The sequence below is a fragment of the Miscanthus floridulus genome, chromosome 2 (genome assembly GCF_019320115.1).
Source record: "Miscanthus floridulus cultivar M001 chromosome 2, ASM1932011v1, whole genome shotgun sequence".
Lineage (NCBI taxonomy): Eukaryota > Viridiplantae > Streptophyta > Magnoliopsida > Poales > Poaceae > Miscanthus > Miscanthus floridulus.
In genome coordinates this window covers 5,128,734-5,198,555 of record NC_089581.1, presented here as the reverse complement: position 1 = coordinate 5,198,555, position 69,822 = coordinate 5,128,734, and the positions used below count along the sequence as shown (strand labels likewise).

At 45.7% G+C, this 69,822-nt stretch overlaps 6 protein-coding genes and 2 pseudogenes across 7 annotated transcripts; 1 reads left to right on the top strand and 7 right to left on the bottom strand.

Moving 5' to 3' along the window:
* Positions 1-10,995: 10,995 nt before the first annotated feature.
* On the bottom strand, positions 10,996-11,722 carry LOC136537733 (uncharacterized; annotated as a pseudogene).
* A 1,071-nt stretch (positions 11,723-12,793) lies between these two features.
* Positions 12,794-16,423, bottom strand: LOC136535998 (uncharacterized). Its single transcript, XM_066528433.1, has 6 exons — positions 16,391-16,423; positions 14,287-14,379; positions 14,137-14,202; positions 13,987-14,033; positions 13,197-13,883; positions 12,794-13,133 (listed from the first exon to the last, which is right to left on the bottom strand). The coding sequence occupies exons 1-6, from the start codon at positions 16,421-16,423 to the stop codon at positions 12,794-12,796; spliced, it is 1,266 nt and encodes a 421-aa protein (XP_066384530.1).
* A 4,015-nt stretch (positions 16,424-20,438) lies between these two features.
* Positions 20,439-31,552, bottom strand: LOC136515603 (LRR receptor kinase SERK2-like). 2 transcript variants are annotated; one of them, XM_066509146.1, is made up of 11 exons: positions 31,303-31,552; positions 30,081-30,213; positions 29,881-29,952; positions 29,187-29,330; positions 28,800-28,871; positions 28,636-28,701; positions 28,474-28,544; positions 28,217-28,357; positions 27,553-27,894; positions 21,238-21,638; positions 20,439-21,098 (listed from the first exon to the last, which is right to left on the bottom strand). In XM_066509146.1, exons 1-11 carry the CDS (start codon positions 31,406-31,408, stop codon positions 20,784-20,786), a joined length of 1,863 nt encoding a protein of 620 aa, XP_066365243.1. In that variant the 5' UTR covers positions 31,409-31,552; the 3' UTR covers positions 20,439-20,783. The 2 variants fall into 2 exon arrangements, with proteins under 2 accessions (XP_066365243.1, XP_066365247.1); XM_066509150.1 differs by lacking the exons at positions 28,636-28,701; positions 28,800-28,871 and having other exon boundaries at positions 20,440-21,098.
* Positions 31,553-33,306: 1,754 nt separating this feature from the next.
* Positions 33,307-39,320, top strand: LOC136515619 (U11/U12 small nuclear ribonucleoprotein 48 kDa protein-like). The gene is made up of 4 exons (XM_066509156.1): positions 33,307-34,505; positions 35,728-35,842; positions 36,516-36,623; positions 37,001-39,320. The coding sequence occupies exons 1-4, from the start codon at positions 33,454-33,456 to the stop codon at positions 37,199-37,201; spliced, it is 1,476 nt and encodes a 491-aa protein (XP_066365253.1). The 5' UTR covers positions 33,307-33,453; the 3' UTR covers positions 37,202-39,320.
* A 99-nt stretch (positions 39,321-39,419) lies between these two features.
* LOC136515627 (protein SODIUM POTASSIUM ROOT DEFECTIVE 2-like) lies at positions 39,420-41,331 on the bottom strand. Its single transcript, XM_066509161.1, has 3 exons — positions 40,828-41,331; positions 40,171-40,246; positions 39,420-40,033 (listed from the first exon to the last, which is right to left on the bottom strand). The coding sequence occupies exons 1-3, from the start codon at positions 41,233-41,235 to the stop codon at positions 39,894-39,896; spliced, it is 624 nt and encodes a 207-aa protein (XP_066365258.1). The 5' UTR covers positions 41,236-41,331; the 3' UTR covers positions 39,420-39,893.
* Positions 41,332-47,904: 6,573 nt separating this feature from the next.
* On the bottom strand, positions 47,905-49,290 carry LOC136535997 (uncharacterized mitochondrial protein AtMg00810-like). The gene is made up of 2 exons (XM_066528432.1): positions 49,159-49,290; positions 47,905-48,807 (listed from the first exon to the last, which is right to left on the bottom strand). Exons 1-2 carry the CDS (start codon positions 49,288-49,290, stop codon positions 47,905-47,907), a joined length of 1,035 nt encoding a protein of 344 aa, XP_066384529.1.
* A 1,237-nt stretch (positions 49,291-50,527) lies between these two features.
* On the bottom strand, positions 50,528-51,788 carry LOC136540925 (uncharacterized; annotated as a pseudogene).
* Positions 51,789-59,952: 8,164 nt separating this feature from the next.
* On the bottom strand, positions 59,953-61,585 carry LOC136537732 (chalcone--flavanone isomerase-like). Its single transcript, XM_066529692.1, has 4 exons — positions 61,409-61,585; positions 61,128-61,286; positions 60,498-60,721; positions 59,953-60,383 (listed from the first exon to the last, which is right to left on the bottom strand). Exons 1-4 carry the CDS (start codon positions 61,500-61,502, stop codon positions 60,219-60,221), a joined length of 642 nt encoding a protein of 213 aa, XP_066385789.1. The 5' UTR covers positions 61,503-61,585; the 3' UTR covers positions 59,953-60,218.
* Positions 61,586-69,822: the final 8,237 nt, after the last annotated feature.

Here is a 69,822-nt window from a genome sequence, read left to right as displayed (position 1 = left end):
TGAGCCACAATTCACGCACTTGCCATTGGTAGATTAGTATGGTGAGACTATTGGTTGTTTTCATTATTTCATATTTATTGTATTCATTCCATTAATTATGCTTGTCTGAGTTTATGTTTCATTGTATATTGAATTTCTATTTCATTGTCTTTTTTTGTAGGATGGCACAATTCCACCTGCTTGACTCGACGTACGAGGAGACTCACCGAGGACGTCTCATAGCGGAGGGGCAGGTAATAATCTATACGTCTTGTTCAAATTTTTGTAAGCATATAGGTGTTCATGAAGTAACGGGAGACTATGTTTTATTCCATGCAGGATCTTTCGCTCCTTCATCATAGAACCCACAATGGGTTCTTGGACATGCAGTACAACAACAAGTACACTCCTTTTCTACAAAGAGCTGGCCTAGATGTCATCTCTTTTTAGGTTCATCATGGGTTGCCCACGTTTAACTCAGCGGCCTTAACTGTGTTAATTGACAGGTATTATCTTCAACCATTGTCTCCATTCGTACACATTTGTTCATGCGCTTGACTTTCTAACATGTAATCTTGCTCTGCCTAAAATATAGGTGGCGGCTGGAGACTCACAGCTTTCACTTGCCTTTTGGACAGATGATAGTCATGCTCTAGGACTGTCAGAAGATGCTAGGTCTGAGGATTCATGGCAACACAGTGACTGGGCCATGCAGGTCAGAAGGTTGGAGAGCACAAGTAGAGGCCTTCCTTGGGTGTGAGGTTGGTGAGCAAGGGGCTCGCACTTCTGGAGTTCTAATCTCCTGGCTCTGGCAAGAGTTTGCACAGTGCCCTGAGGAGGCAGACGATGAGACAGTTGGGTACTACTGCAGGGTATGGATCCTACACCTATTTGCATGCATTCTCTTCCCCGACACAATAGGGGACACTGCATCATGGATGTGGATCCACTACCTCACTGACTAGGACCAGGCGGGTCAGTATAGCTAGGGCTCTACAGTGTTGGCTTTTCTTTACCTATAGTTTTGCGAGGCATGTCATTGGACTTCATCCTCAGCCTCACTTGGTGGATGTGTGTACCTACTCTAGTTGTGGATGTGGACTCATTTACTAGTTGGCCATCCCGAGGTTCTGTCTCATCATGACTGGTTCCTAGGTTAGCCTCTATGTCGATAGCCAACGTGGGCATACCTTTGGGACCAAGTTAGAGTTTCACACACGTGGTTACAATAGGTGTACATTGAGTTCACGAACGAGCTAGACACACTCACAGCCTCTAGTGTAAGTAAATTTCATTTCCCATATTGGTTTGAAATGGTTTAATATAGCATCTAACATCTTGTTTCGACGTGTTGCAGGTGTCGTGGGAGCCGTACGATGGAGATAGGGCACTTCCTTTTCAATTGAGCAACATGTGTGGGTGTGACTATGGCTTCTATAGGATGAGGTGCCCTCTAATCTGCTTCTATGCTATCGAGTTCCACCTGCCAGATAGAGTTGCATGCCAATTTGGAGTGAGACAGCTTTGGCCAATGGTTCTGTTCTCGACTGGCGTTGACTTACACAAGTAAGTGTTCTGCTATTTCAATTGTCCCATTATAGTCCATTTCCATTAGTTCCTATATAAGATGAAGTAATGATGACGTACGTGCACTTTTAATATGGTCACATGTATATGGATTGAGATGAATGTGCGTGTATGAAATGCATATATTCGTGTCATATTTTTGTTTGGTTTGCATCAAAAAAACAAAGGAAACTCTACCAAAATTTTCTACACAAATTTGTATTACTTCGTATAAAAACTTCACTACCGATGGCGTACGTGACGTGCAGGTTGGATCGTTAGAAGAACAGGAAGATTTTTTATTGGGAGAAGCACCACCACTACTACATTGAATAGTGGGAGCTATTGGACGCCAACATGGACGAGAACAACAAGCTACACACCAACCATGAGTACAAGCGCTACCAAGCTTGGTACCAAGGTGTGACATGTTGCAGGCTGAGGCTACAATGGACAGAAGATGACTATGCCGACATCGAGTCCTCTGACAATGAAGACACGATATATGACCAAACTACTCGTGTAGGAAGGCAGATGGAGGCAAGACCAATCTTGGACAGAGTGGTAAGTCAATTGCTTTATTTTTCTATGTTCAGTTGCATACCAATACAATCTTACTGAGAACTTTGTTGTAGGGCAACACCCTCAAATGCTCAGTTGAAGACATTCAGCACTTTCGTCCGAGAGTCAGGGACGACGGCACACGTAGCTTCCTAGATGTAAGATTCTAAAAAATCTTTCAAGTATAATATTAATACATTAAATTCTTTTAGTTAACATGATTTTGTACAACAGAGACTGTCACATCGGCTATGTTGTGCGGCTGCTCGTTGTAGTTGTAGGACAGCCACGACGCATGACATGCACGTTCCTTCCGTAGCCAGAGGAGGCTTAGGTTCATCTAGCCAAGCACCTACAGGGTCCATAGGTATTGCGTATGAGGATGAGGACAACGAGGAGGTGGACTAGAGGCATGGGGAGTTTGGGCCATCTCAGCTATAGGACGCTCCCTCAACTTAGCCTACACAGCCTCTAGGCACTAGGTGACGTCACCCACCTAACCCTTACACTCCAGGCACCGATGCTCTTGGTCACAAGGGTAAGGGTAAGACTAGGAGACATTGAGGGTTTGTAGTAGAGTTTGTGGTAGATGTTACTATGTACTATTATGGGCTTTGTGGACTTTCATTAGGAACTATTGTGGACTGTATGGACTATTATTATGGACTATGAACTACTATGGACTATAATTATGGACTGTGTGGACTATTAATATGCCCATGCATATGGTTTGAGATGAATGTGGCATATATTTGTATGTTTGAACATGTTATATTGAGGTTAAATGTTCATGTCATATTTGTGTATGGATTGCATAAAAAAGGGGAAATTATGCCAAAATTTTCTGCCTAAAGTACATTTATGCAGTACACCTATAGCATCTAGCCTTTATAGTGATTTATCATGTCACCGTCGAATAGACTTTTCAGTGTCCTTTGAAATAGTGATCGAAGTCTGAATTCAAATAGGCTTTTTAGTTATGGAATCTAGTCTCTCCAGTGTCCTTCAATGTAGGCTTTTCAGTGATTCTGAGTAGACTTTTCAGGAGCATTTACAACACAATACAACAGCTAGCAAACCTGCCTCCGCCTATATATATGCGCTATAGGATGCATTGCTAACCAAAAGCAAAACCAAACTAGTATTCAGTTTCGTTGGAGTAGGAATGTTTGGAGGGTCATCTAGAGTAAAGGGTTTCAGGAGTGGGAGAGGAAGGGGGGACGAAGGGAACTCCCATTGTGTGAGAGGGGTCTCTTAGGCCTGATTTCTTTGAGGAACCAGTGTATCAGTTCCCCTCCAAAGCAAGAGTGATTTCACTAAAGAGTGCCCTCTTAGAGGATACGATAACCAGAAGGAAGATTGGCCAAAATGCATGCATGGTGAGGACTGCATAGTGCAGATGTTCACCGAGGGGATCAACGAAGGTCGTCGCTTCTTTAAATGTCCGCAAGCATGGGTAATTGCTATTATATTTTGTTTGTTAAATATGTTTCTCGAATACCCTTACAACTCACAACATACTTATTGTAGTCTTCTGAGTTCGAAGAAAACTATGGGTTCACTAGGTGGGTCTGTAAGGAAAATGCACCCTAGGCCCATTTACTTTGTATTTTGGTGTTTGATGACCAACACAACCAAATTGGACTAATGAATTTGCAAGTAATTATTTTGTAGTTCAATAGAGTGCAAGACATGACTTGGACGAAGGTGACATGATGATCCCACGATCAACACCATAAGCAAGACCCTAGAAGCATAAGAGAAGACCCAAGATATCTAGCAAAGTCCAACCATGAAGCTGGGAACTAGGCCGGACGTAAGATCATGAAGAAACGAGCTCGGCAGAGGTGATCGGATGTGGCCCAAGGAGGACCAGATGTGTCCGATCAGTTGCTCGGCAATAGCAGGCGTCAGCAGCTATGACTGGACACTGAGTGAAGCAGTGACCGAACGCACAGATGACATTGTTCTTCGTCACGGCAATGTTTTCAGTGTGACCAGACATGATGACAGGATGACCAGACACACCAAGAAGTAGTGTCTGATCATGTCCTAAAATGTTCCAGAGCGGCGCCAATGCGATCAGACATGTCCAATTGAGTGAGACCGGACTTGGCCCAGAGTCCGATCAATACGTGTGCTCCAATGATCGACAAGACCGAACGTGTCCAATCAGGACGATAGCAGCGTCCGGTCACTAGCAGTAATGTTGGTTTTGATTCCAACGACTAGTTCTCTCATTTGGGGCTATAAATATGCCTCCAACCGGCCAAGACAAATGTGGAGAGCTAAGGAAATATACCAAGGGTGTTGATACACCATTTTAGTAATCTCCACCTGCATAGTGCTTAGTGATACATTCGGTGATTAGCGTAGGTGCTTAGTGAGGTTTGCACACCTCTTACCACTCGGTGCTTGCGTGCACCATTGTTGTACATTGGAGAGGCTTGTAGTCTTGTGAGATCACACCAACCGTATTTGTGGTATGGCCACCACCGTGTATCAAAGGGAACAAGGCCCGTGGTGGTTTGGTCGGAAGCTTGATAGACGCCGGGGAGTGGTCCGGGAGAGGCTTTCCGGAAGGCACACCGAAGACCCACTTGCGCGTGGGGAAGGCCCAGGGCTATCCATGGAGTTTCCCGATCGAGAGCTTAGCCCTTGCGAGGTATTCCTTATGAGGGGCTCCACTAAGGACTAGGGAAAGCTTACGCGCTTCTTGATACCTCGGTAAAAATACCAGAGTCATCAATGGTAGTTTGTATATCTCTACCTTACTCTTTAGCTTCCGCATTTATATTGCAATCTTGGTTTGTGCATTACTTTCCTAGTTTAGTGATAGGCTAGTTGATAGGTTTGGAACCTAGGTTGTATAACTCCTTTTTGCGGTAGAGATAGCAACACACCAGCAAAACTGTAGTTGCATATTTAGATAATTTATCTTTTGTATATGTTTTTGCTAAGGATAGAAAAAGAGGCCATAGTTTAGAGTTAGTTTTAAGTTGCCTAATTCATCTCCTCCTCTTAGGTGTCACAGTCCCTTATAAGTGGTATCAGAGCCAGGTTGGCTCAATTTGGACCTTTGGCTTCATCGCCATTGAGCCAACGCTATTTAGAGTGGTTGGGATGGATACCTCTAGGCCACCACACTTTGATGGCACTAACTTCTTCTACTATAAAGCTAGAATGGCTTGTCACCTTGAGGCGGTAGATTTGGATGTTTGGAGAGTTACTCGTGATGAGATGAAACCCATTAAGAATCTCGATAAACCCACAAAGAGTGAAGAAAAAGAAATTCATTTCAATGCTAGAGCTCAAAATTGCTTGTTTGAATCTATTAGCATGGATGCGTTTAACCAAGTGTTCACTTTAAATACGGCACATGAAATTTGGTTTAAACTCCAAGAGCTCTATGACGGCACAACTAATGTCCGCGAGCAAAAACATTGTCTAGCTAAACAAAATTATGATTCCTTTAAAATGAATGATGATGAGCTTGTTCATGATATGTATTCTCATTTGAATCTAATTATCAATGAGCACCATTCGATAGGATTAATGAAGCTAGATGATGTCTACATCATGAGGAAGATCATCTCCGTGCTACCACAAAAGAAATATGTAAGCATCATCACCATCCTTCACAACATGGAGGATTTGAGCACCATAACCCTGGCCATAGTCATTGGTAAGATAGTGGCATTTGAAATGTCATGGAAGATGGGTCAAGAAGAAGCCTCATCATTAAGCAAAGGCAAAGCTCTCGCATGTAGTGAGAAAAAGAAGATGAAGGGCAAGCAAGTTAAGAGAAGCTCAAGCTCAAGCTTCTCAAGTGAAGATGAAGAAGAAGATGAGAATGATGATGATGATGATGAAGATTCAAGTGATGATGATCAATCTTCCTCCTCCACCTCTGACCTTGATGAAGAATCAATCAAACTTATCAACAAGGTGGAGAAGATGATCCAAAGGCTCAATGTCAAGGGTGTGCCCATCCAAATTCAAGATTTTATCTTCACCAATCAAAGAAATGAGCAAAAAAAGAAAGGATGCTATGGATGCGGTGAGTTGAGGCACTTTGTGAAAGTTTGTCCAAACAAGCCCACACCCAAGACAAAAAAGAAGGCATGCAAGGACAAAGCCCTCACATCAATAAGGTCATGGGATGATTCTTCAAGTGAAGAAGAAGACCATCACAAGAGGCAAGGCCATAAGCACTCATCATCAAGCTCTTCTTGTGTGTGCCTTATGGCACGAGGTAATGAAAGCTCATCCTCTAGTGAGAGTGATAGTGATGATAAAATGTCTTCTCTTAATGAACTTGTGTAAGAAAATCTTAAATATGCTAAGGCTTGCACTAGCCAACAAAAAAAACTAAAAATGTTGCAAGAAAAGCTAGATAGTTCACAAGAAGTATATAAAACCTTGCTTGAACAATATGAGACATTTGCTACTCTCTATATTGAACTATCTACAAAAATTGAGAAACTTGAGGCTAGTGCAACAATAAATGTATGCACAATCAATGATGAGCAACTTGTAAAGAAAAATGAAAAATTAAAAGAAAAGTTAGCTAGCTCACAAGATGCTTATAAAAGTTTGTTTGCTAAAATGGAAACCATGTGCAAATATTGTGATGAACTAACTAATAAAGTTGCTAATCTTGAAGCCGTCGGTACAACCCTCACCAAGACACCTAAAAAGAAAAGTTCTATCTTTAATATGACTAAAAAGGATGCTTCTACTTCTTGCAATGATTTATGTTTAGACTCACCCTTATTCAACCAAGTTTGTGTTGAGAAAGTTGTTGTAGATACATGCACACAAGAGGTCACAATGGAGAATGACCAACTCAAGCAAGAAGTGGCTCGCCTTACCAAGGACTTGACTCAAGTAAAAGGCAAAATGGAGCAAGTCAAACATCATCAAGATAACACCGTTAAGGAAGTGAAGAAGCTTGATGAAGGACAACCCATGATTTGCTACGTGCGCCACAAGGAAGGCCACAAGTCCTATGAGTGCAAGATGAAGAATGGGGGAGGAGCTAAGAAGAAAGAGAAAAACAAAAAGGAAACAAGCAAGCTCTCCAACACCTAACCAACAAGGTGGACAGAAAGGCCTCCACAACTTATCTCTTGAAGAAGAAGAAAAATGACAACATGGTGGCCATCAAGGTGAACAAGTAAGTCAACAATGGGGTCAAATGCATTTGGGTGCTTAAGGAGATCATTTCCAACATGAAGAGCACCAAGAAGGTTTGGATCCCAAAAGGGAAGTGAGAAGTCTGATGGAGTTCGGGGAATTTGGAGACTTGGCAAAGTATGGGTGTATTTCACGGGGTGCATCATTATGGACAAGGTAATTGCCAAGTGGGTTAGTGAATACTATGGACCCAAATTCCCATTCCCATGTTATGTAACTAGATTTAATCTCTTGCAATTTCAATTAGCATCTAGTTCCTTTTCATGCCTAGGTTTGCATTTGTATGTTTAATGTTTTGTCTTGCATACACTAGGTATATCTTATGGTAGGTTTACTCGGTTTCACTCTTAACCCTTGGAGCAAACCTACATGGTTTAAATTGTTTAGGAGCATGGCAACTAGCTTATTTTATAATTGTTCATCTAATATGTGCCAAAGTCCAAATTGTAGATAATTTCTCCCGAATATCACTTTTGAAAATGATTCTCATATTCATGTGATGTCATTTTTTAAGTGGTATTTTTTATTCTAAAATCAATGTGCATGTCTCCTACAAGTATTCTATACTTGTGTGCACAAATTTAGGGAGAGGTTACTCTATAAATTGGATGCTTTGAGACTAACACCTTTTCAAGCTTATCATGTGTAGTAGTCTCATTGCAAGGAAAATGGAGTTCCCGGAGTTAAGCATCATACTTCAAATATCCACCACCTATTGCAAGTGGTATAAATCAAATTAGTTTCCACATGTGGTATTTCTAAACCGATATCATCATGTTGATTTCACTTTGGTATTTATATGCTTTCTCCATGCATTATATAGATTAAACTCCCTTGATCATTAATTTCCCAATTATGCATAAACTACATTCTCCATCATATGTATGCATATATTTAGGGGGAGCTTAGTCTATGTAATGTGAGAGTCAAATTTTGTGACCTATTCTACTCCACATACAAAGGATCACAAAGTTTGACCCTCCCTTGTGCTACTAATGTCTTCCTTTTCGGTGTTTGATTCCAAAGGGGGGAATTTATAGGACCAAAAGCAAGCCCAATCATAATAATTTACAAGTGATAATGGTCCGAGAAAGGAAGGATAGTGAATTATGGAGTTAGGGGGAGGCTTAAATCCATAATGCCACATGGGGACATTTGTAAGGGTAAGATAAGTTTTCAAAGATGTTTACATGTGGTATCTTTTAGCATCATATAACCTTGCCCTTTGCATTACATCCTAGCAAGTAAATAGTTTTAAAATTTCAAAATTTTTATTATTTGCTTGCTTTGTTCGTGTTGTCATCAATCACAAAAAAAGGGAGAGATTATAAGGAAAATAGACCATAGGCCCATTTACTTTGAATTTTGGTGTTTGATGACCAACATAATCAAATTGGACTAATGACTTTACAAGTAATTGTTTTGTAGTTCAATAGAGTACAAGACATGACTTGGACAAAGGCAACATGATGATCCCACGATCAATACCATAAGCAAGACCTTAGAAGCATAAGAGAAGACCCAAGATATCTAGCAAAATCCAAGCACGGAGATGGGAACCAGGCCAGACGCAAGATCATGAAGAAATAAGCTCGACAGAGGTGACCAGATATGGCCCTAGGAGGACCGTACGCGTCCAATCAGTTGCTCTGCAACAGCAGGCATCAGCAGTTGTGACCGGATGCTGAGCAAAGCAGTGACCGGACGCACAGATAACACTGTTCTTCATCATGGCAATGTTTTCAGTATGACCGAACGCAATAGCAGGATGACCGTACGCACCAAGAAGTAGCATCCAATCATGTCCAGAAAGGTTCCAGAGCGGCGCTAGCGTGACCGGACACGTCCAATCGAGTGAGACCGGACTCAAATTTGTAGGACCAAAAACAAGCCCAATCATAATAATTTACAAGTGGTAATGGTACGAGAAAGGAAGGATGGTGGATTATGGAGTTAGGGGGAGGATTAAATCCATAATGCCACATGGGAACATTTGCAAGGGCAAGATAAGTTTCCAAAGATATTTATATGTGGTATCTTTTAGCATCATATAACCTTGCCCTTTGCATTGCATCCTAGCAAGTAAATAATTTTAAATTCTAAAATTTTTATTATTTGCTTGCTTTGGTCATGTTGTCATCAATCACCAAAAAGGGGGAGATTGTAAGAAAAATGGACCCTAGGTCCATTTACTTTGGATTTTCGTGTTTGATGACCAACACAACCAAATTGGACTAATGAATTTGTAAGTAATTGTTTTGTAGTTCAATAGAGTGCAAGACATGACTTGAATGAAGGCGACATGATGATCCCACGATCAACACTATAAGCAACACCCTAGAAGCATAAGAGAAGACCCAAGATATCAAGCAAAGTCTAAGCACGAAGATGGGAACTAGGCTAGACGCAAGATCGTAAAGAAACGAGCTCGGCAGAGGTGACCTGATGTGGCCCTAAGAGGACCGGACGCGTCCGATTAGTTGCTTGGCAATAGCAGGTGTCAGCAGCTATGACCGAACGCTGAGCGAAGCAGTGACCGAACGCACAGATGACACTATTCTTCGTCACGGCAATGTTTTCAGCGTGACCGGACGCGACGGTAGGATGACCGGATGCACCAAGAAGTAGCGTCCGATCATGTCTAGAAAGGTTCTAGAGCGACGACAGCTCAACCAGATGCATTCGATCGAGTGAGACCAAACTTGGCCCAGAGTTCGATCAACGCGCGCACTCCAATGGTCGGCAAGACCAGACATGTCCGATTAGGACGACAGCAGTGTCTGGTCACTAGCAGAAACGTTGGTTTTGATTCCAACAGCTAGTTCTCTCATTTAGGGCTATAAACATGCCTCCAACCGGCCAAGGCAAATGTGGAGAGCTGAGAAAACATACCAAAGGTGTTGATACACCATTTTAGTAATCTCCACTTACATAGTGCTTAGTGATACATTCGGTGATTAGCATAGGTGCTTTGCGAAGTACTTAGGTTAGTTAGACCACCGCTTATGCACTTACTTTGGGTTTAGGCCTAGTGTTTAGTGAGGTTTGCACACCTCTTTATCACTCGGTGCTTGCGTGCACCATTATTATACATCGGAGGGGCTTGTAGTCTTGCGAGATCACACCAATCGCGTTTGTGGTGTGGCCGCACCTTGTACCGAAGGGAACAAGGCCCGCGACGGTTTGACCGCAAGCTTGATAGTGAAGACAGCGGAGAGCGGTCTGGGAGAAGCTTGTCGAAAGGCACACCGGAGACCCACTTGCGCGTGGGGAAGGCCCGGGGCTATCCACGGAGTTACCCGATCGGGAGCTTGGCCCTTGCGAGAGATTCCTTATGAGGGGCTCCAACGAGGACTAAGGGGAAGCTCGAAGGAACTATGTACTCTTATTTGGTACATGTTCTCACATACCATTTCGTGTGCTTGTTGTTCGCTTTAATTACCTAAGACATGTTAGGTTTACTTTAGGACCTCTGTACCCTAGTTTGGTACAGGTTCTCATATGTCATTTCATGTGTTGTGCATGTTGAATTATATAATGCCCTACTTTGTTAGGTTTTATTTGCATTACATGAGCTCATTTCACTACGTATGCCCATACTTAAAGTGTATGATATGACAACACAATGAAAAGTTCAACAGTAGACAACATTGTTCATGAATAAACCATAAAACTAGCAAGTCATGGAGACTACTGAGTGTAACGAGGCCACTTTCCCTTCCTTAGGGCATCGACATTCTCCTCTATCGTTGCTTTCGCTCGGCGTGCACACTCAAGCTTCTTCTCCCTCTCCTCCCTATACACAGCAACACGCCTCATTTCCTCCTCTTCCTTGTGCTCCTTTTCTATAGCCTTCTCTCTGTGTCTCTTCTCCATCATCTCCTTGTCCTTCGCCTCTCACCGCAACAGTTTCTGTATCCATTCCTTGTCTTCAGGCTTGATCTCAGTGTCGATCCACTGCTCAAAATCATAGAGCGGTGGAGGGGTCTGCAACAAATGCAATTGTTATAAAAAAATCATGCAAGATTTCATATGATACAAAATAATTATTACACAACATCAATTTCTCACCATCTTGTTAATGCGATGCTGACGAAGTGTAGGTTTAAACACAAAATTGGAACACATCCAATACCTCTGCCTATATGTATCCTCTTCATTGGACTTAGCTACCTTACAAGGATCGCCGTAAAAGCACATGGACACTGGAACACCACTAAGCAGAGACAATGGGTCGAAGGTATTTCCGGTCATCCAGCCATAACTATAATTTAACCAATTTTGTTCTAAGAACCGAAAGCAATTAACATTAAACCCTAAACCTAGGGTTTTCTATTTGATCCACAACAATGAACCCATAATATAACAACATGCGCTGAGTTTACCTTGGTTTGATAGCTTTTCCACGTCTTGACATCCAACGGTTGTATAATATAAATATTAAAAATTGCATGAAACCCTAAGTAACGACGATTCTTAGGTTGAAAAATCCAACTCATATATATTGAATCGATGCGAAAAAAAACTAGGAGGGGAGCGATGATATCTTGCTCTCAAAGATCTATGGATCAAATCAAAGTTTCCAAGGTCCAATATACCGATTCATGAGGTAGGGCGAAGTGGGGAGAGCAAAAACCTGAGAGGGAGAAAAAAGAAGAGGAAGAAGCCTCGGCTAGGAAGGTGGGGCGACGAGTTAAAACACCACCTCGGCGCCGGGGTCATTGGCGTCAAGCTCGGCGCCATAGATCTTGGTGTTAAGCTCGGCGCTAATGACTCCGGCGTCGAGGTGATTGCCATGTGCCCGCCACGTCTGCGTCGACGCCGACGTGGCCGAGGAAGCTCGGCACCCAAAACTATGGCACCGAGATATGTAATCTCGGTGCCAATTACTACGGCGCCGAGCTAAAGGTCTAGATTTTGAAAACATACCTCTAGGAGCATATTTATGAAAATCTTAAAAAGATGGGTCATAAAAGAAAAAAATTCAGTACGTTTGTCCGCCGACCCCCACGACGACGCCGGTAGAGTGCGATTTTTGGGCAGCTTGAACCCTGGTCTCAACTCAGTGACTCGAGATTTTTGCAGTCGTTGATCTCAACATGGTGGAGCTTGGTTTTCGCTGAAGTGCATGTCCACAACATAAATCGAATGAGAGAGTCCGCTTCGAGATAGCTGATTTCGGCCTGGTAATCAGGCACCGTAAGCGTCCAATTTCAAACCAAAAGGCCCATCAGTTTCATATTCAAAATGGCCCTAAGAGTAAAGCTACAAACACTGACCAGAAAACGGCGGCGAGCTAAGCATAGCCGAACCTATCACAAACATTTCGAGCCCCACTACGGGCACCGCACCGCCACAGTGCCACTCTGCCGGCTATACTTGGTAAGAGAAAGCAGCATCAACTAGGACAAACTTAGTAGTTGGTACTAATCTCTAATGAATTACGATATTACTACTCCTGGAGGCTGACTACTAGCATCCAAAGACTCTAAACCGGCGAGGTGGAGAGCAGGAACGCCGGCATTGACCTCTGCAGCAGGATGCCACAGAAGGGGCAGAGTGCTACGGAGGCTGCTGACAAATCGAGCGATCCTTCATCATGGATGGTGGACGCCTGCATGGTGAAGAACGACTCCGGCAACAGCTTGTCGACCGTGCCACCGCAGCACCCGCAGTGCCACACTGGTTGCACGACGGAGCACAGGATCATGGATGCCCTGCACCGCGACAGTGTGTGCCTTTCTCCACAGATGGCTACGTCAGACGACTCGAAATGGACTGGCGAAGAGCAGTAGGGGCAGCTTTCTACATCAGAGTATCCGTCGATCCTGCAGGAGGAAACAGTTAGGTTCCGTGCCCAATGTTAGTGAACTGGTATCTCTGAAATGCACCTGCTTCCTAGATCTTTGATCTTCGATCTGATAGACTGCTGCTGGCTATGCACTTTTTTGTCATTCATGGATACCCAAGAATCCATCTGGGCAACCCCGACAGGAAACCAGCAATTTTCAGTAGAGGTACCATTGAACAAACATGCTGTCCGCTTCAGGACTGAGGCAAAGGTGAAACCCACCAGCCTCTCTCGCAGTTCTGTTTCACTCCTTACCAAAAGAGCGTTCCAGAAATCAGTTGCTTCCTCATTACCATATTGAGCACCAGGACCATGCTGTGCATGATTGCTGAGCATTACTTTTCTGCAAATTATGTTCAGTAAGTATAGCTTCCGCGAGCTGACATAGGGCATCATGCCATGCATTGAACATGACAGGGCATTGATAGAAACATGCAGTGGGTCACCCGAAAATAAAGCTGAGACCCAACTATGCACTAAAGTCTCCAGAAAGGCAGGTGCAGATTTCTTCAACTCTTGCAGCACAGTTACAACATCCCATAACACAAGCCTCTTTTCAACATTTTCGTATTTCTTCAGCGACCACAAAATGTTGGATCCCCACCATGTAAGGTTACTTGACGATAAGTCTGCAGACTGTGGACTGCAAATATCAATGCTCCTGTCTAGTGGAATACCAACAAATTGGCCACTGATCCAGATGAACTCAACCACCGCCTTTTGTGTCCTGTTGTTTTGATTACCAAAATTAATTCTAAATGTTATATTAAAGCAAGGAAGATTTGTAGCACAAGAACCCAGTACTTTTCACAACGCATAAGTAAAATTACCTGACTTGATACATCTGGTTCAAAAGGTTCAGATCCAAACTGCGGACCTGAAAAAAGAGAGCCATCAATTGTAGCTTATGCATATCTCTTCACCGACAGTAACAGTTCAGTTGAACAAAAAGATGTTGGATACAAAAGCCGAAGGCATACCACAGCAATCATCTGTTCTCCAGGTGCTAGTGTAAGACCATAGCATCGATCAGAGACTTCTGATAGCTGCATGCATATTGAGAACCCAATTATATGGGAAAAAAATTGGACATCAAGGATAACAAACATTTAAGTATCTACTAGTTTTACATCTGCTGACTCCCTTAGCTCTGGAAAATTTGAATGCACAAAAATTTCTTCAAGGTGGTTTTCATGAGAGATCCAACAACGTGCAGAATTGTCCTAAAAGAAGAAAAAATGAAAAGCATCAGGTTGAAAGGTGCAACTTTCAAAATCTGAGTGATACAACTTCTAAGGAGGAAGAATATAGTGAATTGTATAGTATATTAAGTTGAGATAGTAAATTAATCAACAATCAAGAAAGATTTCAGCTTTTAAATTTATCAAAGGTTATGAAAAAAAAGAAAAAAAAATTGCCACGGAGAATACATCAAGAAACCAGGACTCGCGAGCACCTGGGTTAAAGATCACATGGGCAGCCTCTCAACTGGATGTTCTACCAACCATGCTGCACCTTGGTACTCAAGTTGTTACAGGTTATATTTATCAAAATGAAACCAGACCATCAGATAGTGCAATAGTAAAAGAGGCTCATTTTCGCAAAAAAAAGGCAAAATGCACCATCAGTCCCCGAACTTGGCTGAGGGTGCCATATAGGCCCCTAAACTTTGAAAATGCACACCAAAATTTCTAAACTTACTAAGCATGTCATGTGAGGTCCAAGTCACCATATCTTGAGTATTTAATCTGCCTACGTGACACACTGAACGATGACATGAAACGCATGTGGGCCCACATGTGAGTCACATCCCTTCCCTCCCGAAGATGCGAGCCCCACACAATGGTGATATGTCATTGTGAAATCAATGTGCTATGCATGCAGATTACTTCAAGTTATGGTGATTTGGACCTAATGTGACACTATTAGTAAGTTTAGGACCTGGATGACACCCAAACTAAGTTTGAGGACCCACGGTGCATTTTACTCTTATTAAAACAAATAAGCACGAGAAGTATTTAGCTTTTTCATAAGTGTGGGTAGGCGGTGGAGGTAATCGCGATCCTGGATGGGAGTGGGAGGAGGTTGTTCACCTCAACGCCCTATGTTGGGAAAATGGGAAGGGTAGAGGTAGAAAATGGAGATAGAAGGAAGGTTCATGTATTGCTTAACCTTACACAGGTACATCTTATAAGCATACTATATGCCAGCTCTCCTAATCTTGTGCACTCGAGACTAAGAAATATAACTTATCCAAACAAACTTCCTAAGAAACTAAAAGTCTGAAGCGAAACCTAACAACCTAATAGATATACCCAAGGCACGCTCACCGCACGTTCCTGCTGCCTCATGCTGCCATTGGCGCGTTTGCCCTCTTGGCGCACCTAGAGTACTGCTTGCCCCACATAGCATCATACCAAAATGGTACTAGTTAATTTTCAACACTACGCTTTTAATCTTCTTTACTCACACAATATACAGGGCATTGAAAGGTGTATTGGAAACAACGTTAATGTCAAGAACAATTGTCTAAAAAAGGGCTTAATACACTCATTACCCTGGTGGCCTTTGAAATTTGGAAGCACAGGAAGGAGTGTCTTTAATGGTGCAAGTCCAAGCATCACAATATTACTGCAGACAATCACAAATGAATGCATCCTATGGTGCTCTGCTGGTGCAAAAGGACTCGAGGAGCTGCTGGCTGGATCGCTTGTTGTGGGTTGATTTTTCCTAAGTTTCTGTTGGTGCTCTTTGTCGCTTAGCCTGTGACTAGTTTCTTTGGCCTTATGACTCACAATCACAGGTCATGTTAGCTATGGAAAAGGCTATTTGCTCTGGTCTAGTATTTCCCTTAGGGAGGGGGGTTCTTCTCCCTCCTTTTTACTGTTCTTCTTTTTCTCTCTTAAAGAAATGATGCGCAATTCCCTTCCGTGTTCGAGAAAAAAAATGATTGTCTAACAAGAAAAAGAGAATGGAAAGAATATGAAAGAAAAAAAAAGGTAGTGATTCGTGGTTGAGCATAGCTTTGCTAAAGCGGTCAACTCATACTTCACTCAAAGTGGTTTTCACCACACATCCCACATCTCTATTCGATGTTTTACTTAGACTCTCAAACTTTCAACAATCCAATGGCTTCAATCAACCCAATATTCGGGAACAAGTTCTCATGCTAAAACGCAATATACAATCAAGGCGCAGCAATCAAATAGGTGACATGAAAAAAAGTCAACAAACCTGACTGCAAGTGAATAAACAATAGCCATCCATAGCCTATTGTAAACCTGTCACCTATGGTAATGTTAGACATTTTTCTTTTTTCTTTTTTCTGAAGATAAAATATCCTCAACTAATGTGAAGCATGAGAGAGAGCGCGTCGGTGTCGGCGGCAAACGGGAAAAGGAAGTAGGAACGCGAGGAGGGAAACGAGGGCGGTGTACTTAGGATCGAGATGTTTTTTTTATTAAATTTGCTAGTGCAGTTTTTTTATATCTACAATATTTTTCTGGTTTGCCAGCCACTTCATCCTGATGCCCCCACAAACCCATAACCGCACCAAACAGAGATACTTGCGCCCGCGCCTCTTCCGTCACGTATGCCTACGGAAACGCCGCACATCACCGCTCCTTCCTTCTTAACCCCTTGTCACCACGCCTCCTCCCCGTGCCCGACGCCACCCCCGCGCACTCCTTCCCGTTGAACCCCCTCCTCTCTCCGCACGGACAGGACCCACGAGCCGAGATGAGAACGACGCACGCCCCCAAGTGCGTCGCGCACCTCGATCGCCGACCCCAGCTCGCTGCGCCCCATCCCCCGGCGTTCAAGCATTGCCCCATGACTCTCTACTTCTTAAATATGAAGCACTTGGATGCAACATATGTCTGAAATAGATAAAATATTTTAAACATACACTTGAAACATGTGTGTTAAACATTTGCAACATCTAAAAAACGCTTGCAACTTACAACATGAAAACACTTATTGTAATATAAATGGCTGAAACATTTTGAACATACTCTTGCGACATATATATGTTTCACATATGCAAATCGAAACGCTTGCAACATACGTCTGAAACAGATAAAACATTTCAAACAAATGCTTGTAACATGCGTTTGAACCACTCGCAACGTGCCTTTGAAACACTTGCAACTTGTAGGAGAAAGGAGCGAGCCGCACAGGCTGGGCGCGCATGACGGTAGCACCAGCACCACGACCAGCAGAGGCGGGCGCGCTGTAGAAGGTCGCGGCAGGGCGGAGGCGCAATGGAGAGTGACGAAGGTTGGCGGCCACGCTCGAGCGCAGTGGAGAGGAAGGATGGTGGCCGGTGGGGTGCGGTGGAGAAGCCGTGGTGGAGCATGCAGCGGCAATGCGGGCGTGCCCGCGATGCAGCACGCCACAACGGTGCGGTCATGGTACGAGGAGTGCTGCGGAATTGGTGCGGACGCTGCGGGAAAGCATGAGGAAAGAGAAAGTCAGAGCGGAGTATTCTATATTTTGTTTAGTAACATAATTTGAGTCTATTGGGTCGTTCGACCGGAATTGCGGCCTACTTTCGGCGACGTCCTAGGGATTTCTATCGGATCAGACGCCTTGACCTAGCATTATCGATAAAAAAATCATATGGGTTTATCTCTATCCTAAAATAGTTTGACGTTTGGATATTAGGATATAGGGAGTGAGATAAAGATAGGGAAATAAATGAATGACTATGATTAAATGAGATGTAAAGAACTGATGGCTAGATACAATATCTTTTTTTCTTATCTCAATCCCAATTCCCATCCCCACCCATCCAAACGTTTGAGAGTCCATCTATTTGCCTCTATGCGCATGCACTTTTCTGTTCCATCCCCTTCCTACGGTCGTTTGCTGCCTCGCGGTATCGAGGTTGATTTGACTTTTTACTAGCACGACTGGGCGCGCGCTGCCGCCGCGCCCGCGATGAACAGCGGTCAAAATTCGGCTGTGTGTGCCGTACAGTGAACAAAAGCATTTAACATTCAGGTAAATAGTGCTGGCACAAGAATCGAAGTATTTTAATTTAGGATGCACAATGTTTGCACATGCATGGAATATTTAAAATTTTGGATGCACAGTGAATGCTACAGTCGCAGGGCGCGACAGGCCAGGGATTTAGGGCTTGTTTGGTTTGCACCCTGGACTGATTTTGCCTGGGCAAACAGCTGCTGGATGCTGCCTGGAGTGCATTTGGATGGAGCCCTGGAAACATGTCTGGGCCAGGCGAGGCACCCTCTGCCAGGCCACCGAAAATGACCGCCTCGCAACAGCACGCTGCTGCCTGGGCTAAATCAATACGGTAATGCACTTTTTGTCTTGTTTTTTATTTGCTGTAGTCATTTAATTTTGTTTTTTTTTTGTCTCACCATCAAGATATAAAGGTGTGACCGAAACACCTTCCCATGTTTCCTTATAATATCCGTCCCTTAATTATATGTGTAAATAGTTGTCAAGTAAAATAATAAAATTATTTTTTGTTTTTATATTATTTATTTATAAAAGCAATGATTTATACTAAAAGACATAATTTATCAATATATTTCCTATTTAATCTTATTAAACGTGATTATCTAATATTAAACACGTGGCAACAATTTACTAAATTATATATTTTAGTTAATCAGATTATAAAAATACATGTTAACTATACAAAGATAAATAAAAAACACATTAATTTAAGCATATTATAAATTAAGAAAACTCACTTATCTGTTTTTATTTTATCACTGTATGTTTATTTGTGTATATTTGACGTATTATTAATTAAGAAAATAAATTAATTACCTCTCCAGCAGAGAAGAAAACACATGATCTCTACTCATTAGCTTTCTCAGGCCAGGCATCTAACCAAATGAATAACTCTCAACTTGCCTGGCCAGGCAGATTCTCTTAAAATTCCAGGCAACTCTCAGGCAACACTTTTCTCCAGGCAAGTCATCCAGGCTTCCAACCAAACATGCCCTTACTCCTGGACGAGGGTTATCTTATGACTTTGTGGGATCTCTTTCTTTCGTATTTGCAAAAGAGGCCGACAAGCGAAAGTTGCCATCGAGATTTGTGAAATACTACTTCAAGGATCAAGCGACCTGAAGAATTAAGGTATGTTCCTATGTAAGTTGCTTGCAGCATCGTACAAATGTGTTCCGGCACACAGTAGTATATTTGAGTCAAAGAGCATATGATTTTCTCATCAGGCGTTACCGCATTAGTCTATGTAAAACACCTACAACATTGATTGGTTTGTTCCTTTATCTCCTCACGTCAGGCCATGACAAAATGGATAATATTGAGCAAAGTTTAGAATGTACCGCCGCTATGATGTTAGGAGCCATGTCGGATAATTTATTCACTGAAAGAAGAAATCGCGTTATCTTTCAGCCTGTTCGGGAGGCCGTATCGTATCGTGGATTATTTACTATTGGTTGGTTTGGTGTGAGAGAAAAACACTATTTCCAGCTAAAAATTTACGATCGTTTACGAGCAAGCGAACAGGCTTTTTGTGTTTATCTATCATCTCACAAGCGACAACAACATCACTTCTTTTGTTGCATTCTCTTCCATTCATTTTGTTTGGTGTTTCTTTTAGAGAATCATCATTTGTGTCCATCGAAAAAACTTACTCTCTTAATTCCAAATTATAAGTTATTTTAACTTTTTTGGTACATCCATTTTGCTATGCATCTAGATATAATAATATGTCTAGATACATGATAAAATAGATAAATAAAAAAAGTCAAAGTAACTTATAATTTAGAACGGATGGAGTATTAAACTTTGCTTTATGACAGTTTTATCTACATTCGGCCTGTTCGCTAGTTGATTTCTGGGCTGATAAGCACGGCCAGTGCTAGTTTGTTGTGAGAGAAAAATACTATTGGTTGGCTGATAAGCCCTGACTAAAACCAACAAGCGAACAAACTGATTATTTCTCTAAAATATTCTCTCTGGCCATGGCAAAGGTGACCGTGTCAAGACAGATTATCTTCAGTGCTAAGATAACTAAAAATACATTCATATGGATACATTTATAAAAAAAAACAGTTAAAGGCCACTAATAATATGGTTTATTAGCCCCCCCCCCCCCCCCCCCCCCCCCTTTGCATTGTAAATTGGTAGGCACAATAAAAACAGTTAAAGGCCACTAATAATATTGATACATTTATTAAAAAAAGTACACAAATCCAAAAGCCGAAAACTATATGCTGACTTATTAACAGTTGACAACTAGAGATGAATGTCAATGCATGTTTATGGCGCAGAAACAACCGAACCACTGCTATATGTCCATCAAATTAAGTACAATTACCTCAATCAGCTTGCTTGCTGGTTGGTTTCTGGGTTGATAAGTCCGGCTGGTGCTGATTTGTTGTGAGAAAAAAAAATTATACCATGACTGATAAGTCCTGGCTACCAACAAGCGAACAAGCTGAATCTATGTACTGCCCTTTATCCATCTAATTCCATCCACATTCATGCATTGCTCAACAAGTTTGTTTGAATCTTATGAACATATCTATCTAATAACTACTCTACAAAGTAAATAACAGTTACATACAGCACAGCAGGCACCGCATCATTGCATTTATACACCCATCCGTTCCACTGATTGTCATCTACCTGCAGACAACTCTATCGCTTCCTGATTGTAGACGGAATCCTCTCCCCAGTCAAACCTCTGCTGCATCCGCTCATACTCCTGCCTCCTTGTCACCTCCACATGCTGCCACTCCTCCCACCTCTCCGCCAAACCCTCACCTTCCAGCATCCTAACCACTTCAGACATTGATGGCCGGTCCTCAGGTGATGGCTGCGTGCAGAGCAGTGCTATCTGTATTATCATCTCAAGATCCTCGCTGTCATAATTCTGATTAAGGTTGTTGTCCACAATGGAGTCTAGCTCCCCTTCTCTCTGTAGCTTCTTTACCTGTATTTAGTTAGAGGTACATCGTAACATACATAGGAATCAGGTTGCATTAAGGATGGAGCCAGTTTAAAAAATCCCGTAACCGAAGAGGCAGAGAGCAAACCTATCCAATATTTGGAAGTGAAAAAAAAAGACTTACATGATCAAGCAATAACACATCATCTTCATCTTCCTCTTCCAGCCGTGAGAAGTCAATAGCCCGCTGACCAGTCACAAGTTCAAGAAGCATGATCCCATAGCCAAAAACATCAGTCCTCTCGGACGACTTCCCTGTGGACAGGTACTCAGGTGCTATGTAACCCATGGTTCCACGGACTTGTGTTGTCACAGATGTCTTCTGCACATCTACGAGCTTTGCTAGGCCAAAATCACCAACAACAGGTTCGAAATCCTTGTCAAGCAATACATTTGCAGCTTTAACATCACGGTGTATGATCTTGGGGTTGCAGTGTTCATGCAAATACTCCAGTCCACGAGCTGTACCTATAGCCACCCGTTTCCTTGAAGGCCAGTCTAGGATGGGTTCTCCAGGCTTAAAATCTGGATAGCATTTAGAACACAGGACACATGATATGAGACCAGCATCAATTACGAGAAAAGAAAGACGCTAAATAAGTTAATAATTTTTTTGGCCAGTGGGAAAGCTTGTTGTATATAGATGCAACAAATCAAGCCTGTTAACAAAAGGTTGAGAAAATGTTATGTGGGAGGTCCAAGGTCTACCATATACAAATTAGCAAGGGTAAAGTTCTGTCTGTACATAAAAGGAAGGGAAATAATAGAGAAAATCCCTTTGTAGGTAGTAATAGTGGAACGTCTTAGCAAAATACATTGAGGGGTGCATTTTTTCTCTCTCAAACACACAGGAGAGCTGTATATCATTATATTCCTTATATTAAAGAAGAAAGGGTACATCCCTGGATACGCACTCACACACACTTAATTCTTTAGTAAGTATGCGTGCCTGCGACAAAGATTACAAATAACCACAATCCTGTACCTAGAGGGGTGTGTTATGACCGGTATACAGTATAAGAGGCGCAACCGGTCCAATAGTGGCTGAATAGGCCCGTTTAGTTATTGTTTACAGTGAATTAATATTTATCTATTAGCTTGAGGGTTATTTCGTAAAAGGATATTTTAGAGTATAAATTATTGTAATTGGGATTATTGAGAATTAAGCAGAAACAATCTTAATTGTTTCCGGCTTCCCCAGGGAGCCGGGATTTGCCCTAGCCGCCCCCTGTCATCTTCCACGCCTGCAACCTCGCGACGGCGCCCAGCCGCCGGCAGCGAGGCTCCAGGCCTGCTCCTCCTCCCTCACACCCATACAAGCTACGCAACGTTGCTGGTATGATCAGGAATCCTATCAACCTGGTATCAGCAATGTTAGGTTCTCCTCCACTCCCTCCGCTGCCGCAGTCCAGTTTTCCCCCAACCCCTCCGCTGCCGCAGTCCTCTTCCTCCGCCGTGTCGGCGGTATCCTCTGCGGCCGCCTCCCCCGCGTCCTCGGGTGCCCAGCCCCTTACGCTGGACTCCCTCGCCGAGGTTGTCGCCGAGATGTCGGCGAATATGGCCGTGATGAACCGGAGTATCGCGGCGATGCAGGCCGCGTGGACGGGGCTCACGCAGCAACATCCTCCGCCAGCGTCATTGCCTCCACCGCCCCCGCCGCAACCCACCCTCCCCGCGCCGGCCGCCGCGCCCGCAGATCACTCCGCGGCGGTGCCGCCCGTGAGTCTGCCGGTGCTTCAGAGCACGGGACTCCCCCTCCACATGCTCCCGTGGCCGCCTTCGCCGTCACCAATCCCGTCATGGGCGATGGTGGGCTCCGCAGCCGCTCCGATCTACACCATGGCCACTTCCACGTCGACAACGCCACCACCACATGCCTTTGCGGGTGGGGATGTGTCCCTGCTTCTCACCCCCGGCGTCTTCTACGGTGACGCTGCGGGTAACCTCTACTACAGAGGCGCCCCATCCTTGGCTGCGCTGCCCTCGGGGAACGACGCAGCGGTGGCTATCGCCATGGAGAGTGGCGCTCCCGCCGCCACAGCTGTCCAAGGAGCACACGCGCCCCCGCGTTTCTACAAGCTGGAGTTTCCGACGTTTGATGGCAGCGCCGACCCACTCAATTGGTTGAACCACTGCGATCAATTCTTCCACGGACAGCGAACCCTGGACTCGGACCGGACCTGGCTCGCCTCGTACCACCTCCGCGGAGACGCCCAGACGTGGTACTACGCGCTGGAGCAGGATGAAGGCATGCCAGCTTGGGATCGTTTTCGCGCCTTGTGCCAACTCCGCTTCGGGCCCCCAATGCAGGGCACACGACTCGCTCAACTCGCGCGGCTGCCCTTCACTTCCTCGGTACAGGAGTACTCCAACCGCTACAACGCGGTTCTCTGCCACGGGCGTGATCTGAACCCACGGCAGAAGGCCGAGCTCTACGTCGGCGGTCTTCCGGAGCACATCTAGGTGGACGTCGAGCTGCAGCACCCGCCTGACCTGCAGACCGCGATGTACCTCGCGCGGGCCTTCGAGCGCCGCGCGGCGGCCTTCATGCCGGCGCAGCCGCCACAGCAGCGGGGTGGGCGAACACCACCACGGCCGTCCATTGCTGCACCAGCAATGGGAGGGGCCCCTGCCACCCAGCCGCCGGGACACGTGTGCAAGCGCCTTTTCTACCTCGAGACCATCGACGAATACGCGACCGCAGAAGACGGGGTTGTGCCACCAGAGGATTCGGCTACTCCGGCAGAGGAGCCTACAGCTAATGCCCTTGTTGTCTCGATGTATGCTCTCGCAGGCATTCGAACGGAAAACACAATGCTCCTGCGTGTGTCGCTGAAGGGCGAACGACTCCTCGCCTTGCTGGACACCGGGTCCACGCATACGTTCCTCCAGGGCCACGTGATGCGCCGTTTGGGGCTCTCTTCCTCGGGCGCCGCGCACCTCCATGTCACCGTCGCCAGCGGGGAGCGCCTGCCGTGCGAGGGGATCGGCCGCGACATTCCACTCTCCATCGGTGGCATGTCGTACCCGGTCACCTGCGTCAGCCTCGCGTTGGGCTGCTTCGACTTCATCCTCGGCGTCGACTTCTTGCGCACCTTGGGGCCCCTCACCTGAGACTTCGACGCCCACACGGTGTCCTTCCAGCGGGACAACCGACGCATTACTTGGCAGTGCGAGGGCTCTCCACCGGCGCCTCAACACCTGCTGGCCGCGGACGCAGCCGACCAACCTCGGCCCTTGCTGGACAGACTACTACAGCAGCACGGCACCGTCTTTGAGGAGCCGCGCGGCTTGCCGCCCATGCGGCCATACGACCATCGGATCCATCTCCTTCCTGGCACGGCACCGGTGGCGGTCAGGCCGTACCGGTATCCACAGCTGCAGAAGGATGAGCTCGAGCGTCAATGCGCCATCATGCTGGAACAGGGCATCATCCGGCCCTCTACGTCCCCATTCTCTGCCCCTGTCCTTTTGGTCAGGAAGGCAGATGCCTCCTGGCGCTTCTGCATCGACTACAGGGCTCTCAACGATAAAACATCAAAGGACAAGTTCCCGATTCCGGTGGTCGATGAGCTTCTCGATGAACTCCACGGCGCCAAGTACTTCACCAAGCTTGACCTCTGTTCGGGCTATCATCAGGTGCGCATGCACCATGAGGACATCGCCAAGACAACGTTCCGCACTCACCAGGGGCACTTCGAGTTCCTGGTCATGCCGTTTGGCCTCTGCAATGCGCCGGCAACCTTCCAGGCGCTGATGAACGACGTCCTTCGCCCATTCCTCCGCAGGTTTGTGCTGGTTTTCTTTGATGACATCCTCATCTACAGCACATCGTGGGCAGCACACCTCCAGCACGTCGGCCTCGTCCTCAGCGCCCTTCGCGCGCATGGTCTCTTTCTCAAGAGGTCCAAGTGCTCCTTCGGCGCCTCCTCCGTGGCCTACTTGGGCCACGTCATCTCCAAAGACGGCGTCGCCATGGACAGCGACAAGGTGGAGGCGGTCGCAGCTTGGCCGGCCCCCCGCTCACCCCGCGGCGTACGGGGCTTCTTGGGGCTGGCCGGCTACTACAGAAAGTTCATTAAGGATTTCGGGTCCATCGCTGCGCCCCTCACACGTCTCCTGCGCAAGGAGGCGTTCGCCTGGGATGAGGCGGCTGACGAGGCGTTCTCCAGCCTCAAGCGCGCTTTATCATCGGCACCTGTGTTGCAAATGCCGGACTTTGATCGCCAATTCGTGGTCGACTACGACGCCTCCGGCACCGGCTTCGGCGCGGTGCTGCACCAGGGGGCGGGTCCCCTGGCCTTCTTCAGTCAGCCGTTCCCGTCACATCAAGCTGGCGGCTTACGAGCGCGAGCTCATCGGCTTGGTCCAGGCTGTGCGCCATTGGCGGCCGTACCTCTGGGGCCGCCGCTTCCTCGTCCGCACCGACCACTACAGCTTGAAGTTCCTCCTCGATCAACGGCTGTCCACTGTTCCTCAACATCAGTGGCTCAGCAAGTTGTTCGGGTTCGACTTCACCGTCGAGTACCGGCCGGGGTGCCTCAACACCGCCGCCGATGCGCTCTCCCGCCGTGACGAGGACGGCCCCACGGCGATGGCTGTGTCCGGGCCCTCCTTCCGTCTCTACGACGACATCAGGGCGGCATTGACGCTGGACCAGGAGGCCGGTGAACTCCTCCAGCAGCTGACCAGCGGGGCGCTGGATGCTCCGTGGCGCGCCGAGGACGGTCTGCTGCTCCACGGCAAGCGTGTCTTCATCCCGGCACATGGCGACCTACGTCCCCAGGTGGTGGCGCTGGCACACAAGGCCGGCCATGAGGGCATACAGAAGACCCTTGTTCGTCTCCGCCAAGACTTCTACTTCCCAGGTGACCGCGTACTGGTGCAGGACTGCGTCCGCTCTTGCGACACGTGCCAGCGGAACAAGACGCCGACAACGCACCCAGCGGGGTTGCTCCAGCCCTTGGCTGTTCCATCGCAGGTGTGGGCGGACATCTCTATGGACTTCGTCGATGGCCTCCCCAAGGTGCATGGCAAATCGGTCATCCTAACGGTGGTTGATCGGTTCTCCAAGTACGCGCACTTCATCGCCCTCAGCCACCCCTACACGGCTGCGTCGGTGGCGCGTGCATTCTTCGATGGCATTGTGCGCCTCCACGGCTTCCCCACCTCCATCGTCAGCGACCGCGACCCCGTCTTCACCAGCAATTTGTGGCGTGATCTCTTTAAGCTTTCAGGCGTGAAGCAGCGCTTGAGTACGGCTTTCCATCCACAGACGGATGGGCAGTCCGAGGTGGTCAACCGGATCATCGTGATGTACCTACGCTGCGTCACCGGGGATCGTCCTCGCTCCTGGGTCGACTGGCTTTCTTGGGCGAAGTACTGCTACAACACGTCCTTCCAGACGGCGCTCCGGGCAACGCCGTTCGAGGTGGTCTATGGTCGCCCCCCACCGCCCCTCCTTCCGCTCCAGCATGGGGCGGCTCAGACTCAGGCGGCTGACACGATGCTTCGCGATCGCGACGCGTTCCTAGAGGAGGTCCGGGAGCGTCTCCTTCAGGCACAACAGTACGCCAAGCGGTACTATGACGAACATCATCGCGACGTGTCCTTCGCGGTGGGCGCCTAGGTGCTGCTGCGCCTCCTCCACCGTCCTATGCAGGTCCTCGTCGCGCACTCCAAGGGCAAGCTCCGGCCACGCTACGCTGGGCCGTTCATGGTGCTCGAGCGCGTCGGGCCGGTGGCATACCGTCTACAACTTCCTGCCGGCGCTCGCCTTCATGACGTATTCCATGTCAGTCAGCTCAAGGCCTACACGGGAGCTCCCCCGGCTGCTCCAGTTCCTCTTCCGCCGGTGCAGGATGGCCGCCTTCTTCAAGCGCCTGAGCGGGTGCTGCGCGCTCAACTCCGTCGCGGCGAGTGGCGCGTTCTTGTCCAGTGGCAGGGGCTTCCGGTGGATGATGCGACATGGGAGCCGCTGGAAGAATTCAAGGAGCAATATCCTGAGGTCCAGCTCGAGGACGAGCTGTTTGCCGAGGAGGGAAGAGATGTTATGACCGGTATACAGTATAAGAGGCGCAACCGGTCCAATAGTGGCTGAATAGGCCCGTTTAGTTATTGTTTACAGTGAATTAATATTTACCTATTAGCTTGAGGGTTATTTCGTAAAAGGATATTTTAGAGTATAAATTATTGTAATTGGGATTATTGAGAATTAAGCAGAAACAATCTTAATTGTTTCCGGCTTCCCCAGGGAGCCGGGATTTGCCCTAGCCGCCCCCTGTCATCTTCCACGCCTGCAACCTCGCGACGGCGCCCAGCCGCCGGCAGCGAGGCTCCAAGCCTGCTCCTCCTCCCTCACACCCATACAAGCTACGCAACGTTGCTGGTAGGATCAGGAATCCTATCAGGGTGCATGGACAAATTCAAAAAATGATACCTCTTAAGCGGTAGGCAACACTCAAATTCTGCATAAATGGATAGACCAGCAAGCGCTCTGTTTGTGTCGTGCAGAAGCCAATTAATCTTAAGAGATTGCGGTGAACTGCAACACTAATAAGCTCAACCTCGCGCAAGAAAGCAGCCTCTCCACCAGGACTCTCATAGTCAGTCAGTCGTTTTACAGCAATCTTAGTGGCATCTGGAAGAACTCCCTTGTACACTTTACCAAAACCTCCCTGTCCAAGAATATTTCTTTCATTGAAATTATCAGTCGCAATCTGCAGTTCTCGCGATGCAAATCTTTTGAGCTGGCCAAACGCAATTCGTCGCTCATCCTCACCTGCAGAACATAAATTGGTATATAGCTTAGGTGATTGCATAAACTATGCAAACTTGAAACTATTGTGGTTAACACAGTGCCTGATTGATGAAGGTGTAGGGTCATGTATTCTGATTAGGAAATTATCATTTTCAATGACTGAAACACGAGCCTGCTGTATATTAATAATCAAGTATCAATGTGCTTACTGTCTTGGTCTTTGGGAGCTCTAAAGTTTATGAAGTTTTTAAAGAGATAACAGTTTTGCTAAGCCATTATTAAGACTATTACTTCACTACTGTGAAAGACTAAAAGCAAGGCATCAACTACAAGGGCATGGAACCTGCTACATCCACAAAAACTTCCCGCAGGTGGCTTTTCCTCCTTGCATTACAGATTAGAAACAGAGCTCCCACAATAAGAAGCCCTAAAATTCCACCAACTGTTCCAAGTATTAAGCCAAATTTTGAGCTATGGGATCCACCTGTAAGATGATAATTATGGAATTAGCAATCTCATAAACTACAAGAAAACCATCTATACTACAAAACTACTATGCATTGGTAAAATAATAAATACAGTAGTCAGAATGCAACTTACTCTGATAGGACATGCTGGATGCACAAGAATGCGGGAAGTTGGGTCCACAGTTTAAGTGATTACCAGAAAAGCTGGTCATGGAAAAAGAGAATTTTACATTCACTCAGGATTAGGAAAAAATCATAGAATGAAAGAAAAAAATTAAGAGCAAGCTTCATATACTTGTAACGTGCTACTTGAAACAGCGAACCAGGTATCTGACCGGACAAATTATTATATGCCAGGCGGCTGTAATCAAAATGTTTTTTTGTCAACACAGCACGACAAGAACATTTAAATGAACTTGAGTTATAAGAAACTGAAAAGGGTATCATACTCCGTCTTACATGTCTGTCAAGCTTGAAATGTTCGCTATGCTACCAGGAATTGACCCATTGAAATTATTTTGACTCAGTATTCTGGTTATGAGAGAAAGGAAGATTACATGAAAAGGTCACATAAAACTCTATTTCTTTTCTCGAATACGTAGGACCAGTGGCGGATTCAGGATGGGATCAAGGAGGGGGCTAAGTAATGGACATGTTGATTGATAATGAAGATTTAATGATGATTTATGCTTGATGCTACAGTAATTTAAGGAGGAATTAAGGCTCACAGGGGGGGGGCTGCAGCCCCCCCCCCCCCCCCCCCCCCCCCCCCCCCCGTGGATCCGCCAATGCGTAGGACATATAACTCTATTTATAAGAAGGGAACTCTGATTTTAAAATACTTACAACAGCTGTAGCTTAGAAAGGTTGCCAAGAGAAGCTGGTACTTCTCCAACTAAAAGATTGTCCTCCAAATCTAAGCTTGTCAAGCTAGATAGATTACCAAACTCCTCTGGTATGGTACCGGTAATACTGTTACCAGCCAATGACCTGCAAAATCATATGCTATACAGTTTCATAGTAGTCCAAGTAGTATCAGGAAATTAAATTGCACCAAGCTTGAACAGTAGTTCATGTATGACACATATCTAACGGTAATAACCAGAACTAGTACCAATTTCTCTGGAATAGAATATGTTAGCATACGTGACACTGGTACAATCCATATCATCCTAGTTTACTTGCACAGATAGCTAGCCCACTATGATCTTGTTTCAGTAACATATCAGTTTGCCCCAAAACATGAAGAGAAGCAGACATGTCTATCCACAGAAGCAACAGTCATAGAACAGTAAGATTCAATAGAGAAACTGATTCCTAATTTCTCAGACATGCCAAGGTGTCTGGACTGGATTCATTATAATTTTATTGCATGTACTCATTCTATAAATGTCTTACTTTGAATAGCATGATGTAATTCTCCGGAAAAATGAATTAACTATTGCTATAGTGTAATAAATGTACACCATTCCTTTTGATGTTTATAAAAGTGATTATGTCAAAAGTATATATAATCTACAGAATAATACATCATACTCACAGGACACTCAAATATTGGAGTTCTCCAATTCTTGGTGACAAAACGCCAGTGAATCCTCGTACAGCCAAAGTTCTACAAGAGAGAATAAAGATTAGTAAAAAAACACACAAGATCAGAATAGAGGGGAACATAAGCACTCCAACAACATCAGAATATAATGAAAGCAAACAAAGAAAGAAGGTACATGGGCTCCCACTTACACTTGAATAACATTGTTGCTATTGTCACAAATAACAGAATTCCATGTGCAAGGGTTAACTTGATTTTGGTTCCAATCTGAAAGCTGACCGCCAGTAACGTTCAGTTTTTGTTTCATATCATATAAAGCATCTCCTGCAAAACATAGTCAGTCATTCAGTATTGATAAGGTACTTGAGTTTTGTAAACAAGAGATCCAATTGGCCATTGAGGATTACATTTTCCTCTTTTCTTTAAATGCCTACATTATCCCTGAAGAATCTAAACTAACTTTGTTTCTCCATGTCAACCAAACCTTAAACATTGAGGGATACATACACACAGACAGAAAAAGAAGATGGCATTGGTAGTTTGGTGTATCAAGAGAGTCATGTCGACAGTTATACCTATCCTCAAGGTTTCTCCCAGATACAAGTCCATACACTAGTGTTTTAATGTGAACACTGCCATATATATAGACCACCACAGTTATATGACTTAGTTGGAATCTTTTCTCAGGTAACATTAATGATCATGCTGCTGTGCTTTTTATGAAATCATTGTACACCCATATTAAATGCTATGATGAGCTAATTGCAGTTGCAGAAACATGTTGGGTATCATTATTATCAAGTATCTAAAGGGCGTACCCAGTGCAGAGAGCTCCCGCTCTGTGCGGGGTCTGGGAAAGGGTGTCAGTGGCAAGCCTTACCCTCGCCTGTGCAATGCGAGGAGACCACGACTCGAACCCGGGACCTTCCGGTCACATGCGGTAAGACTCTACCGCTTGCACCAGGCCCGCCCTTCATTATCAAGTATCTAAGTTTAAGCAAATCCATCTTTCCCGGGTACCACTAGCAATGTAAGTCACCAAAAAAGAAGAAGAAGAAGATACCACTAGCAATGTCAATACATAAATATTTCAACCGCCGTCTCGATAATCAGACAGCTGGCCTATCAAGGTGGCACCTTTGCGCTAGGCGACAATCTCTTACGAAGCACAAGCGCCAAATTGCCCGCCTAGCAGCAGCATTGCCTGCCCAACTGCTACCTAGGTGCTCGGTGCCCAACTAGTACCTACCGCTTTCTAAAACACTGATTAGAACACAGCAACAGTTTAACAATACAACTAAATTCCCATTTGTTCAGCTAACAGGTACCCAAAACACACTCATGCGGACGCATGGAGGCAAGCAACGGCTGTGAGCGTCACCTTGCAGGAACGATAGGGCAGTGCGGTAGTACCTTGGCGATCGGATGCAGAGAAACACGGCAAGGATACCACCAGAACCAATACAACGAAGCGCAGCTCCCTCATCTTGTTTACATCACACTCCGGCCGGAACTCCATTCCACTCCACCCCAGCAGCCCAGCAGCAGTAGGTAAGGGCCCCGGTGGCCGCGCCCCCGGGGGCGGCAGCGCGTTCAGGAGAAGAGAGCGTCGAGTTGGGCAAGGCGGCGGAGGTCGGGATCGCGGAGGGGGCGGCCGCGGATTCGAGAGTTTCGGTGGGCGGATTGGGATGAGCAGGCAGAAAGAAAGTGTGAGAGCGGAGCAAGAACCTCGAGCACTTCTCCTTTCTTTTTGTTTTCTTTTTCCTTATTTTCTTTTCGAGATGGGGATTATTCGGATTCTTGGGCCGAACATGAACGGGAGAATGGCCGAATGGGCCGGCCTGCAGTGTGTGCCTCCATCCTAGCAGTCGCCGCCCGCCCAGTCCGAGCCCCATCCCATTCCTCACTCGCGCCGCAAGGCGCCGCCGGCGACGAGCCTCCGTGGAAGCCAGCGGCCCTACCGGCGAGGCAGCGAGTTCTTCTTCCTTCTCCACCGACGGGACAGCGTGTGGATCCGGTGACCTCTGGGCTCCGGCGAGGCGGCGATGGCGAGTGGACTGTGGTGATCGCTGATAGGTGAGTTTATTTGCCTTCTGCCTCAGCCCTTCCTTAGTAGTTTATTCGACTTCAATTTTCTATCTATGAATTTTAAGTGCAGCCAGGGGTCCACGTCGACCCATGGGTCTTGGACCTGCCCTCCGAGCCCAGGCCTCCCGCCTCCTTCATCGGTAAGCTTCGGTATCTCACGGGATTTTTAACTTTCTGCCATCCACGGGTGGCACTTCTTCGCCAACTTTGTGCTTGTTTTTGCACATTTGTCATCGTAATTGATAACTCTCTTATGTTTTATGTTTTTATCATTTTTACGGAAGTGGTGTTCTAGATGAGCACGTCAGCGTGGCAGGAAGCCTGGAAGCCCTAACTTAGCACGCGAAATGATCACGTTGTCTTCACCTCCTTCTGTCTCCAGCCGGTCTAGCTCTGAGTCAAACCCAATCCATTCTCCATTCTTCCCCGCTGAAACAGCCGCATCCATTCTTCCCCTCTCATCCATTCTTTTCCCAGCGACGGCAAAGACTGATCCTCGTCCTCCGTGCACCTATGGCTCGGAGGACGGAGCCCTCTTCGTCAAGGAGCATGGCATAACAGGTCCATACTGACATATGAGAGCCATATATAACAGGTCAGGTCCATCCCATACGTAACATGGCTATTTTAGCCATACATAATTGATCATAGGAGTTCCTGTCTCTAAAATACATACAAAAGAGCATCCATTTAAATAGTGGTTATGCCTTATTTGACGGTCTTTGTTGGTGTTGCCTTCTTCACCTTAGTAGCTAGTTGTTTCTTCCTTGGGGTCATTTTTTTTATTGGTTGCACTGCTGCAGCTTCATCTGCCGGTACTATCTCCAATAGTACTATCTTTAGGAGAAGGAGACTCGATGCCGCCGCCACAGTCGTCGTTGCCATCATCAGGAGTTGGGAAGAAGGAGGAGTGGACTGGGTTTGATTTAGGTTTGGGCCGACTGGAGACAGAAGAAGGAGACGAGGACAACATGGTTATATTTGCGTGCTAAGTTAGGGCTCTCGGCTCCCTGTCATGCTGGTGTGCCCATCTAACATACCACCTCAATAAAATAGAAAAACACAAAAGAGTTACTGTTTGTGATGATAAATATGTAAAAACACGTATAAGGGCGCGTTTAGTTCCCGATTTTTTGGGTTTGGCTACTGTTTGGCACTGTAGCGCTTTCGTTTGTATTAGGTAATTAGTATCTAATTATGGACTAATTAGGTTTGAAAGTTTCGTCCTGCGATTTTTTACCTAACTGTGCAATTAGTTTTATTTTTCGTTTATATTTAGTACTCCATATATATGCCACAAGATTCGATGTGACACTTTGTTGAAAATTTTTGGAATCTAAACGGGGCCTAAAACCGGCAAACGCAGGAATGGCATTGGTAACTATGGTAAAAAGTTAAAAATCCCGTATCTCGCGGGCTGGCGGCCGCCGCGCCTCCCCTTCGAAACCCTCCGACGACCGGTTCCGCTCCGCTCAAATGGAGCCGCCGCCTATCCCTCGTCCTCCACCGCCACCTCCTGCTCTCACGTCCGCCCTCGCCCACCTACGCTCCGTCCTCTCCGCCGCATCCTCTGCCCTCGCCGCTCTACCCTCCCCTCTCCAACCTCACCCAACCACCCCCATCGCCAGTATCCCCTCACCTCAGTCTACCACCACAAAACCTCCACTCCCGCCGCCGGTCACCGCTATCAACCTCCCGCTCCCGGCCGCCCCAGCTCCCTACTCCGATTGCCCCGCCGTCGTCCGTATGAGTCCCGTCCCAACCTCCACGGCCACCTCCCTTCCCGCCTTCCTCGCTGGCGTGTGCGCAGATTTCTCCTCTTCCACTACCGGCCGGAGCCCCTCCCATCCGCCCCGCATCCTGCCGTCGGAGCTCAGCCTCCTGCAACGGGAGTTGGACTCCTGGGTTGCGGGGGGCCACCACCTCCCGGGATCATACTCCTATGCTGTAACCCGGGTAGTGGCCACGTTCTGCTTGGGTGTAACGCCACGGTGGGAGGCCGAGCTGCGGCAGTGGGTGCTTGAGAGCTCACCGAGGTACGGGGTCAAGGTCAACGTCACGGATGCGGACCATATCTTGGTGCTACTGTGGCTCTTGCTGAAGGCGATGGCAGTGGAGGCCAGGTACTTGCTGGTGGGGATGCAGAATGGCGATAACGAGGGGCTAGGCTTTGATCCCAGGGCCATGAGGTTTGAGTGCCCGAGGCTGGTCGAGGGCCTCTCATGGTTAGGCGCACAGCTTGGGGTTCTGTATGGAGAAAGCAATGGGAAACTATTTGCGCTTGTATCTGTGAAGGAGGCAGTGCTACAGATGGCGTATGGCTTGGCTGTTTGTGTAGGAGATGGTGCTGCAGGTGTAGGAGAGGACAAGGTTGGAGCTGGTGAGAAAGGAAGTGATGCTGGAGATGTCGTGGCACGCCCTGTTTTTCTTTCCCAGGTTGCTGCTTCCATTGTGGCATTGTATGAGAGGTTCTACTTGGAGGAGAAGACCAAGGCGCTGCAAGCTCAACGCTTGTCAAAATATCAGCTGTATGCTTTGTTAAAATTTTATGATGTACTTATTTCTGCATGGCATATTATCATCGTAATTTCTTAATGCTAATAATTATACAAGAAAGGTTGACAGAGCATACATAGTTCCTAATGCTGAGAGAGGAATTTGTTTACGAAAGGAGGGAGTTATCATTAAACGTCAACTTCGACACCAAAGCAATTTTTGGAGCAGAGATGCAATATCACTAGTTCTGCTTGTATTTGCATACCCTCCTGTAGTTGACCGATGTTTTATTCAATTTGTGTGGCCTACACAGTTGAGATATATAATATCTTATTGTGTAATGATGCAAAGCAGTCCATGTAGAGGACATAAAACTACCACCATCTTATTGTGTAGTGATGGCAAGCAGTCCATAATAGAGGACATATATATTTAGTTTCCTGTGTTCTGCACTGATATATTTTGTTGCTTCAATTTGAGTAGATACTTATATAAATACAATGCAAAAAGAGAAAACATATACATACAATTCACACTTTATAACTACACTTCATATGCTGTATCCATAGCACAATGTTAATATCTTATTCTTCTCCATGGAGGAAGGGAATGCACTACATTTCATTTTTGAGCATAACTGCATATTCACATTCACGTAAAACGTAGTATCATAGTCAGCAAGTGATGCTTAAAAAACCTTGATATACATGCTTACCAAATGGCCAGATACTATGCAGCTTCTATGTACAAGTCTCTAAGCCGCAGTTAATGGATCCCCTTGCCATGGTGGAAGGAGCATGGATGCCTGCAAGCTAAATCGGCACTGGACCTGGCGTCCAAAGCTTTGATCGAATGTCTCATGTGAATTGTAGAGTTAGGTACTTGTAGTAGGCAAGTAAAATATAGCTAGAGTATGCTGTGCAGGTATTGGATGGATGAGTGCCTAAACAATCTCCTAGATTTATCAAAATGTTCCCATTGTAGACTGGGATTCTTGATAGATTGGTGATGTAGCAGTTTCTCTCTTTCTTTAAGCATCTCTACAAGCACTTTTTGTATTGTACATGCCCTAAGGATATCAGATTGTTGATCATGTATAAGCAGCATGTTGCACACCATTTCATATGCAAATAAAGCTTAATCTCTGTTGATGATAACAATTCGTGGATGTTTTGTTTTCTGTTCAAGTTGTGGTTAGTTTTTCTTTGTTTGGTAAAACTCTTGCCTTGATAAATGCATGTAATTCTCTTATAGATTACTTGGGTATTCACAAGCACTGGAACGAGGGATTTTGGAGCGATCAAACAGACCAAACTACAGGGCTGTTCTGGAGTATGATGGGGTTCTGTCACGGCGAGTTTCGAACAAGGTATGGACATGCAACCAATCTTTTGAAAAGAGCTGTCCGAATCTAGATACTGCACAGATGTCTCTACATTTAGCCTATTATGGATACTATTACTCCCTTTGTTCAAAATATGCATCTAAGCTGCATAATTAGGGTCCATAATATATGAATTGTATCAAATTTGCACATATGAGAAAGGTCTGTCATCAGTAGCATATCTAGTCTATCTAGCTAATAAAAGCAAGAATGTTGTGCTTCTTAGGTATTTGTGCAGGACACACACACACATACATACGTACATATATATGTTTGGGTGTGGGTAGTAGTATTAAGGATAGTACTTATCGTAAATTCTGTTTGAGTCATGATAGTTCATTTGCAAAAGGAGATGCTTCATGGAGCAGTGGAACTGCAGTTTCTGTGAATCTTAATTGTTCTGTAGCCATTATTTTTATTTGGCATACCTATTCTCTTTGCTTTTACTGTTTAATTAATAGAGAAGCACTTTCTCATACACATAAAATATAATAGATTGTCTCAAAGTTGACTGCCAAAATGTATACACTTACTCAGTGGAGAAATATTTGCAAATAAAATAAGACTTGAATTTCATATGTTGTTACTACCTGATCCCCATACAATATGCTATTCATTTTAATATATGGTGCATATTTTTTTCTTTCTTTTGAAAAAGGAATCTGCTAGAGCCAAGACAAGGGAGGAGCTTTTAGCTGAAGAACGAGATTATAAACGAAGAAGAACATCTTACCGTGGCAAGAAAGTGAATCGAAACCCTACAGAGGTGCATGTCAAAGTTCTAGATAATTTCAGTTGTTCTGATTATTGTACACATTTCAAACAATTACTATTTTGGATTTTTTTGCCTAGTTTTAGCTTCTTGTTTGATATTAGATCTAACATTGGAAATAGTCAAATAGGACAACCTTTCATGTCATGTCAGGAGGCTAGAATAATTTCTTATCAGTATCTGATCTGTAACTAATTATCCAGTTTAAAGTTGTTTCACTAAATTTCCTATACTGTTCATTTTGATATCATTTTTACTGCTGATGGAACAAGTAAAAAGCTTCTGTATATTGTACTGCCTCTTCTTTTGATTTTTGGAAGTTACTTGCCTTGATCAAGATATGAATCTGATGTCTTCCTTTCTCTATGAAGATACTAAGAGACATAATTGATGAGCATATGGATGAAATCAAACAGGCAGGAGGTATTGGTTATGTTGTGGAAGCTCCTGCTGATATTGCTTGGAATGTGTTTAAGAGCAACTCTCACAGCGGTGCATATCATGGAAGTTATGATTTTGCAAGCAGCTCCTCTCATGATGAGGAAGCTTTGGCTTCTCGGTCATCGCTGTGACAACCCACATCGTGCTGATTCTTTGGTAAGATTTTCATCAAGGAGCAGTGGCACAAGAGATTCATACAATAACTCAAGGTGTTAAACTCATGGAAACTGTTACCAGTAATATATCTGAGAAGGAAATGGGTGGAATATAGGATCAGAAAGTGAAATATATCAAATTTATCCTTACCAGCAAGAGAACCATAGACACTCCAATGATAATAGGAATTCTGGCTATAAGCTTAAGAAGGATGTCTCAAACCACCATCATGAATCAAATGGTTGTACAACATGGCCAATACAGTCACAAAGATCACCTGTGACAGAATATTCTCACTTGCCAGGAGAAGGGTTCAGTGATAGAAGTAGAGCTAGTCAGAAGCGACATAAATCATTATCTATAACTCAAGACTAATTCAGTGATATAGATATGATCCACAAAGCGCAGATTTTGCTTGAGATCATTCGACAACCATGCTTGGTGATGCTACTAAAGGAAAGCATGAGATATACCATGATGAAGTACATCATCATGGACATTATGAAAGGAAGTGTGATCACAATCACTGAAGGGTAATACAGATTATTTTTGCTTTATGTGCCAGGCATGCTTGTTAAATTATGTTGGGTTTTCTAAGTTTTTAGCAATTGTTTTTACTCTATTATTTGATATGACCTTGCAGTAGCTAAATAATACATGGCTCTGTGGTATTAACCTTCAGCCGTATCCTTTTACGTATCCTTGTGCAGCTTTATAATGCCCCTTGCATTCCGAGTTAATATATGTTACAGTTATCTTCCTCAGGATCTGTTAGCTGTTAAAATTTTCTCTTGCTTTACAAATTCATTTACACTGATCCAGGTTCTTGCTGTGCTGATGTTTTAATCATTTCACTGCTAATGTTTTGGAAACACTTTCAGCTAGTATTCAAGTTTTTTAAAAAATATTTTTTTCTGGATTTTTACCCATTATGAGCTGAAAAAGAAATTTCAGCTGTCTGTTTGTTTTGATAGAGCACAGAGAGTTCTATTTTCGGCAGCTCTATTTCTTTTTTATTTGTTCAAGTTTACCCTCACATGTGTTGGCGTGCTTTGTCACTCAAGGACGTATCACCACACCCCTCACACACACACACACGCACTCTAGAGGTTGAAGCATAAATATTAGGACTGGACCGGACTGGCAGTTGGACCAGTGAAAGACCGAATTAAGGCTGTACTTGCTGGGTTCACTTAAAAGACTGTTCATGCAATTGAACCCCAAAAAACCCGTCACGTCCCTAGGGAAGTGACCTGATCCGATAGGAGTAGGAGGTCTACGGCCGCTGGGCTGCCTGTTTTCTACCTTTGGTTGAAGCGATGTGAGAAGTGGAGGAAGTGAGCCCCCGTTGGGCTTCTCAACCTGCTGTGGCTTCCAAAAAAGCCGAAAGCCAATAAAGGGGTGCAAACTATTGAATCCTTGCCTGCCTTATTCCTGAACTGACTGCGGTATAAATATCCTGATTACATCAGCTAACGACTCACGTAGTCTTAAGCAACCTCCTAAAAAACTGAAACCAATCTAATGGATAAAAAACCAACTGTCCATGCACATGCACGCCGACTCCTGTGTTGGCCTTAGCCACGGGCCTGGCGCTGATAAGCTTTGCCAAACATCTCTCCTGGGGAAGGGCTCGTCCTTGAGCTTGAACGTCGGGTGCACTTGAACTCCTTGACAGGTTCCCAGGTCGCCTCGCTTGAGCTAGCCGGCTACGCAGAACTTAAGGGTCGGCAGTACCCTGCCATGGAGCATTGGTGGCAGCGTCGGGGACTCCGCTGGAGGGGAGCCATGGAAGGCCTTGAGAACTCCCACATGGAACACATCATGGATGCATGCGCCGGCTGGAAGCAGGACACGGTGAGAGCAATAACAGGCTAGAAGCTAGCTAAATGTTGAGGTGGAGGAGAGAAGGGAGAAAAGAAAAGAGAGAAGTGTGTTGTAAGTTTATAGTCAGTTTAGGCATAAGAATTAAGAAACTCTGGAAGAGAGATAAGTGGACTATGTGACCATGTATTGACAGATAAGTGGACCATGTATTAACAGTGAAGATGGTGGGCTGAGAGAAGGCGGTAAGAAACTTTGCGGGACTAAGATATTGTACCAATGCGCACTAGTAACTTGTAAGACTCATTAAAGCGTGGTGCCCCATCAAATCAGTTTCCAGACACCAAATACACGCCACTCACTCTTCCAGACAGCAATGCAGTGCCATTCTTATATTAATTACAGACTTACAGCACAGAGGAAAAAAGCAGTGTCACCCATTCATAACAGAAACAGACGGTAGCACTCAAGCACCAAGCAAGATCGCATTCACCTCGCATGGCGCCAACCACAGCAAACAAGGAGAGGGGAGGGTCACAAGCCGACCACATGAAAAAACCAAAGCCGCATTCAAGTGCCAGGACACGGACACACAGTGGACGCATGCTGGTCGAGGAGACACACCAGCGCAGGCTCACAGTCTCGCGCTGGCCCAGCGTGCTCTGGCCGGCCGTGGCCGCCAGTGCCCGGACGGTGCCCCCACAAGCGTCACGGGTGCCGTGGTGCGTACGTGCACCTCTCCAGCTGCGCACTCCCTACCAGCCCCAGCCACGGCCAACCGGAACGGATCCTAGGCGCAAAGAAGCTTGGGTTTCCGGGCCTCCTTTCCTTGTCGTCCTCCCTTCAGGCGGCTATCGCCGGCGGCGCCGCCCAGAGCTGGGCGTTCTTCACCTTGGACACGCTGTTGACCACGCCCAGCGGCGTCACGTCGCCGACCACCGTCACCTTCTTCGCCGCGAAGTCGATGTTGAACGACGTCACGCCTGTTTGCATTCACAGGCGCGCCCCATTTGTATTGGTTATCATCAGAACCAGAAAAGGGTTAGCTGTGATCTTGTTGTCTTTTAACTCTGAACAAAAGTTTCAGATCCTGAAGAAATACAGTAGCAGTCAGTCTCACCTTCCATCTTGGAGAGGTGCTTCTTCACTTTCCCGGCGCATGCTTTGCAGTGCAGGGATACCTTGAGCACAACCACCTGATAAGATGCCAATGCTGGAGCTCAGTTCATAGAAACGCATGTTTTCTTAAGCGAATCTAGCAAGGAACATATGTTGGCTTCGCGGATTTTGAACTAAACGAGACAAATGCGCAAGCTTGAAACCTAAGAGATGCCTTTGCTTATAATGGTAAAAAAATAAATAAATAGAGGTGCCATGATGTGAGACTCTGAAGTTCTGATACTAATCCAGTGGGCCACAAAGCTGCAGCCATTCCGCAATTTTATATGCATATCTCTTTGCAATACAAAATCTTTAACCAACTTTTCACAAAAAGCCTATCTGCCTGTAATCATGGTGTTTGGATAACTTCACCTGGACGTTCCAGATATCAAATGAGAAAACATTGGATATAACCCTCAAAGCCCCCACACTGAAATGATTGTTGCTACTGATCACATAATCTCACTTCTGATTTTTCTGTCATTTTCTAATCAAGAATAGTAGGGCCAAATGTTAAAAATAATAATAGACAAGTTCTGCATGCTAGTCATAGTCAGTGTTCACTGTTCAGTAATGACCCACAAGACCACAGGTAAGTGGAGGATTGATTCCTCACCTGCTCTTGCGCCTGCGTGCTCTTCACATCAGCAGCTTCACTTGCTTCCTCCCGCTTGGCATCGACGGCCGGGGCCGGGGCAGACTCCACCACCTCCTGGATCTCCTCGGTGACGGTGGCGGCGAAGCGGCCGCTGCTCAGCAAGTACCTGGACGAGCCGGCCGGGCTGACGAGGCCACCGGTGTTGTTCGCGACGACCACAGCCTTGTGCTGCTGCTGCCCTTTCTTGCTGTCGTGCCGGTGTGTCCTGGGCTCGGCAGGAACGTGAGCCAGGGGGCTGGGACTGGGACTAGCAATGGCCTTGTGTGACCGGGCCATCGGCTGCCGCTCCAGGCTCGGGCATATCGCCGTGGACGCCGGAGACGAGCACGAGAGCCCCTTCATGTCCCTAAACAGCAGAGGAGCCATGGCGCAGCAGCCGACTAGCTAGTGAGCCCTGGAAACAAAGCTGAGCTGTTGCTGCTTTGGCTGTGTTTGCTGAAATGGTGGTGGAACGAGGGTAAGGAAATACACCTTATATATAAGAGAGCACCACTTTGCTTTACATGGCAGTAAAGAGTGAACTCTTCTCAAATCCATCCAAAAAAGTGATGGGTGAAAAAAGCCCTTCTCAAAAGTTCTGCTGGTGTTTTTCTCCCTGAAGAAATTCAGGGATGACATTATAGTATCGAACAAAATAGTTCAGGGATGGTCTGCAACAAACTGATAGTTTTTGGGCAAAACTACATGTTTCTTTTGGTCTTTTGTGCACAGGAAAGGCAGAGTTAGGCACACACCCTGTTCGCTGATGCTGAATTTTGGCTTATGCTGATGTTTATGCTGAAATGTTGTGAGAGGAAAACGCTGTTTCATGACTAAAAATTAGTTCTAAATAAGCTCAAACGAACAGGGCGAACATAATAGCAGGGATCTCCAATATCTTTTCACCCGGAAGCAGTAGACGTGTCACGATGACAAGTTAGCTTGGAGGAAACGACACGATTTTTTAACTGCACCATTTGCTGCCAGTGTCAGGCCACCGTGAAAGTCGTGACGTGTTTCAGATTTTCCGCCGACGTTGCTGTATGGTTCAGACGTCTGTATTTGCACCACAGAAAGGCCTTTCAGGAAATTAATATTGTAGTTAACGTTGATGTAACACGCAGTACTGAATTATTGATGCGATAGTCGGAGTACTAGAATTTCTGCGGTTTGATTGAGTAATTCCCACCAAATTTGAATGCTGGATTGCCAGCACGGCTATGATTAACTCTTTGCATCGAGCATCAATTCATTGATCTTCTTAGCTCTTTTAGGAGGAACAGTACGTGAAAGTAAGAAACTATTCCTTCTCTTCTTCGTAGGGAAATAAAGAGATCAACCTGCGAACGCAATATACATAAATAATGTCCCGAATAATCCAGGGAATCTTCAAAAACGAATAGGGATGGTTCAGATAACGTTCACGTTTCAGGATACCTCCATGCGAGACGGACAGCAAGAAAAGAACCCCAGCGTCCTGATCGGCGGAAGAACGTAGGCCCACCATTTCCTATCTCTGGCCATGTTCGGCTGCGTTCCAGTGGCGAAGACTGAAAAGTCCACAGCCGCCACTTTTCCAGAGGTTTTACTGACACTGACACACAAATGCAAGAGCTGGGATTGCAGCGTTCGAGCTCTTTCCGGTGCCCGCGTAGCGTGTCCAGCCAAGCAGTAGAAACGACGCCGGAGAGAGACCGCAGCCGACCCGGCGGGAAAACAGCAGGTTTTATTTTCCCTTGGCGTCGTCACGTCCGTTGCGAAGTTGCAATCCACGCATCCACCGGCGTCCGGCCGGCACCTCCTCCGTCTTCTTTCGATCCACCCATGCAAAAACAGTTGGCGCGTCGGCGTCGCGGACTCCGCGGCGAGCCAGAGCCAGGCGGGGGCGGGCGCCGGGAACGGATCAGAATCGCTGTACCCAGCTCCTTTCAGCCATGACCGTGATCGTTTTGTTCCGATCCAAAAGCACGTAAGCGGCACCGGCACGGGCGCGGGTTGGTTTTGGATGGCCGCCGCCGCGGCGGGCCAGGCTAGCTCGACCCGCCCGACCGTTGCCGCCCGCGCTCGCTCGGCGTCCGCCTCCGCGGACCGCGGGGCGGGGAGGCGAATTCCGAGCAAATCCGCGCGGCCGCACGGGGCAAAGGGCCGTCAGCGTGCAGCAGCGGCCGCGGTGGGCAAGTTGCAATGCCAGGGATGGGCGAGCGCGAGCCGAGCAGCGTGCACGTGACGAGGGTCTGAGTCTGACAGCCTGTTTCGCAGGCTGGGCCGCGCCGGTCGCCGGCACTGATTGGTGGCCACTCTGCTGCACACTGTGCCTGGTTTTGGCCGCTGGTTCGTACTATAGAACTTGAGATCGTCGTACACGCTGCGCCAACGGACGCTTCTTGTGGGCTCGGCTCCTGGAGGTCCCAGGTCCCAACGGCAGCCTGCCAAGAAATGACTGTGTAGACCAGGCCAGGCGAAGCTAGACGTTACTCACGTACGAGTAGAAGCGATCTGTGATCTGGACCGACCGATCGAATCCGTTCTGTTGCTCGTGAGTTCGTCGGGCGTTACAGGTAGACAGAGACAGATATGTGTGTGGATGTTCTCCGTTCTGTTGCTGAGCTCCAGCACGTAGTTTGTCGTCCAGGCACCAAACAGTGCATGTATGCGTTTACATGGTTAGTGTTTACCATCGAGCCTCCCAAGAGGCTCTCTAAGTGAAATTTAAGGCCCCAAAAGATTTGCACTCCTTCTATATTTCAGATGCTTAATTTCTTCGTTGTTATTCAGCTAATATGTAATTTTGTCATTATCTGATTATAGAAAAATTATAAATTATCTATTATAAATTATTTTTTAATTGTACTAGTCGATTATCTAAAACTGTTAAATATATGAAAGTTCAGGCGCCTAGTCCAGAAGATTTTGAGACATGCAAATGCAATAGCTACCGCCTGTGTACAGGCTTGGGAGTTGGGACGCGCCCTGCACAAAGTGCTGAATTTTATGCACGCCGTTCGGACGAGCGTGTGGTAACAAGCGGAGTAATCTTTCATGATTTGTTTCTTTTTTGCATAAATAATTGCACGAATAAAAAGACTAGAAAAAATATACTCCTCCTACCAACAAGAACATTAACAGAGTGTATTTCTGCAAAAAAAAAAATGTTCAGACCAACAATTTTCGACAAACTACGAGAACGGGAAATACAAAGCCCAGGCCCATGTCTGTTAGTGTCAATGTCAACTTGTGGCAGAGTTTAAGCCAGCTCAATCGGTGTGGCCCAATTTTCAACAGCCCGATTCGGCCAGCCCACAAGGCCTAAAGCCTGCAGGCACAAGGTAATGTTCTTTTTCTGCCCTAATAATATTTACTTTAGCTCATATCCATTGTTTCAATTTTGTCTTTTATTGTACTGTATTCATTAAGCATTTTAAAAATGGCCTGGCTCGAGTTTTACAAAGACTACTTCAGCATTTTAAAAAAAGTGTGGCTCTACAATCTTGTAGACAATATTGTAACATTTTTAATATAAATGAAATGATGAAGAAAAATGTTGACCTAAGAACATCTTCAAGAGCCTTTGGAAATCTCACTCTCTAAATCATCATTTGAAGAGTCATTTGCATAAAAATCGCTTTCTTTATCTTTCCACTCTCCAATAGCTTTTCTATATCGTGCGAACTCTAAAGAGCCATTCTGGTCTATATGGATAACCATTTAGAGAAGATGACTAGCAAAAAAAATCCAAAATAGAAGATGACTATATGGATAACCATTTAGAGAAATTGTTGGAGGATTGTTTTCACCAAAATCTTTATTCCTATCGTTTACGAAAGATTTAGAGAATCTTTTAGAGTTGCTCTAAGACATATATGTTGACCTAAGACGAAATTAATATTCGCAGCAAACATCCTAAACTCTTATAAAGCCAAACCTCACTAGCTTATTTCTCTAGCATCTCATTAAGCCACGTCATCCACTTCCTTCGAGCCACGCATGTCCTCCTGCGCTACTTAATTTTACTGCAAGTGGCAACTCATGCAAGAGCGTTTGTTGCCTCTGTGTATCATAATTCATACCGTTGCATGCGGCCTTCCTCAACCACGCATGTCATGAATAACCAAACGACAGGAAACTAGGAGTCTCCCTTACGTACCTACTCTGTTCATTAGTCCACAGCCCACAAATGATAAATATGCAAAGAAGTTTCTCTTCCAATTTTTAATATAATCGTGTATTGCTCTTCCATAACTACATCTGGACCCTTCACCTGCATTTGCCGTTTCACCATTCTAATGAATGAGGACGCCTCTCTCTCTCTCTCTCTCTCTCTCTCTCTCTCTCCCTCTCTCTCTCTCTCTCTCTCTCTCTCTCTCTCTCTCTCTATATATATATATATATATATATATATATATATATATATATATATATATATATATATATATATATAGAACTACTATCCTGTAGCTGGCTACAGAATAACTTATTCTGTAGCCACTTTGAGTTACGATAATTACTATGTTATTTTACGAGATTATAGTAACTCCCTACTAAGTGGTTTAATATAACGTTATGGTAAATATCCCCATGTGTTATAGTAACCCAACTATCGTAAATATGTATTTATATTATGGTAAATTAGTATATAAAATTATAGTAAATGGAGGTGGCTACAGAATAACTTATTTTGTAGCCGGCTACTGAATAGCCTCTCCCTATATATATATATATATATATATATATATATATATATATATATATATATATATATATATATATATATATATAACTACTATCCTGTAGCTGGCTACAAAATAACTTATTATGTAACCACTTTGAGTTACGATAATTACTATGTTAATTTACTAAGTGGTTTATTATAACGTTACGGTAAATATCTCCCTGTGTTATAGTAACCCAACTATCGTAAATATGTATTAACATTATCGTAAATTAGTGTATAAAATTATGGTAAATGGAGGTGGCTACAGAATAACTTATTTTGTAGCCGGCTACTGAATAGCCTCTCCCTATATATATATATATATATATATATATATATATATATATATATATATATATATATATATATATATATATATATATACACACACACACATGGGGTAAGATTATTCTGCAGCTGGTCACAGAATAACTTATTCTATAGCCACCTTGATTTACAATAATGTTTGTACTAATTTATGATAATGACAATACACATTTACGATACATGAGTTACTATAATTTAAGATGATACTTACCATAATGCTATAGTAAATCACTTATAAGGGAGTTACCATAATATCGTAAATTAGTATAGTAATTATCATAACTTAAAGTGACCATAGAATAACTTATTCTGCGACCAGCTATAGAATAGTACGTCTCTCTCTCCCTCTCTCTATACACACACACACACCAACAATGTTCTCTCTCACCATGGAGGACTCTTCTAATCTCCTCACAAAACACACGGACCATTACCAACCAAGCAACAGATTCTTCTTTGGTGCAAAAATACAAGGTACTACTTTATTTTCTAAGCATGTACTGTTATCTTATCTATTATCTATGATTTTGTTTTCTTATACATCTCTATATTCTCAGCTACAAATGGTAACTCCTGGATGCTTTGGGTTCCTAAAAAAAAAACTCCTGGATGCTTACGGGAACCATAACATCCTTTGCATCTCCTCAGTTCTCCCAAGGAGATATATATGATCATCAAATTGTCACGGTTCACTACATCAAAAATTGATATCAAAATCTCCAAGACATTTCATCCAAGAGGGATCTTCTATTTTAAAGATTTCTCTTCCGTTGACACTAAATTCCTTCCAACAAATACAATATTTGTATGTACTATACATCTTAATTTTTCCCTTCCTCTCAACCTACATGTAATTTGCACTGCTAACATAATATTGGGTAATACTTTAAAGTTCATTTCATTCATCCTAAAGTTTTCTAAAAATGAGTTTCCTCGAATTCCCGCGGCAACGCGCGGGGTATTCATCTAGTTCCTAAGAATTCCATGCACACCCCATTTTCACTGCATTTGGAATTCAGAATCATAAAGTTTCATGTTTCTATTGTTGACAACAAACTACCTCTACCTCATAGGCACAACTAGTGGCAGAACCAGGGGGGCTAGCATGAGCCAATCCCCCCCCCCCCACCCACCACCACACAGTGCGAAATTTTATAATACCACAATATTTTTTTATCATAATATTGTGATTTTTATCATAATGTTGTGATTTTTCTTTACGAATACTAACTACATATATAAAATTTTAAAAAGATATTGAGTCATAGACCTATGTATATATTTATTACACTTAGAGGTGTCATCATGTTTGCCTGGACCTTCTTAATCAAAACTGTTAGTTCCGCCACTGCAACTAAGGACAAAGATAAAAGCTATATTGAGAGTCCACTCCATTAACGTTTGGCTATGACACATATTTGGGTCTCCTGGCGAAGGTAGGGGCAGACCGAAGTGATTGCTGTAGAGTGAAAGTGATCAACTGGACAACCTTGTATTGATCATGTATGAGTACATATATAGTGTACATCGGGTGGCCTTTGGCCATGGCAGCGCATGCGTGAGCGGGTGAGCGGCCTAAGCGGGAGCGCGGGCGCCGTGGAGACCGGGCGCGCATGCGGCGACGGAGCGCGCTCTGCGGATCTATGGGCGCGGCGAGTGCGCGACGTGCGCAGGCAGTTGAGGACGCTGAAGACGCGGTCAGGCGTTAGCCGTTGGCGAGCCTGGTCCACTGACACCCCCCCGCAGTCTCGACGTTGGGTGATTGTACGACGGAGAGGCTATCCCGGAAGTCGAAGAACAACGCCGATGGGAGACCCTTGGTGAAGACGTCAGCAACCTGTCACGCACTGGGAACATGAGTGACGCGGAGCTCTCCAATGGCGACTTTCTCCCGAACGAAGTGGATATCTAGCTCGATGTGTTTGGTGCGCCGGTGGTGAACGGGGTTGCGCGCCATGTACACGGACGAGATGTTGTCGCAGTAAGCCACCGTTGCCGAGGAGACCTTGCAAAGCAGCTCACCGAGCAGATGTCGAAGCCAGGAGCACTCTGAAAACGGTGTTGGCGATGGCGCGGTACTCAGCTTCCGCGCTTGACCGCGACACCGTGTTTTGTCGCTTCGAGGACCACGATACGAGGGAGTTGCCGAAGAAGATGCAGAACCCGGACGTGGAACGCCGTGTGTCCGGGCAGCCGGCCCAGTCGGCGTCGGAGTATGCCGTAATCGTCGGTGTCGATGCAGTGCGCAGCTGAACGCCGAGCGTTGTCGTGCCCTTGATGTACCAGAGGATGCGTTTCAACATCGTCTGGTGAACATCACGTGGCGCGTGCATGTGGAGGCAGACTTGTTGCATGGCGTAGGCGATGTCGGGGCGGGTGATCGTCAGGTACTGTAGTGCTCCGGTGATGCTGCGGTAGGTGGTGACGTCGTCGATCAGCTTGCCATCAGCTGCTGATGTTTTCGGCTTGGCGTCTGCTGGCGTGTCGACTGGTTTACAATTGGCCATGCCGGCACGCTCGAGCAGGTCTTCCACATACGAGGACTGCGAGAGGAAGAAGCCGGTCGGAGTGCGCTGCACGTTGATGCCGAGGAAATGCCGCACAGGTCCCATGTCCTTCACGGCGAAGGCGTCGTGGAGCCACGTGATGATGTGTTGAAGTAGCGCAGTAGTGGACGCCGACAGGATCATGTCATCAACATACAGGAGTAGGTACGCCGTTGCGCCATTCCTGTGGTAGACGAACAGAGATGTGTCCGCCTTGGACTGGATGAAGCTGAGACTGGTGACATGACCGACGAATCGATCAAACCACGTGCGTGGAGCTTGGCGTAGTCCATAGAGGGAGCGTGAAAGGAGGCAGACATCATTTGGCCGGCGTGGATCGACGAAGCCTGTCGGTTGTTGGCTGTACACCTGTTCCTGCAGATTGCCATGAAGGAAAGCATTGGAGACGTCAAGTTGATGCGCCGGCTAGTTGTAGGTTGCCATGATCGTCAGAACGGTGCGGATGGTCACCGGCTTGACCACCGGCGAGAAAGTTTCGCCAAAGTCTATTCCTGGGCATTGATTGAAGCCACGGACGATCCACCGAGCTTTGTAACGCTCGAGGGTGCCATCGGGATTCATCTTGTGCTTGAAGACCCATTTGCCAGTGATGATCCATGCACCTGGTGGCCGTGGAACGAGCGTCCACATCTTGTTGGCCTACAACGCGTCATACTCCTTTTTCATGGTGGCGTACCAATGGGGATCCTTGACGGTAGAGCGTACACTCCGTGGAATTGGGGAGACCGCCTCGGTGGCCGCCATGGCGTACTTGGGGTTCAGTTTGTGGATCCCAGCATGAGCACGAGTGATCATCGGGTGCAGCGGTGGTTGCTCAGGTTCGGCGCCAGGCAGCATCGCAGGAGACGCTAGTGAGCTTGGTGCAGTCACTGGTGGCGAGGATCCCCGGGATGCGGTGCTTGATGAAGACGTCATCGAGGTACCCGACACGACTGGATTTGTAGTGGATGGAGTCGAAGGCGGCATTACATCGAGGATGTGTCGGTGCTGTTGTGGCGGATGCGGCACGGGGTGCGGCATGGGGTGTGGCGGGGAAGGTGGTGATGCCGATCGTCGATGACGCGCGTCGTGCCTTGCCCTAGGGACTTGCATCGTTGGATCGTAGTCGACGTCGTGGTTCAGTGCAGCTGGTGGTCTGACGTCGCGAAAGGGGAACATAGCTTCATCGAACAGAACATGCCGCGAGGTGATGACGCGACCCGATGTGGGATCATAGCAATGATAGCCGCGATGGTCAGTCGGGTAGCCGATGAAGATGCATGCGGTCGACCGCGCGATGAGTTTGTGACTCACCGTGGCAATCATGTTGGGGAAGCACCTACAGCCAAAGATGCGAAGGTCGGTGTAGTTTGGCGGTGTGCCGAAGAGCAGCTGGAACGGTGTCGCCGATCCCATGGTGCGGCATGGTCACCGATTGATCAAATGTGTTGCCGTGGAGAGCGCCTCAGCCCAGAACGCCAGTGGAGCTGCACTGTGGATCAGTAGTGTACGAACACAATCATTAATGGTTTGAAGAACACACTCGGCTTTCCTATTTTGTTGAGATGTGTAGGGGCACGAGAGGCAAAGCTGAGTGCCAAGAGAAGATAGCAGAAGACGCATGGTAGTGTTTTCATACTCACGGCCATTGTCTGTCTAGAAGGCGAGTATTGGCAAATGAAACTGAGTATGAACGTAAGCGATAGAAGAACAAATAGTAGGTAGAACATGAGATTTATTTCGTAGGGGAATTGTCCAGAGGTAGTGTGTGTAATCATCAAGAAAAACAACATAATACTTGTATCATGAATGACTAAACACAGGTGATGTCCATACATCGGAATGAACTAATTGAAACAGGAAAAATGTTTGTGATGTGGAATCATGAAACGGCAGGCGAGAATGTTTACCCAGCCGGCAAGAAGAACATGAATGCTCATCAGTTTTATTACAGCGAAAAGAAAAATTCTGTAGAACTTGAGTGGTAGCTGGAATCCCCAAATGTCCATGTCGCTGATGCCACAGGGACACTGCTAATGAAGTGTGAAGAGCTTGATGGTGTGGAAGGCAAAGGGGGTAGAGATCACCGCTGCTATCACATCGGAGCATCTCTGCCTTGGTATGAAGATCCTTGATTGAAAACCAGAAGGGTCAAACTCGATAGATACATCATTATCATGAGTTAATCGCCTAATAGAAATCAAGTTCTTAATGAGAGAAGGAGAAACAAGGATGTCATCGAGATGAAGAGGCGAAGTGGCAGTGGGGATGATTGTGCGTGCTCGGTGTGTTGCCGACATACGAGCACCATTCCCGACTATGATGACTGAGGAAGAAGAACGGAGGGAGCTGAGGGGGAAGTTACCGGGTGAAGAAGACATGTGTGATGTCGCCCCGGTGTCGAAGTACCACTCAGAGGCACTAGGCGGCTGCTGCTGTGCGTCAGATGACTGGAGCGCCGCGTAGAGCGCACTGGGGTCAAAGACGTTGGAGTTGTTGGAGGTGGCTGTCATGGCTTGCTACGGCTGGAACAGCGACCGAGGACCCAGAACGCCTGCGCCGGGGGCACGGAACGGCATGGACCACGCCTGGACCATGCCTTGCCATGGGTTGTAGCCGGCGGCCCATGGCGCGAATGGAGCGTTGGAGTTGCCGCCATTGTTGTTGGAGCGGGAGCCACCGCCACCGTTGTTCCGGCCACCACCGTTGTCACGACAACGGTCGTAGCGGTTGTTTTTGTGGTTGTCGCCGCCGTTGCCGTTCCTGGCATTACCGGACCTGGATCGATTGTTGGTGGAGCGTTGGGCGGAAGAACCGGAGGAGGCGTCCTTGGAACCAGAGGAGGATGATGAGGAGCCGCCGTTGGTGGCACCATGAGACGTGGTCTGGGCCTGACCCGCCTCGACAGTGGTGTCGTGCTGGAAACTGAGCTCCTCTAGAATGAGGAAGGAGCGGGCGCTCTAGAAGGTGTGCGGCGACGACTTGGACATGATGATCAGCTTGACGTAGCGGAATTTGGGGTTGAGGCCATGAAGAAGATTGAGCACCTGGCTTGGCTCGGAGACGGCATGGCCAATGTCGCGCAGCTGATTGGCAATTCGCTTGAGCTTGGTGCAGTAGTCATTGATGGATAGGTCGCCTTGCACCATGGAACGTAGCTCGGCCTCAAGGTACACCGTGCGCTACATCTCATTGTCCTAGAAGAGACCCTCGACGACGTGCCAGAGGGTGAAGGCGTCGTGGCGATCACGACGGACAATGTCGAAGACACCTTTGGACACGGTGGCGAGTATCCAGTTTACGATGCACGAGTCCACCATGTGCCACTCGCCATCGCGCTCGTCGTCGGGAGTCATCGAGCGGACGTGGCTCTTGATGCCGAACTTGCCGAGAGTTGAATCAAAGAAATGACGCCACTGGCCAAAGTTGCCTTCGTTGAGGTCGAGGATGATCGGGACGTGGTGGCAAATGGAGAGGGTTTGGATCTGGGAGGCAGAGACAGGCACGGCGTCGAGGCCATCGTCAGAGGAGTCCGAGGGGATGGAGGAGGGAAGCATGGGAGCGGAAGAGGAGGCAAAAGGATTTTGGAGGATCAAAGGATCGTCTAATACCATGTAGAGTGAAAGTGATCAACTGGACAACCTTGTATTGATCATGTATGAGTACATATATAGTGTACATCGGGTGGCCTTTGGCCATGGCAGCACATGCGTGAGCGGGTGAGCGGCCTAAGCGGGAGCGCGGGCGCCATGGAGACTGGGCGCGCATGTGGCGACGGAGCGTGCTCTGCGGATCTATGGGCGCGGTGAGTGCGCGACATGCGCAGGCAGTTGAGGACGCTGAAGACGTGGTCAGGCGTTAGCCGTTGGTGAGCCTGGTCCGCTGACAATTGCTTTCAACATCTAATTGATCGTGTACGTGCCAAGAAAGACGAAGGGTTGGAAGGAGAAATTGCTAAGTAGGGGGGAAAGGAAATTCTTATAAAGGCTATCACTCAAGACGTACCAATCTATGTGATGATGGTTTTCAAAATTCCAAAAAACATTTGTAAAGGGATATCAGACACTATCTTACAATTCTGGTGGGGCAATGAAGATGACCATAAAAGGATACATTGGAAGGCATGGTAGAAGCTCTGCATCCCGAAGAAAAGTGGTGGGATGGGGTTCAGAGATTTGGATAGTTTCAACCTTGCTTTGCTTGCTAAGCAAGTATGGAGATTGTTATTTGAGCCGGACTGTCTTTGGGCTAGAGTACGTAGAGCTAAATACTACCTTGATGGAAAGTTATTAAATGCCAAACCGAAGAGTGGCAACTCTTTTACTTGGCAAAGCATTCTCTCGGGGTTGGATTGTTTTAAACAAGGTTATATCTGACGTGTCGACGATGGCTCTCAAATTAACATATGGGATGACTGTTTGATTCTAGCAAGTCATAATAGGAAAGTCATGACACCAAGAGGTCATAATCTAGTTACTACTGTGGATGAGTTGATTAACCCGGTGACAGGAAGCTAGGATGTTGAGCTGATCAGAGACCTGTTCTGGTATGTGGATGTGCATTGGATTTTACAGATACCACTGGTTGCCGGTAGAGAAGATTTTGTTGCATGGCATTTCAATAGGAATGTTTTCTTTTCTGTCAGATCAGCTTATCACCTGCAATGGTCTCACAAATTCAAAGGTAACTTGGTGCAGGAGCAAGCAAGCAGTGTGGGAGACGTGGAAGTTTGGAGAAATTTGTGGAATCTACAGGTTCCAAGCAAAATCAAAATATTTGGTTGGAGAGCGCTGCATGGGGCTATTCCATGTAAAGGGATCCTAGCAAATCGACACATTGAAAACTCAAGTAGTTGCCTAACATGTCATGATGGTTGTGAGGATATCAAACACCTGCTGTTCACTTGTACTCGTGCAAAGGAAATTTGGCAACATTTGGGCATTTGGAACAAGATAGAGAGGGTTCTGAATATTGATAACTCGGGCTGAGTTCTGTTGGCCGACATGATCAACATATCAAGACCAGTGGAGAATCTAAATAGAGTTGGTATAGCGGAGCTGATACTGACGGGAGGCTGGTTCATCTGGTCGGAATGCAGGAAGTTTACCCATGGTGAACCCATTCAGCAGACATCGCAATCTACTTTATCAATAACCAGCCTAACGACAAATTATAAGAATACAGCACGGGAGAGTGTCAGACAAAGAGAAAAATGGAAGAAACTACCAAAAGGGAAGCTTCTGATGAATATTGATGGCAGCTTCAGAGATGTCCAAGGTATTGGTGGAACCGGAGTTATCATGAGAGACTCAAGCGGTTCATTTATAGCGGGATCATGCTCTTAGGGCCTGTTTGGTAGGGCTCTGGCTTCTCTAAAAATGGCTCTGGCTCTGGCTCCTCTGAAGGAGCAGCTCCTCTGAAAGAGCTGAAGCCGTTCTGGAAAACGTTTGGCAAAATGGCTCTTTCGCACTAGACGACGTGAACCCACAGTAAGGAGCCGCGTGAAGCTCGTTTTTTAGGCTTCTCCTGAGCTGGCAAAAAATGGTTCCGGCTCTTGACCGGCTCCCCATGCGGAGACCTTTCCAAAACAGGCGTTTGGCACAGCTCTTGCAAACCCCTGCTGGAGCCCTGCCAAATAGGCTCTTACTTGGAACATGTTATGGATGCTGCCACATTAGAGATTATGGCGCTCAGGGAGGGGCTACTTCTAGCTCAGCACATTGGTTGCTCTAGTCTCATCATTCAATCAGATAGTTTGGAGGTTGTGGAGACCATGAGGCTAAAGATTTCGTCGTTAGTAGGTGGTCCTATCTATGATGAATGTTTTTCACTGTGGCAAGAGTTCGATGCTATATCCATTGATCACTGTGATAGTGAAGCAAATTGTGTGGCGCACGAAATAGCTAAGGTAGCTTTATCCTTAAAAGAGAATTGTATTTGGGTCAATGAACCCCCTACCTCTATTTTTTATTGAAACGTTGGTGAACGATGTAATTTTGCTTGATAACCAATAAAGTGCGCTTCATGGCTTCCTAAAAAAAGGTTTGGCTATGAAAAACATATGTGTTGGAAACAACAGTTACTGAAATGGAAACCAAGAAAAAGAGAGGATAGAGCGGAGCTAGACCAAATTGAATGAGGTACACTTGCTTCATGGATGTATAGTGTATACCATAGAGGTACATATATGGCAAAAAAACATAATACTTTTTTGTGTTTTGGCATGGTGTTGATAGCTAAATTTGGAGAAAAGGAGTTGATCCAAGAATTTCCAGCATAAATCAGGTACCGGCTAAGCCGGTTTTGGTACTTTGTCAAAATGCATGATGGTACCGTCTAAGAAATCTTCTGAAAAGGAAAAATATGTTCTTAGAAGATTATTCATGTGTTCTTTGTAGTGCTAATATTGAGGAGAGCAGCTTTCATCTTTTCTTCCAGTGCCCCTTCAGTATATCCTGCTGGAATCTTCTTGCCATCTCCTGGAACCATAATTTAGATCCTTTGGATATGATGTTACAAGCTAGAGCTGATTTTGGAAGCAGCATTTTCAGAGAACTGGTCATCACAGCCTGCTGGATAATCTGGAAATGTGGTAATGATATCATCTTTGACATAAAAAGCTGCAATATTATGAGTTGGAAAGCTGCTTTTAAAGAAGAACTTGGATTGGTTTGTATCAAATCCAAGCAGAGGATTAGGGATGCCCTTACTAGTTGGTGTGAGAATTTCCCTTAATGTACTCTTTTTTGCCTTTTGGCTCTGAGAGCCTTGTAAAGTGTATATATTGTATTCTTTTACAAATTTAATGGAAAATACAAAAAATAGGTAGGGAGCTTCCCTGCCGACCCCTTCAAAAAAAGTAGCATTCTTCAAGTTGAGGCGATTGAAAAGACAATTTGGAGTTTAGATAAAGAAGACTTCGGGTCTAGCAGAAACCAGCTTAAACGGTTTCCTACACTGGCTAACTGGTTTTTAAACTTCTCCAAATTTAAGAATGGGCATCACCATTGCAATCCTATTATCGAGACGGTCGAAAAACATATATAGAGTACTCAATTTGGAAACCTGACGATGAAATTATGCTATCGGAAAGTTTTTACCTAGCAATCAGAGCAGACTGGATTGTATTTTAGTGCATTATGCAAGGGATCTCGACCTCTCACATGATAAGACCGCTACTTATAAATATACAGGAATCACGACCGATTGAGGTATCCAACAACACAGTCGATCAAAAACCAGTCTATTACCTTCTTCAACATCAAGCTCTTCCGAGTTTCAACATCTTTGCTATTCTATACACCTCTCTACGGGATTTTCGGACTTCCTTGGTGGCCTTGTCGGCCCTAGGGCACTATCAACATGCGTCTTTCCGGTGAATCTTCCTAGAAGACGTTCAAGGGTTTATCAGGCGAAAAAGAGTTGGTCCCGCTATTTGGATCTTCCTTCGCTGCGTGTATCAGCGGTGTGCGGTCTAGGAAGTCTCGTTCTTATTAGTGTGTAACCTAAATTCACGTCAATACATGGATGTTCGCACCTTCTAGACTTTACATAGATCCACCCCTAAGAAATGCAATGTTAAGAATGTGATAAAAAGATGTTATGGACTGCAATGGAGATTGAAACAAATAGAACCTCCATATCCATGAATAGTGCTTTTACCATGACTGATACTCCAATTAAGGTAAGGATTAGAGCATCTTCAATAGTATTTTTTAACACACTCCCTAAATTATTACTCATTTGAATAAAAATTGTTTTCTATTCTTTCAATCCTCCAATAGTTTCTTTATATCTTGAACATACTCTAAAGAGCTAATCCTGCTATCTATTTTTAGCTAGGTTAAAATCTAAAATAGGGGAGGACAATATTTAGAGATCTAATTAAAGAAGATGTTACGAGAAAACTTTTACCAAAGTTTCTATTTCTATACCAGTAAAAAAGATGTAAAATATTAAAACTATATTTTTATTAATAAAGAAGGATAAAAATATTGGAGAGAATCTTCGGCTAGCCAGAGCCCCCACAATGAAGGAAAAGGAGGCTGGCTGGGGTAAGATCGGGACCATGGCAACACCAGAGCCGGAAGAGAAACGGCAGGGGAGTTCACTCCATCCAAGGGTTAGACTTTAGAGGAGGGCAGTTTTTCTCGTTCTCGTCGCCGTCAGAGGCAAGAAGAGAAGATCATCCCTAGCATTATATTATACTAGTCCATCACTCGCGCCCTCACACGCACCGGCAAATCACCTGGTTAAGGCCACAAATTTATCTATGCATATACGATAAACAACCATAATAAGGAAAAGCAAACAGTGCCAAAAGCGAAAGAATGGCTGCACAAATTAGAGTGGAAGCAGGCAGACTGCTAGAAAAAAAAGCAGAGCAAGGCTGAACCAAGAACTGCAACAGTGTTCATAACATTGACTGAACAGCTTAATCCTATGTCACATATTGCACATAGTAGAGCAATGGAGTAAGTTGGAAGATGGTTGTACCTAGACAGAATTGGGCTCTTGGCACATGTCCTGGCCTCTACAATTGACTGGATGACTATACCAAAGGCTGTGAGGGAGAAAACAACTATTCAATGACAACAAGCATGAACCAAAAGTATCAAAGCAGCGAGACGCGGAACTTACCATTGCAATAGCAACGCAGTTTCTGCTGACACTACTCTATTCAGATCAGGCAAGAAGCTCCAATACTGGACAGGTAATGAACTTTTTATCCTCGTTTTAACCAGAAAACCTTGTATTCACAACATTAAATTAGGAGATGCAGATGAACTGATTTCCCATTTGTCAGAAAGATGAAGCAACGAATTTCAAACTTTGAGTGACCCAAATAGGACAGAGGATGACAATGCGCGCGTAGACAGTACATATCTAAGTTTAGGACTAAATTGTGCATTAACTGTAGAAAAATTAATAGGAACTACTGAAATGGCAAGAGCTGACCATGGATACTTAGAATAAGTTAGCAGAGCACATTTACATTGCCATCAGCAAAATTCTGAAAAATTACTCATCAGTTGGCACCTAGTTGGTCTTGAGAAGCACCTTAATTTGTAAATGTATAATTTCAATACAAATCTGCACTGCCCATGGCTTCAAGATATAACAACCAGAAAATGTCACAAACACTCAATCATTAGTGAATGGCCAGCAGAACTTGCAAAGTGAAAAACAACAGGGCATGCAATTAATCTCTGAGCTAGAATGAAATGAAATATATGAGAAAAAGGGATAGGGTATGCAATAGCTGGTAATGAGACAATTGGGTAAAACTAAATCACCTTAATACAATCCATTAATTCAACATATAACAACTGGACAAGAACCCAAGATCTAATTATCAAGAGCCTATGAACCTGAAAATTCGAAACAAATCAATCAGTTAGCGTACAAGCATGACCAGATGAAACAATTATAAGAAATTGAGAGTATTTACTTGTAGAGGAGGCCATGGGGAACCTACTTCAGCCATCTTGATAGAACACTGGTACTAATGAATCTGGAATTCAGCTTTGGAACAAATGGTACAACGGAACCTCTACAGAACAACAAGCAATCATCACTATATAAATATATAACTACATAAAAGGAGAACTACATAGATAAGTAGGACCATAATCAATGAACGTCACCTGAGACGGATGCTCTGTGTGACGACGAGCGGCCACGAAGCCATGCTTCTGCCTGTGCGGCGGCCACGACACGGCCGGTACCCACCCACACTGAGCCACATCAGGAGAGGGGGAGAGAGGCGCGCGCGGCGCGTGGGGAAGCGGAGGGGATAGTGGCCGTCTGCCCGCGGCCGCAGCCACCGGTGCACCGCTGCATCAGGAGAGGAGAGAGAGAGAAGCGCGGGGGAGGGGATAACCACCGTCGTGGCTGCGGCCATGGCCGGAACCCGGTCGCGCCAGTGCGCCGCCGCGTCGGAGGGTGGCCAACGCAGGGGCCCAGCCGTTTCGCCGCCGCACGGGGAGAGAGGGAGAGAGACGGCGGCGCTGGCACGGGCGGCGCGGGGAGGGCCGGCGAGCGGAGAGGGAGCGCACGGGATCGAGAGGCCCGATCTGGATCTGAATCTGGAAGCGAGAAGAAGTCGGTGGAGCAGGATTTTTTTTTGCTGCTGTTGAGCTGAAGGAGGGCGACATGTGGAGCAACAGTAAACAACCGGAAGAGTAAATCTGAATGGTAAAACTGAGATCAAACGGCGCAAAAATTTTCTGCTAACGTGGACGGCCGAAGCAAACTGGCTTAATATATTAGAATTAGAATACTAGTACTATATAAGAGAAAAAACGCAGGAATCCAGATGTCTCACTCCTCTAGTGAGATCAGGAACCGTGACTAGTCTCGCCGTCCTAGTAAGGGCAATCTCTAAAGTCTCTGCTTGAGTCAATTGATCCACGCATGCTGGGGAATTAGGGGTGCAACATATCTGCGTTTTTTTATTCAAATGTCACCCAGACGACCAACATCGAACGGCGTACATGCGACCAGAAAGGCAGAAACACGACGCCACAGCACAAACAGACTGAAACACAACCACGTTTCGTGTTCTTGGAACGTCTAAACGTTCCTGATTCGGAAAATTTATGTTCTCATTTTACAAAATAACACTCGAAGTTCATGTTTCCGTTCCCTTTTGGCAAAATGGCTGCTAAGAATTATTCTCTCCGTTCATAAAAGAATGTAATTCTCGTTTTCCGATGAGTCAATCAGTTTGAACTTTGACTAAAATTATAAAAAAAAATACAAACATTCATAATACAAAATTAGTATCATTAGATTAGTCAGAGAAAATATTTTTATAATAAATTTATTTGAAGATATAAATATTAATACTATTTACTATAAACTTGGTTAAACTTTAGCTAAGTTGATCGGCACAGATCCTATAATTGTATTTTTTTTCTGGAGGAAGTGAGTAGACTTTAGTTGAGAGCAGTTTTCTTTTCTCGTTCTCTGTCGCCGTCAAGAGAGGTGACTATTCCTAGCATTATGGCCCCGTTCGCTTCGCTGGAAAAACAAGTTTAATTACTATTTTGGCTAATTTGTTGTGAGAAAAAATATTATTCTAACTAAAAAAACAAGCAAAAAATACGGATTACGAGATACGCAGACACGCATGAATCCTGGATGTCTCACTCTAGTGACTAGTGAGAGCAGGAACCGTGACTAGTCTCACTAAGGCCGCGTTTAGATCAAAAAAAATTTGGGTTTCGACTACTGTAGCATTTTCGTTTGTATTTAGCAATTAGTGTCTAATTATAGATTAATTAGGTTCAAAAGTTTCGTCTCGCGATTTCTCACCCAACTGCGCAATTAGTTTTTTTTTTATCTACATTTAGTACTCCATACATGTGCCGCAAAATTCAATGTGATGGATAAATTTTGGGAACTAAACAGGTCCTAAGCAATCTCTAAAGTCTCTTTTTGCCGTCATAGTACTAAGCAGTCTGTAAAGTCTCTGTTTTTTATGCAAAAAAAACTAAAGTCTCTGGTTGAGTGGAATTAGGGGGTGTAACATATCCGCGTTTTTTTATTCAAGTGTTACCCAGACGAGAAACAGCGAACCGCATACTACATGCGACCAGAAAGGTAGAAACACGACGCACAGCACGGACAGACAAGACGCGACGCGACAGATGCGCATGCACCGGCGCGGCATCTGTTCGGAGGCACGCGAGGCCGGCAGCAGATGCGAGATGCCATGCCACCCAACGATGTGATTGCTTGATTGGTTCTCTTTCTCCTCGCGGCTCCGCTCGACCGCTCGCTCAGGCGGTGAGGAGCTCCGACACCCTCGCCGCGAGGCTCAGCTTCGCGGCCGGCGAGACGCCGTGCTCTCCGATGATGGACTCCAGCACGGCCTCGCACAGAGGCTTGTTCTCGATCGCCACGCCGCCGGCCGCCGGCACCGACGAGTCCTTGGAGAAGGCGACCTGGATGGAACGGAACGGATCGGGTCAGAACAGCAGCGCTGGTACGTGTCACCATCCCATTTATTTCGCACGGAAATGACAGAAAGGAAACAACAACAGCAGACAGCTACTCACGGTGAGGACTCCGGCCGGCGAGTGCGTGAAGAGGATGGAGGCGCCCGGCGGGAACGTCTCGGGCTTGAACACCTCCTTGAACTTCTCCACGGCGACGCCCTCGGCGTCTGTGTACAGGCCGACGGCCTTCCAGTACGCCACGCAGTTCTCCGTCACTTTCTCCGCGTACTGCTCGCCCGTGAGCGGAAGGATCATGGTCACCCGCGTGAACTTCTCGAAGTCGCCTGAGACAAACACATACCAGAAAGCGGCAAGACGTACCATCAATCACTCACATCGGTCGGTCTGTCGGGCCGGTCGGTCGCGTGCGGCGGCGCCGGCGCACGAGCGAAAAAAAAAAAAGAACAAGGCACCTTTTTCACTTTTAGACTCAGAAACCTAAAATAGATAGCGAGAGATCTAAAATTAGCCTCTAAAAGACTACGAAGACCTACTTTAGGTTGTCTGAGAGACACAACCTAAATATGAGTATCCTCCCTTCTATAAACCCATTTACAGAAAGGATTCTATCTTATCGTTGGAGGAGACGTCGAATAAATATTCAACCTTTTACCTGTAGCGCTATAAAAAAAACGAATAGATCTTGTATTTTATGTGTTGTTGTTGAAGACAGCCTTGCTACCCACTCACCCTTGACGACGTCGCGGAAGAAGCCGGCGTCGGACGCGAGCTCGTCGGCTGTCTTGCCGGCCCACTTCTTCGCCAGCGCGGACACGGCCGCGTCCTCCAGGTACACGCCGATGGCCGTGAACTTGATGAAGTTGCCTCCGATCTCGAGGCCTCGCACGCCTGCACGCGCGCGCGACAAGCCAAGAAGGGTCAACCGGAAGCTGCCATGCCATACTCCCCACCACCAACTAGAGACAGACTGGCACGGAAATGGAAAGGAACCTCAACGCAACGCAACGCACCTGCGCCGCCGAGGAAGTGCGAGCCGGCGGAGCCCGGCGGGCGGGCCACCGGCGGGAAGACGACGCCTTCGACCACAACCTCCGGCACGGCCATTTTCGCACGGCGCGAGGGAACCGGACGCAACGTAACAGACGAACGAAGCTGGCTATGGTTTTGTGTATGGAGCAGGGCGGGGTTGTTGCGATAAGTAGGGGTTAGCTGGGAAGCGACACCTCAACAGTCGTCATAAATAATAAAGACATCTAGGGTGCCACCAGTTCCGGCTAAAATTTGCACGCATGCCACCGTGATCTACACGAAAGTCAAAGTCAATAGCAGCCTTGATAGTTGGATACCTTGAGCAGTTGAGCTTATTATGGACCACGAATACCAGTATGCATTTCTAGAAAAGAAAAACAAGACATAAGGTTAAAAGGTAACCTTAAAATATACTGAGGTTATATGATTATATTAAATTCGATAAGCTTACAAGTAAACCATAGTTTAAACTTAAATTATCTTTATTTACTATCGAAACATCGTATTTCACCGATTTACTTTCAAGCATAGACATATTACAAACTATAACAGAATGAAGAAGACCAAAAAATAAATAAAATTGTTATGTGATGATTGAATGAATTCACTCTACTTATTGACCGGTTTTATCAAACTAATTTATAATTTGACGTTAATCCTGTGATTCATTAACTTTATCGTTATTATAGCTTTACTCAAGTTGCCCAAGCCCAATGGATCGACCCGGCCATTCTCATCCCTACAAGAGGATCATCCGACTTCCGACCAATGTGATGGTGGCTTGACCTACAGGCCGATTTTTTTTTATTTTTTAACTATTTTTTGAAAAAAAAATTATAAATATGCCCCTGAATATATGATTTCAAAATCTGGGCCTTTAGCTCGGCGTCATCATTGCTGGCACCGAGGTCTTGGGCTCGACGCAGACATGGCGGTGATTTGGCAGGCAGCTCGACGCCATAGATCCTGGCGCCGAGCTTGGCGCCGTAGATCCTGGCGTCGAGATGACGTTTTAACCCCGGCCCAAACCTTTCTGCTCGAGCCTTCTTCCACTTCTTTCTTCTCCCTCTCGGGTTTTTTCTCTCCCCACTTTGCCCTGCCTCATGAATCGGCATATTGGACCTTGGAACTTTGATTTGATCCGTAGATCATCGAGAGCAAGGTATCCTCGTCCCCCTCCTAGTTTTTTCGCATCGATTCGGTATATATTAGTCGGATTTTTCAACCTAAGAATCGCCATGACTTAGGGTTTCATACAATTTTTAATATTTGTATTATACAACCGTAGGATGATGCCAAGACGTGGAAAAAGCTAGCAAACCTAGTGTCGGTGCAGAAAGTAACCAACACATAAATATTTATAGATTTGCCATACGTTGTGATCCGATATGGCCTAGCACTCAATGACACAGGGTTTATACTGGTTCAGGCAACGTGCCCTGCGACCAGTTTGAGTCGGTCGGTGACTTTATTTTCTAAACCCAGGTGCTCGAAGTTTGCAGTCGGCCAGGCGCTGCGGGAGGCCATGAGCCGGCCGAAGGGACGGCGGTGCAGCGTGACCGCGGGAGCACGTATGAGCACGCGAATGGCAAAGGGGACTCGCGCGTGCTCGAGGCGAGACGGAGCGGCACGACAACACGGCTCGAGAGGGGCAGCGCCATGGAGCCATGGGTGCAGGGAGAAGCGAGGCGAGGCAGAGCCACGCACGGACGGTGGAGGGGCGCTACGGCTTGGGCGCGCTAAGGAGACGCAAGTCCAGCGTGGCCGAGGAACTCGAACGCGGCGACTGCGGCCTCCAGATGCAGAAGCAAGCAGAGAAAGAGGAGCGGCCGGAGGCAAAGAAAAAGCAGAGCGAGAGCATCAACTCGCCATCCTCAAGAAGCAAGGTAGGGGCAGTAGCAGCGGCACAGAGTGGCCCAGTCCGCTCGGTATGGTCACGTCGGCGTAGTGACACTAGCTGAGGCAGGCAAGGACACGTAAAGCATAGACAGACAAGACCGAGGTAGCAGAAATAGAAAAGAACGGAAGAAAACAACGGGAGTGATCGACCAACTTCATTAACGTCGGGACAGCGTGGCATGTTACGGCAGTGCTGCAGAGCGACAGGATGATGCGAACAACAGGACGACCATCTTTCTTACAGGCAAAAGACAGCGGCCACGTAGCAGTAGCAAAGACGCTCGCATAAGACGTCGATCGCAGGACAACAGTGGCATGGACGAGATGGTGCATAGTTTCAATGCCAGACGAGTACGCTGCATGCCAGGAAAAATAAACGAAGCTGTTGCGCTCTCTCTCTCTCGTTAGTTCGTGCTTTCAAAATAGACACACGAGCATTATATATATATAAAAGTTACTTTTCCTGCTTAATCTAATAGTTACTTTTCCTGCTTAATCTAATAGAAGAAACCGTTCGCTATCCCTTGGCTAGAATTATTGTCAGGCATTCCTAAATATCTTTACATACTAAGTAATTCGACTGGGCTATTGATTCAAGTCCACAAAATTAAGTCACACATGATTCACTTATCGCTTCTCGTATGCTTTAAATAAAAAAAATCCGAGAAAATCATTAAAAAAATTCTTAAGCCTAAATCGCGGTGCTAAACGAGCTCGTAACACCAGGGATGTTATAGTTAATTGCTTTCGGTTCTTAAAACAAAATTGGTTGTATTATAGTTATGGTTCTCATTGACATTAATTAGTGATGTCTTGATTTTTGTTTGTTAAATTACTACCATTTTGTTAAATGCAAGAAATGTATCGGGAGGAGTTTTGGCGAAAATGAGGTCGTCCTCGAGAATTATACCCCGATGTGTCTTACAAAGATGCTTTCGTTCCTCTTGACCTCCCTGTCCCTAACTGTGACTGTGGTTTCCCGGCTGACGTGTTTCAATCGAGACATCTAGACATAGTGGCACGTTGCTTCTACACATGCAGTCGTTTTAATGTAAGTAATTGTTTTCACTATCTTTTTTTCTTCATTTGTGTAAGTGGGCTACTAAAATTTTATTGGAGTCTTGTTGTGTAGGACCATGAGAGGTTTTTTTTAGTGGATCGACGGTGCAGAGAAGTTTTACCCTAGATACCTCCTTTTCGATGATTGGTGTAGAGGAAGACATCCACGTGAGCACTTCCAGCGTTGGGCAATGTTTTCCTAAACGGTAAACGGTCTTTACACGGTCGCCCTTCGTTTAGCGTTTAGGCTATTTACACGATGTTTAAACGAAGTCTAAACGGTTTTGTACTTTAAAAAAATACATATAATTATATATGTGCATATCAAAAATCAAGTATTCTAGCATTTATACATATTTATCCGAGTAAAAAATCAATTATTTTGGTATGTATATATATTTATGCATGTGAAAAAACCAAATATAGATATTTATGCATGTAACATATTAAGTGTACACATTAATAAATATAATAAACTTAAGTATACAAATTTATCCATACAAAACTGAATTAGATTTACCTTATGTTCGCCTAAACAGCAGTTTTAACAGCTGTTTAGCCCGTTTAATATTGTTTATCTATGTTCCGTTTAGGCCGTTTAGACCGTTTTCCCGTTTTTTACCGTTTAAACGGTCAACCGTTTAATTTCCGCTTACCCCATAAACAAAATAGTTTACCACCATTTATCGTTTAGTGGCCGTTTAATCGGCCGTTTAGGCGAACACTGGTGTTGGGTTCCACCCCCCCTAACCCTCCGCCAATAACGGCTAAGGAGAAGCACCTAGCCATAGTTAGACGACTTGAGGAACCTCCTCTGTACGAATGTAGAGATCGAGCTGTGATAAACCCTGAGAATACGTTGGAGTTTGTGTGTCCGAACAAATACGAAGTAAGTGGAAAGTGTATCTATTTAAATATTTATCTCTATATGTGTGTACTAATGTATTCTCTTATAGTGTTATGGATTTGCGAAGTGTCATTTCAATGAGCGACTCTACGGTCCTAAGAATCAATGGCTAGAGCCACCAAAGGCAAAGGAAAAGAAGAAAGAAAAGTTAATTTACAAAGCACCTCTAGTCAAGTGCGAATGTGGTGTTAAATCCAACTACGGTCTAGTCCCTTTGGAGCTTGGAATATGCCATTATTGCGGCCATATGCTTGACTATGATGAGGTTGATTATTTTTATGGTAAACATGAAATCGTATTTTATTTCTTTTGCTAAGACATATATGATATAATTTTTTGTTTAAACAAAGCACTAGGAAATACATGTGGGAATGTTATGATGGTCAAGCTTAGTTCTTGGATGAACTGAAGAGGAGGCAAGTAATTGCATAGAAGAGGGGATATGGACCTGACTACGTTAACCTATTCGTTAAACATCACAAAAACAAGATGCGTGAGTTTGCTAGACATCGCAGTATTCATAACCCGATCGATGTTGGGCTTGACTCTTGGACCTCGACTCTCGAACCACATGCATCCTCAACTCTCGAAACTCGTTGTCGAACATTGTACCACCCTTATGCTCGACCTGATAAGTCCCTATGGCGTGGTCAAAGCATGTAACCTTATGTGTGCCAGCCCTTTCATTTGCCTTCTCTAGGTGCGCCTTTGGTTTCAGAGCCCATATCTTTCCATCACTCCGCAACTTCAATGCATGGGCATGTCTATCGTTGAATCAACCAACAAGCTTGTAGAAGGTGAATTGAACGATTGCATTCACAGGCATACCACGTATCCCCAATAGCAACTTACTGAATGACTCTGCTATGTTGTTGCACTCAAACTCGTACCTCCATCCACAGACGTCGTGAGCTCTTGTCCATTTCTCCAAATCTCTCATCAAACCTGTGAGCCTTTGTCTACCTTTTGCATTTGATGAGGTTCTGACCTGCTCTAACTTTTTCTAAAAGTACTTGTCCTTAAGCTGTCGAGCAGCCTCCTAGAACAGATCAAAGTTATCCTTCACACTATCCTTCTAGAGTAGATTCTTGGTAAAGTGCTGAGTACACCAACGATGGTGCAAAGGTACATACCCCTCTATCTGCTCTCGCACGACATTAAGTATGCCCTGGTGCCTATCAGATATGACGCCAACCTCCCTGCCAGGCCCAACCATATGTATCCGGACTAGCCTCAAGAATCATCCCCAAGTGTCATTGTTCTCCTTCTCAACCAAAGCAAATGCTAAAGGAACCAACTTGTTGTTCGCGTCACAGGATATGGCTATAAGAAGTGTGCCCTGGTATTTGCCAATGAAGAACATATCATGAATGGAGAAGATATGACGACAGTGCCTAAAGGCCTCGACACACTGAGGGAAGCACCAGAAAGCACAAAAGAATATATGCCTCTCATCCTTCCATTTTTTTGGTTCTAAGATGTACTCATAGGGCGTGATTGGTTGCCCTGATGGAGCTGTCCAAAGCGCCATCTGGCACCATGTCATGCACTATCTCTGTGTTTGGTTCCCTGTACCGAACGAAATCGATGCACCGAACCATGCATTTGAGGCCTCTGGTGCAGGCTCGCAGCGTACGCAGAAATCAGGCTTCCCATGCGAGCCGGGATGGTGTGGTGCGACGCATGGCCTAGGACCCATATGTCATACACTCAAAACTCACACCCATGCATGCAACCAAACAAGATGTCATCTCATACTGGACCAATAATAAGACAACCAAACACAACTAAGTGCACGGTTTGAGTATGCATCTCACCATCTTGGACCGGCTCTCCAACTCGGCTCCCCCTCACCAAAGAAACCAATCACGCCCATAATGCATGCCTGGATTCACCGCTTTTATTGCATTGAAAAGTATTGGCAGCTGCTCATACCCATCCTCCCTATCCCCATATATCATCTTCCACGCTGGCTGCTTAGCCCTCCAAGCTTTATCATAAGTTATTACATAACCTCCATACAACACCTCAACGGTCCTGATAATTGTCCTAATCTTCATATTGGGTTCTCCTTGTAATATTCCCATCAACTGCTTAGCAATGAGGGTAGATGTCAACTGTTGATACTTCAGTGTCAGCACATGGTCAACACAATTGTGTGACCCGACAACTTTTGTGATCTTTCACTTTTTGGTGACCTTTTGCTTCTTTGCACAAATCCTCCATGGGCAGTGTTCCTTGCCACACACAACTGTGTAACGATGCTCCGCATATGAATGCAAGACCTTGTAAGGTCTCTTTTGTATCACTGCAACCACATCTTCAATGCAGGGAGGTCCTTAAATACCCTTCCATTCTCAATTACCATGTTAGGATCGGCCTCAGAAGCTTCTAGAAGCTCATCATCACGTCTTTCTGCACATGCCTGATCTGAATGAGTAAGATCGCTGAACTCGCAAACTCTTAGATCACAGCGCCCGGGAAAGATACGCCTCAGCATCTCAACATCACTCTCTATTAGCTCTCCAATAGGGCGATCATCATCAGAATGAAGAGCCCTTACCATCTTATATGGCTCCGAATCATTCATAATTTTAATACTATTGGAGCCACGGAATCTATCTCTACAGTGCACTTGCGCACCAATAGAGGGCACATCCACATTGTTAGGAATATCTCCTGCAATATAAGTAGAGAAATAAGAAAAGAATAAAAGAAATGGATGTGAGGAAGGGGGTAAGCTTCCAATAACCATGCGGATAAGACACTTACTTGGATGATTCTATATCAAAGGGATCTCATGAGGAGAATCTGCCATAACAACATGAGTCTGACAAGCATCTCCAACTACCCATTGAGGGCAGATTGAGCATCGGGAACCGTAGGTGCAACCTCCATATCTATATTAGGTTTCGGGACGGTAGGGTCGAAGTGTGCCTGCTGACCTATTGGTGGAAAAAAACCCATGAGGGATGGGATCAACTAACACCCGACGCACAACCACGTCCAAACATTGTAGCTGGCTCTTCATAGCCGATCTCATATAGTTCTCTCACTGATCCACACACCCAATTGGGATTATTCGTCTGAAGATGTTGGGAGAAGAACCTAGGTGTAGTACACCCTGAATTGCAATGCCATCATCATTATCTTCAAGGCAATGCAGCTCCTTCTTGAGCTCTTGCAAATATCTCACTAAATAAAAGCATATTATTGAATAGCACATGCACGCTTTGCATGTCAACAAACTAACATATTCATAGCAATCGCATTCAACGGGGCCTCCATGATATATGGTCACTAGGTTGTCCATCTAGTTCAAACACATAACGAAACGCATGTCCTTTAGTCCAAATTAGACGATAGATAGTACCTAACAAGTACTTTCTAACTACAAACTAAGTAAATAAGATACGTGTATATATATACAGTGTACTCACAAAATAGCTATGTCTATGTACCTATGTATCTATGTTTCTATCTATCTACATATATAACTATATCTATGTACCTATGTTTCTATGTTTCTATCTATATACATATCTATCTCACTAGATCACTAACTAAATTAACTACCTGAGTTATCATATTAATTAGTAAATAACAAATAATCGAACTACTACATTACAATTAAAGCTAACTAAGCACCTACATTGTATATTTACAATTTTTACCTGGCGCGGCCGACGCTACAGGGCCTGGGGACGGCGCGGTCGCGGGCGCGAGCGGGGACGGCCGCCGCCAGCACGGGGCCGCTGCGGCCGCGGGCGGGGGCGGCAGCCGAGGGCAAGGGCGCTGGCGCGTAGGCGCGGCGGTGCGAGTTCGCAGGAGCGGCCGCGGCGGCATGGGTGCATGGGCGGCGACGGCGCGGATGGTGTGGGCGGGGACAGTAGAGAGAAAGAAACCTCGGGTCCATACGTAAGAGGCCTGCCGTCAGGATTGTTGGCGCCGAGCTCGGTGCCAAGATCCACGGCGCCGAGTTGGCTGTCATGTCAGCATCCATGACGCCAACGTGGCTCCGAGCTCGGCGCCAGCAGCTTAGGGTCCAGATTTTGAAATCGTAACTCCAGGAGCATAGTTATGAAAAATTTCAAAAACAGAGCTAAAAAATAATAAAATTCGGACCTATAGGCTGCTGTCATAGGGCCTGTTCGCTTGTCTGAATTCTGGAGGAATCTGGATGGTTTGGAGGAATGCTGGATGAATTTGTGAGAGAAAAACACTGTTCTGGATGAAAAAATAAGCGGATAAGCCAGGTTTAAGGGCACGCGAATGGAGCCATAGCCGTACATAGGTAGGTATGCATAGCTCTCGGGTGACGGCATTCTATTTGCTTGTTGGTTTCAATCAGGACTTATCAGTTAGCCAATAATATTTTTCTCTTACAACAAACTGACACCAAACCGAACTAATCAACCTAAGAACTAACCGGCGAACAGGCTCTTTATAATATGCTTGTGCTTCCGAGGCATAAGCAGTGGTAGTTGGCGGGATGCCAGGACGTGGCGTCCACCGAACCGAACTATAGAA

What these genes read in the sequence shown, in the direction of transcription:
- LOC136535998 (XM_066528433.1), bottom strand. Translation starts at nt 16,423, where the DNA reads ATGGATGGCTATTGTTTATTCACTTGCAGTCAG. An exon ending in AGCTAAGGGAGTCAGCAGAT is followed by an intron (nt 14,203 to 14,286) that starts GTAAAACTAGTA and finishes ATATGCATGCAG; the next exon opens with CTATCAGAAGTCTCTGATCG. An exon ending in GAGAACAGATGATTGCTGTG is followed by an intron (nt 14,034 to 14,136) that starts GTATGCCTTCGG and finishes CTCTTTTTTCAG; the next exon opens with GTCCGCAGTTTGGATCTGAA.
- LOC136515603 (XM_066509146.1), bottom strand. Translation starts at nt 31,408, where the DNA reads ATGGAGTTCCGGCCGGAGTGTGATGTAAACAAGATGAGGGAGCTGCGC. An exon ending in ATTTCAAGCTTGACAGACAT is followed by an intron (nt 28,702 to 28,799) that starts GTAAGACGGAGT and finishes TTTTGATTACAG; the next exon opens with CCGCCTGGCATATAATAATT. An exon ending in ATGTGTTATTGCTTGATCAT is followed by an intron (nt 21,099 to 21,237) that starts GTAAGTCTTTTT and finishes AACTAAATACAG; the next exon opens with GTAAAGAAGCTACAGAGAGA.
- LOC136515619 (XM_066509156.1), top strand. Translation starts at nt 33,454, where the DNA reads ATGGAGCCGCCGCCTATCCCTCGTCCTCCACCGCCACCTCCTGCTCTC. An exon ending in CGCTTGTCAAAATATCAGCT is followed by an intron (nt 34,506 to 35,727) that starts GTATGCTTTGTT and finishes ATTCTCTTATAG; the next exon opens with ATTACTTGGGTATTCACAAG. An exon ending in TGAATCGAAACCCTACAGAG is followed by an intron (nt 36,624 to 37,000) that starts GTGCATGTCAAA and finishes TTCTCTATGAAG; the next exon opens with ATACTAAGAGACATAATTGA.
- LOC136515627 (XM_066509161.1), bottom strand. Translation starts at nt 41,235, where the DNA reads ATGGCTCCTCTGCTGTTTAGGGACATGAAGGGGCTCTCGTGCTCGTCT. An exon ending in GCACGCAGGCGCAAGAGCAG is followed by an intron (nt 40,247 to 40,827) that starts GTGAGGAATCAA and finishes GCATCTTATCAG; the next exon opens with GTGGTTGTGCTCAAGGTATC. An exon ending in GCACCTCTCCAAGATGGAAG is followed by an intron (nt 40,034 to 40,170) that starts GTGAGACTGACT and finishes GAATGCAAACAG; the next exon opens with GCGTGACGTCGTTCAACATC.
- LOC136535997 (XM_066528432.1), bottom strand. Translation starts at nt 49,290, where the DNA reads ATGCTGCCTGGCGCCGAACCTGAGCAACCACCGCTGCACCCGATGATC. An exon ending in TCTCCCCAATTCCACGGAGT is followed by an intron (nt 48,808 to 49,158) that starts GTACGCTCTACC and finishes GGCAATCTGCAG; the next exon opens with GAACAGGTGTACAGCCAACA.
- LOC136537732 (XM_066529692.1), bottom strand. Translation starts at nt 61,502, where the DNA reads ATGGCCGTGCCGGAGGTTGTGGTCGAAGGCGTCGTCTTCCCGCCGGTG. An exon ending in CTTCCGCGACGTCGTCAAGG is followed by an intron (nt 60,722 to 61,127) that starts GTGAGTGGGTAG and finishes TGTTTGTCTCAG; the next exon opens with GCGACTTCGAGAAGTTCACG. An exon ending in CGCCGGCCGGAGTCCTCACC is followed by an intron (nt 60,384 to 60,497) that starts GTGAGTAGCTGT and finishes CGTTCCATCCAG; the next exon opens with GTCGCCTTCTCCAAGGACTC.